Source organism: Rutidosis leptorrhynchoides, chromosome 2 (assembly GCF_046630445.1).
Source record: "Rutidosis leptorrhynchoides isolate AG116_Rl617_1_P2 chromosome 2, CSIRO_AGI_Rlap_v1, whole genome shotgun sequence".
In the NCBI taxonomy this organism is placed as follows: domain Eukaryota; kingdom Viridiplantae; phylum Streptophyta; class Magnoliopsida; order Asterales; family Asteraceae; genus Rutidosis; species Rutidosis leptorrhynchoides.
Window position 1 is genome coordinate 395,376,202 of NC_092334.1, and position 72,089 is coordinate 395,448,290.

The following is a 72,089-nucleotide window of genomic DNA, read 5'->3' on the forward strand; positions in this document are numbered from 1 at the left end:
ATCCATTCGGGCAGTGTTCCTGAATAGAGGTCTGTGAACGAATCCGGTAAAACCTCCCTATAGGGTCAATATATACCACCTCTATTGGTGTTTAATTGTTTTAAAGAAAATCATGTCATCCCTAAGGATCGAACCCATGATCTCTCCCTATCCCATGACACAAAGTACATGGGGAGAACCGTTGAGTTATGCCCGCAAGTTCTTGGCAAATGTTAACTTATTACATGTTTTTGATAACACTAGTTAATTTCCAGAGTGTAAATGAATTTTTTTTTTTTAATTATCATTCGTTAGTTTGTGTGATGAATGATCATATAAAATGCTTAGTATCATTTATAGATGTGTATGGTAATGAGTTGGTTAGTGTGTAGATGGTAATGACTTACTTTATCTAATGTTCTAATAAAGCAGGTTTAAGATCCTCTTGGAATAATCAACTAAAAAAGAAAAAACGTTCGGCTGAAGTAGAAGATAATGATTTCGACGTTTGTCCATTCGTCCAGTAAGAAATGCTTATTCTGAAGGAAAGTCTAATAGTAACAACAAAACATGTGATTCAAGCAATAAGGATGAATTAGAAGATACATTGCCTGCAATTAGAACAAGATCTTCGCCGAAGCCAATGTTTAGCACAATTAAGCGTTTGAGCAAAACGCAGAAGGAAAGCGTGAAAGCGATGAAGTTATTATGTTTTGGTATTTTTATTTCTTATTGATAGTGTATCCTCCCATCAAGACACACGAAGCTACGCTAACGAAGGTATCACGCGTAACGATGATAGATGACATAAGGTTGGATCACAAGAACGCATATGTCAAATACAAACTAAAGGCGGGATATCCTTGAAATCAAATAATGGCGCTCAAAAGACAGAAGAAGAATGCCACTAAATAAGAATCCCAATATTCAGAGTTGGTACAAATCCACTTCCGTCATACAAAGCAATCGTAACGAAGGAACGTATTGACGAAGGGATCACGGTTACCAATGGACAAGGACCTCTCCTAAAGTCACGAGATCACCTAAACTGAAGAAGAGAAGTTAACGGGTTGACCAAACTCGTTACCACTAACATCCAAATGACAAAAGAGGAATGCTGCAGGCTAACTTTCTTGGGCCAGCAGAGATTACAGTCAGTCGAAGGGAAAGTCCCCTTTGTCTCATCAGAGATTTCCTTGAAGACTGAATCTACCTAGAAAACTGGTGACAAGGCTATTACCTAACTCTATATAAAGGGGACATGATCCCTGGACAAGGCATTCACACTCAGTCATGATCACTCATACATAAACACTCTCAATGAGTTACCTCCGTATCTTGGTGGCGTAAAGTACAATACCTTCGTACTACCTTCGGGGAATCGCCAACAAGCATACATCCACCATCATATCACCCCATATCATCCATTTAGTGATCAGATCCCAACTTCTTTGTTCAGCTAAATGGGTGTGCCAAGAATTGTACAAATAATTGGTGCCATCCGTGGGACCCCACTTCAATACTTACTTTGTTTGAAAAACGCAAGATCATGGCTGAATCTGATCATCCACCGCCCGGTTTCTCTCTACCATCTGAGGTAGATCAACCTGAGATCGGAACACGGACACCTATCACTCCTGCTATGCCAATAACTACAAACTGGAATGATTCCGAACCACCACCGCTAATTGACAAAACCTCCATACTCAACAACTACGATAACATATGCGCTGTTATCAAAAAGTTGCGAGAAGAAGGGCAGTTACACAGTCGGCAAACACTGAAGTATGACAGCGATGATGTCGACGAAGAAATAGAAATGGAGGCCAGGCAAGCAAGAAGTCTCCCTCTTACCAGCCAGCCTCAGATCTTACAACCGGCAGTCCCTCCGAGTATCACTCTCCAGTCGATACCTTCACAGCCGGCTCATTCAATGACCACCACCAGTGTCCCTCTGAGTCACTCAGGAGGACCAATTACGCAGCAGTATACCTTCGGGAGCCCATTTCCTGTTGCTCCACAGAACATACCTAACGCCAGCACTATCTTACCAACCGCGGGAATCATTCCCCTGGTAACTCAGCCGAGCGCTTCATTGTCCCCAGGGTTACAATTATGGAATGAAAGTAATCCGTGGGTCAGTTTGCCTTTCCAAGGTACGTACATCGGAGGTATCTCCACAGCGAACAACCTTCACCACGGAGCTAGCGGAAATGCTGGTGGATATTTAGACCAACCTTGGAAGAGTCAGAAAACTCCTTTCGTATCTTCAATACAAAACCACCGCTACCCATCTGGATGAAGATACCATCCCACCTGGGGTATTACGAAGGAAAAGACGACCCCGATGATTTTATAAATATATTCGAAGGTGCGGCTCGAATGTCAAGATGGGATACAGCTGTGGCTTGTCACGCGTTCTCATACGTGCTCAAAAGTGATGCAAGGATCTGGTTTGACTCTTTAGTAAAAGATTCCGTCTCCAGCTTCGAGGACCTTAAACGACTTTTTAGGTCGAAGTTTAGCCAGCAAAAGAAACACAAGAAGAATCACGTCGCTGCCCACAGTATTAAGCAAAAAGATGGTAAAGCTTAGAGGGCTTTTCTCGTTCGATATACGGACGAAACCCAGTAGATTCCAGGACTCCCCGAGTCACAAAGGATCTCAGGACTCTTATATGGTTGCAGGACCCGAGCATTGGTGGAACATCTCAGTCGGGATCTCCCTGACACTTACGAAGCATTGCTAGACAAAGCATACGTTTGGCTTGACGCGAAAGACACCGCGAATAGCTTCGTGTATGAAGAAACTCAAGGCTTCAAGCGAAAAGAAAAACCAAGTCACCGTGAAGAGAAGTTTGGAAGAAGAAACGAGCGAAATAGGTTCTCCCCTTATATAAAGGAAAACACCCCTGGTATCCTCAGAATGCTGGTAAAGTCACCTAAAGAAATCCTAGCTATAGAAAAGGCCGCCCAAGCCTTCAAAACTCCACCAAAGCTAAATAGCAAAGGAAAAATGAGAGACACGAGTAAATTTTGTGACTTTCATAATGACTTCGGCCATGAAACGGATGACTGCATATAGTTAAGGCAAGCTATCGAAGAGGCAGTCAGATCTGGGAAATTAACACATTTAGTAAAGGGCATACGCAACCCGAAGGTACTGAAGCAAGAGCCCAGAACCGAAGAAAAGAAACCGAATATGGACAACGCCATACTTACGGTGGCAGAATGCTTCACAGTTAAGAAGCCAAGAACCTACAAGAGGGAAAGAAAGAGCGGAGTAATAGATTGGGAAGAGATCTCTTTCCCAGCACTTGACACGATCATTCTGTAGTGACCCGAACTTTTCCATGTTTATATATATTAAATGAAATTGTTATTTACATGATTAAGTGTTTCCAACATGTTAAGCAATCTAACTTGTTAAGACTTGATTAATTGAAATAGGTTTCATATAGACAATTGACCACCCAAGTTGACCGGTGATTCACGAACGTTAAAACTTGTAAAAACTATATGATGACATATATATGGTTATATATATAGTTAACATAATATTATGATAAGTAAACATATCATTAAGTATATTAACAATGAACTACATATGTAAAAACAAGACTACTAACTTAATGACTTCAAGACACTTATCAAAATACTTCTACTTAACAAAAATGCTTACAATTACATCCTCGTTCAGTTTCATCAACAATTCTACTCATATGCACCCGTATTCGTACTCGTACAATACACAGCTTTTAGATGTATGTACTATTGGTATATACACTCCAATTATCAGCTCTTAGCAGCCCATGTGAGTCACCTAACACATGTGGGAACCATCATTTGGCAACTAGCATGAAATATCTCATAAAATTACAAAAATATGAGTAATCATTCATGACTTATTTACATGAAAACAAAATTACATATCCTTTATATCTAATCCATACACCAACGACCAAAAACACCTACAAACACTTTCATTCTTCAATTTTCTTCATATAATTGATCTCTCTCAAGTTCTATCTTCAAGTTCTAAGTGTTCTTCATAAATTCCAAAAGTTCTAGTTTCATAAAATCAAGAATACTTCCAAGATTGCAAGTTTACTTCCAAGTTTTCTAAATCCATTCCAAGTATTCATCCAAGATCAAGAAACCTTTGTTACTTACAGTAGGTTATCTTTCTAATACAAGGTAATAATCATATTCAAACTTTAACTCAATTTCTATAACTATAACAATCTTATTTCGAGTGGAAATCTTACTTGAAATTGTTTTCGTGTCATGATTCCGCTTCAAGAACTTTCAAGCCATCCAAGGATCCTTTGAAGCTAGATCCATTTTTCTCATTTCCAGTAGGTTTATCCAAGGAACTTGAGGTAGTAATGATGTTCATAACATCATTCAATTCATACATAAAAAGCTGTCTTATTCAACGTTATAAACTATTAATCACTAGAACATAGTTTAGTTAATTCTAAACTTGTTCCCAAATAAAGTTAATCCTTCTAACTAGACTTTTAAAATCAACTAAACACATGTTCTATATCTATATGATATGCTAACTTAATGATTTAAAACCCGGAAACACGATAAACACCATAAAACTGGATATACGCCGTCGTAGTAAAATCGGGGGCTGTTTTGGTTGGGATAATTAAAAGCTAAGAAGAACTTTGATTTAAAAGCTATACTTCTGGAAAAATGATTTTTCTTATGAACATGAAACTATATCCAAAAATCATGGTTAAACTCAAAGTGAAAGTATGTTTTTCAAAATGGTCATCAAGATGTCGTTCTTTCGACGAAAATGACTACCTCTTTCAAAAACGACTTGTAACTTGTATTTCGGACTATAAACTTATACTTTTTCTATTTAGATTCATAAAGTTAAGTTCAATACAAAATCGTGGCCATTGGAATCACTCAAAACGGATTAGAAACGAAGAAATGGCGAGTAACACAAGATTGATAAAAACTACTCACTTTACCTACGTGAAAGTTAGTAATAAATCTATTCCAACCATAACCTAATCAACTTATATTGTATATTATGTAATCTTGAGATACCATAGACACGTATACAATGTTTTGACCTATCATGTCGACCAATCTATATATATATATATTGCGGAACAACCATAGACACTCTATACGTGAATGTTGGAGTTAGCTATACAGGGTTGAGATTGATTCCAAAATATATATATAGTTTGAGTTGTGATCAATACTGAGATACGTATACACTGGGTCGTGGATTGATTCAAGATAATATTTATTGATTTATTTCTATACATCTAACTGTGGACAACTAGTTGTAGGTTACTAACGAGGACAGCTGACTTAATAAACTTAAAATATCAAAATGTATTAAAAGTGTTGTAAATATATTTTGAACATACTTTGATATATATGTACATATTTGTTATAGGTTCGTGAATCGACCAGTCGCTAAGTCTTACTTCCTGACGAAGTAAAAATCTGTGAAAGTGAGTTATAGTCCCACTTTTAAAATCTAATATTTTTGGGATGAGAATACATGCAGGTTTTATAAATGATTTACAAAATAGACACAAGTACGTGAAACTACATTCTATGGTTGAATTATCGAAATCGAATATGCCCCTTTTTATTAAGTCTGGTAATCTAAGAATTAGGGAACATACACCCTAATTGACGCGAATCCTAAAGATAGATCTATTGGGCCTAACAAACCCCATCCAAAGTACCGGATGCTTTAGTACTTCGAAATTTATATCATATCCGAAGGGTGTCCCGGAATGATGGGGATATTCTTATATATGCATCTTGTTAATGTCGGTTACCAGGTGTTCACCATATGAATGATTTTTATCTCTATGTATGGGATGTGTATTGAAATATGAAATATTGTGGTCTATTGTTACGATTTGATATATATAGGTTCAACCTATAACTCACCAACATTTTTGTTGACGTTTAAAGCATGTTTATTCTCAGGTGAATACTAAGAGCTTCCGCTGTTGCATACTAAAATAAGGACAAGATTTGGAGTCCATGTTTGTATGATATTGTGTAAAAACTGCATTCAAAAAACTGATTTCGATGTAACATATTTGTATTGTAAACCATTATGTAATGGTCGTGTGTAAACAGGATATTTTAGATTATCATTATTTGATAATCTACGTAAAGCTTTTTAAACCTTTATTTATGAAATAAAGGTTATGGTTTGTTTTAAAAATGAATGCAGTCTTTGAAAAATGTCTCATATAGAGGTCAAAACCTCGCAAAGAAATCAATTAATATGGAACGTTTTTAATCAATAAGAACGGGACATTTCAGTTGGTATCAGAGCGTTGGTCTTAGAAAACCAGAAAATTTGCATTAGTGTGTATTATCGAGTTTGTTAGGATGCATTAGTGAGTCTGGACTTCGACCGTGTTTTCTTTAAAAATGATTGCTTAACATTTTTGTTGGAAACTATATATTATTAACATGTATATATTATGTGATATATTAATCTCTTAACATGTTTGATATTGTGTGATAGATGTCTACCTCTAGCACAAATCCCATTGACTCACCTAATAATAACGAAGAGTCGAATATATATTGGACTGATTCACAAGTTCTCGAAGAAGAACCGGAAGAAGAATCAGAACCGGAAGAAGAATCAGAACCGGAAGAGGAGGAACCGGAGGAGGAAATAGAACCGGTGGGGGAAATAATAAAACGGTTAAGTAAAAGAAAATCCTCAACCAACCGACCAAGGTTAATTATGGTCAATGGTGTTTCCGCTAAGGAATCAAAATATTGGGAGGATTACCAATTCTCCGATGAATCGGATTCCGACGAGAATTCCGATGATGTTATAGAAATTACTCCAACTGAATTTAAAAAGGCAAAAGAAAATAATAAGGGAAAGGGCATAAAAATAGAGAAATCTAATTCCAACCCCGATGAACTTTATATGTATCGTCAACCCCCGAAGCCCTTAAGTTGTAACAATGACCCGGGAACCTCTAAACCACCAGGTTTTTCTAAACCGTTGTGGAAAACGACAGCTCGTATTAGGGGAACATCATATATCCCTAGAAACTTGGAAAAACGAACCAAAACCGAAGAAGAAGAAACGAGCGAGTAGGAATAAGATAGTTGTATTCGTGTGGTGTAATATATGTAATATAGTGTGCTTATGCTTTATGATATATGCAAAAATTGCTTGTATTAATAAGTATTTTTTTTATGAATCTAACTCTTGTCTATTTTACAGTATAAAAACACAAAATGGATAGACAACCCAATATTTTAAGAGACCTACCCGGAGACATGATTGATAAAATCTTGTCTAGAGTCGGTCAGAATTCTTCGGCACAACTATTTACGGCGAAATCAGTTTGTAAGACATTCGAAGAACGTTCCAAAAATGTCTTGGTTTATAAGAGACTTTCGTTTGAAAGATGGGGGATATCACATTGGGAAACCCATAAGTTACGATGTGTTTACTTTGACGCATATATTGCGGGGAACCCAAATGCTATTTTACGCAACGGGTTAAGAAATTATTTTGACTCAATGTATCCGAATATAGGACTTCATGATTTAGAAAAAGCGGCTAACATGCAACATAAAGAAGCATGCTATGCTTACGGGTTAGTAATGTTCGCTTCTCACCAAAGTGAGAAAAAGAACATCGAGCTACAACTATTAAACAAAACGTTCCCACAAGTGACGGAGTCGCTAATTGGGGTAAGAAATGAGTTTTTTAGGTTATTACGAGACTGTTGGTCATTACGTAACCTTCGCCCTTTTGACGATGTTACAACACGTTGTCATACTATCGGTCACAACGGTTACGTTCTGCAAGACCAAGGATGGGAAGTGGTATTAGTAAAACCAGAATGCATGACTTGTTTCTGGACGTATGAATTACGTGTCTTTGTTGCATTTGCTGAACGCCTTATTTATTAACTAGAATTATCTTCGCAACTACTTTGTATCAAAGTTTTATGTGCTATATTTCATGCTATATGTAAAATAGCGGTATTGTAAGTTTGCAAGTTATTGTATAAAGGTTTGAATATGATATTTTTTTTTTTGTTGTGATTAGTTTTTTATATAGAATTGTAGTAGTTGAAATGGTATGTTAGCTACTAAGTATGAACTTAACGGGTAGGTACTACCCGAATTAAAGAGTATAAAACGCTAATATGAAGAAAGAGCTTTTATAAATAAGTTCATATTACGCTACGAAATACTATTGACTACTCTTGATATTCTATATGATTAACTTGTTCCATTTGACTATTTTGAAGGAAATGGCACCGACTACTCGACACACCGTGAATATGAATGAAGAGGAATTCCGTACTTTTCTAGCTTCAAACATAGCCGCAGTACAGGCTGCGCTACATACCAACAATAACCTTGGATCTAGCAGTATAGAAAATCGTGTAGTATGCACCTACAAAGAATTCACTGCCTGCAAACCTTTGGAATTTGATGGAACCGAAGGACCGATCGGATTGAAACGGTGGACCGAGAAGTTCGAATCGGTGTTTGCCATAAGTAAGTGTACTGAAGAGGACAAAGTGAAGTACGCTACGCATACCTTCACAGGTTCTGCGTTAACATGGTGGAATACCTATCTAGAGCAAGTGGGACAAGATGATGCGTACACACTACCGTGGTCAGCATTCAAGCACTTGATGAACGAGAAGTACCGTCCCAGAACCGAGGTCAATAAGCTCAAGACAGAACTTAGAGGGTTACGAACCCAAGGATTTAATATTACCACGTACGAAAGACGATTCACAGAATTGTGCCTATTGTGTCCGGGAGCGTTCGAAGATGAGAAAGAGAAGATCGACGCGTTAGTGAAAGGATTACCGGAAAGAATCCAAGAAGATATAAGTTCACACGAGCCCACCTCCATACAACAGGCATGTAGAATGGCTCACAAACTAGTGAACCAGATTGAGGAAAGAATTAAAGAACAGACGGCTGAAGAGGCCAATGTGAAGCAAGTCAAAAGAAAGTGGGAGGAAAACGGTGATAAGAATCACCAATACAACAAGAACAGCAATTACAACAATAATCGCAACAATTATCCCAACAATCGCAACATCAATCGCAACTACAACAAACGGCCCAACAACAACAACAACAACAACAACAACAACAGCAACTACAACAATCATCCTAACAACAATAACAACCGCAACAACAACAACAATCAGAAGCAGGTATGCCAAAGGTGTGAAAAGAAACACTCGGGGTTCTGCACCAAATTTTGCAACAAGTGTAAAAGAAATGGTCATAGCGCAGCGAAGTGTGAGGTCTACAGACCAGGGGTTAATAGAACGAAAGGAACAAATGGTGTCAGAACGAGTAATGGCGGAGCAAGTAGTGTCGGAGCAAGTTATGCCAATGTAGTTTGTTATAAATGTGGAAAACTGGGCCACATTATTAGAAATTGCCCGAACCAGGAGAACACGAATGGACAAGGCCGCGGAAGAGTTTTCAATATTAATGCGGCAGAGGCACAGGAAGACCCGGAGCTTGTTACGGGTACGTTTCTTATTGACAATAAATCTGCTTACGTTTTATTTGATTCGGGTGCGGATAGAAGCTATATGAGTAGAGATTTTTGTGCTAAATTAAGTTGTCCATTGACGCCTTTGGATAGTAAATTTTTACTCGAATTAGCAAATGGTAAATTAATTTCAGCAGATAATATATGTCGGAATCGAGAAATTAAACTTGTTAGCGAAACATTTAAGATTGATTTGATACCAGTAGAGTTAGGGAGTTTTGATGTAATAGTTGGCATGGACTGGCTGTAGAAGGTGAAAGCAGAGATCGTATGTTATAAAAATGCAATTCGCATTGTACGAGAAGAAGGAGAACCCTTAATGGTGTACGGAGAAAAGGGCAACATGAAGCTACATCTTATTAGTAATTTGAAGGCACAAAAACTAATAAGAAAAGGTTGCTATGCTATTCTAGCACACGTCGAGAAAGTACAAACTGAAGAAAAGAGCATCAATGATGTTCCCGTCGCAAAAGAATTTCCCGATGTATTTCCCAAAGAATTACCGGGACTACCTCCACATCGATCTGTTGAATTTCAAATAGATCTTGTACCAGGAGCTGCACCAATAGCTCGTGCTCCTTATAGACTCGCACCCAGCGAGATGAAAGAACTGCAAAGCCAACTGCAAGAACTATTTGAACGTGGTTTCATTCGACCAAGCACATCACCATGGGGAGCTCCTGTTTTGTTTGTCAAGAAGAAAGATGGTACATTCAGGTTGTGTATCGACTACCGAGAGTTGAACAAACTTACCATCAAGAACCGCTACCCACTACCGAGAATCGACGACTTATTTGATCAACTACAAGGCTCGTCTGTTTATTCAAAGATTGACTTACGTTCCGGGTATCATCAAATGCGGGTGAAAGAAGATGATATTCCAAAGACTGCTTTTAGGACGCGTTATGGTCATTACGAGTTTATGGTTATGTCGTTTGGATTGAATAGCGCACCAACTGTGTTCATGGACCTTATGAACCGAGTGTGTGGACCATACCTTGACAAGTTTGTCATTATTTTCATTGATGACATACTTATTTACTCAAAGAATGACCAAGAACACGGTGAACATTTGAGAAAGGTGTCAGATGTATTGAGGAAGGAAGAATTGTACGCTAAGTTTTCAAAGTGTGCATTTTGGTTGGAAGAAGTTCAATTCCTCGGTCACATAGTGAATAAAGAAGGTATTAAGGTGGATCCGGCAAAGATAGAAACTGTTGAAAAGTGGGAAACCCCGAAAACTCCGAAACACATACGCCAGTTTTTAGGACTAGCTGGTTACTACAGAAGGTTCATCCAAGACTTTTCCAGAATAGCAAAACCCTTGACTGCATTAACACATAAAGAGAAGAAATTTGAATGGAAGGATGAACAAGAGAAAGCGTTCCAGTTATTGAAGAAAAAGCTAACTACGGCACCTATATTGTCATTGCCTGAAGGGAATGATGATTTTGTGATTTATTGTGACGCATCAAAGCAAGGTCTCGGTTATGTATTAATGCAACGAATAAAGGTGATTGCTTATGCGTCTAGACAATTGAAGATTCACGAACAAAATTATACGACGCATGATTTGGAATTAGGCGGGGTTGTTTTTGCATTAAAGACTTGGAGGCACTACTTATATGGGGTCAAAAGTATTATATATACCGACCACAAAAGTCTTCAACACATATTTAATCAGAAACAACTGAATATGAGGCAGCGTAGGTGAATTGAATTGTTGAATGATTACGACTTTGAGATTCGTTACCACCCGGGGAAGGCAAATGTGGTAGCCGACTCCTTGAGCAGGAAGGACAGAGAACCCATTCGAGTAAAATCTATGAATATAATGATTCACAATAACCTTACTACTCAAATAAAGGAGGCGCAACAAGGAGTTTTAAAAGAGGGAAATTTAAAGGATGAAATACCCAAAGGATCGGAGAAGCATCTTAATATTCGGGAATACGGAACCCGGTATAGGGCTGAAAGGATTTGGGTACCAAAATTTGGAGATATGAGAGAAATGGTACTTAGAGAAGCTCATAAAACCAGATACTCAATACATCCTGGAACGGGGAAGATGTACAAGGATCTCAGGAAGCATTTTTGGTGGCCGGGTATGAAAGCCGATGTTGCTAAATACGTAGGAGAATGTTTGATGTGTTCTAAGGTCAAAGCTGAGCATCAGAAACCATTAGGTCTACTTCAACAACCCGAAATCCTGGAATGGAAATGGGAAAACATTACCATGGATTTCATCACTAAATTGCCAAGGACTGCAAGTGGTTTTGATACTATTTGGGTAATAGTTGATCGTCTCACCAAATCAGCACACTTTCTGCCAATAAGAGAAGATGACAAGATGGAGAAGTTTGCACGACTGTATTTGAAGGAAGTCGTCTCCAGACATGGAATACCAATCTCTATTATCTCTGATAGGGATGGCAGATTTATTTCAAGATTCTGGCAGACATTACAGCAAGCATTAGGAACTCGTCTAGACATGAGTACTGCCTATCATCCACAAACTGATGGGCAGAGCGAAAGGACGATACAAACGCTTGAAGACATGCTACGAGCATGTGTTATTGATTTCGGAAACAGTTGGGATCGACATCTACCGTTAGCAGAATTTTCCTACAACAACAGCTACCATTCAAGCATTGAGATGACGCCGTTTGAAGCACTTTATGGTAGAAAGTGCAGGTCTCCGATTTGTTGGAGTGAAGTGTAGGATAGACAGATTACGGGTCCGGAGATAATACAAGAAACTACCGAGAAGATCATCCAAATTCAACAACGGTTGAAAACCACCCAAAGTCGACAAAAGAGCTACGCTGACATTAAAAGAAAAGATATAGAATTTGAAATTGGAGAGATGGTCATGCTTAAAGTTGCACCTTGGAAAGGCGTTGTTCGATTTGGTAAACGAGGGAAATTAAATCCAAGGTATATTGGACCATTCAAGATTATTGATTCATGTCGGACCAGTAGCTTACCTACTTGAGTTACCTCAACAACTCGCAGCTGTACATAACACTTTTCACGTCTCGAATTTGAAGAAATGTTTTGCTAAAGAAGATCTCACTATTCCGTTAGATGAAATCCAAATCAACGAAAAACTTCAATTTATCGAAGAACCCGTCGAAATAATGGATCGTGAGGTTAAAAGACTTAAGCAAAACAAGATACCAATTGTTAAGGTTCGATGGAATGCTCGTAGAGGACCCGAGTTCACCTGGGAACGAGAAGATCAGATAAAGAAGAAATACCCGCACTTATTTCCAGAAGATACGTCAACACCTCTAACTACTTAAAATTTCGGGACGAAATTTATTTAACGGGTAGGTACTGTAGTGACCCGAACTTTTCCATGTTTATATATATTAAATGAAATTGTTATTTACATGATTAAGTGTTTCCAACATGTTAAGCAATCAAACTTGTTAAGACTTGATTAATTGAAATAGGTTTCATATAGACAATTGACCACCCAAGTTGACCGGTGATTCACGAACGTTAAAACTTGTAAAAACTATATGATGACATATATATGGTTATATATATAGTTAACATAATATTATGATAAGTAAACATATCATTAAGTATATTAACAATGAACTACATATGTAAAAACCAGACTACTAACTTAATGACTTCAAGACACTTATCAAAATACTTCTACTTAACAAAAATGCTTACAATTACATCCTCGTTCAGTTTCATCAACAATTCTACTCGTATGCACCCGTATTCGTACTCGTACAATACACAGCTTTTAGATGTATGTACTATTGGTATATACACTCCAATTATCAGCTCTTAGCAGCCCATGTGAGTCACCTAACACATGTGGGAACCATCATTTTTCAACTAGCATGAAATATCTCATAAAATTACAAAAATATGAGTAATCATTCATGACTTATTTACATGAAAACAAAATTACATATCCTTTATATCTAATCCATACACCAACGACCAAAAACACCTACAAACACTTTCATTCTTCAATTTTCTTCATATAATTGATCTCTCTCAAGTTCTATCTTCAAGTTCTAAGTGTTCTTCATAAATTCCAAAAGTTCTAGTTTCATAAAATCAAGAATACTTCCAAGATTGCAAGTTTACTTCCAAGTTTTCTAAATCCATTCCAAGTAATCATCCAAGATCAAGAAACCTTTGTTACTTACAGTAGGTTATCTTTCTAATACAAGGTAATAATCATATTCAAACTTTAATTCAATTTCTATAATTATAACAATCTTATTTCGAGTGGAAATCTTACTTGAAATTGTTTTCGTGTCATGATTCTGCTTCAAGAACTTTCAAGCCATCCAAGGATCCTTTGAAGCTAGATCCATTTTTCTCATTTCCAGTAGGTTTATCCAAGGAACTTGAGGTAGTAATGATGTTCATAACATCATTCAATTCATACATAAAAAGCTGTCTTATTCAACGTTATAAACTATTAATCACTAGAACATAGTTTAGTTAATTCTAAACTTGTTCCCAAATAAAGTTAATCCTTCTAACTAGACTTTTAAAATCAACTAAACACATGTTCTATATCTATATGATATGCTAACTTAATGATTTAAAACCCGGAAACACGATAAACACCATAAAACTGGATATACGCCGTCGTAGTAAAACCGGGGGCTGTTTTGGTTGGGATAATTAAAAGCTAAGAAGAACTTTGATTTAAAAGCTATACTTCTGGAAAAATGATTTTTCTTATGAACATGAAACTATATCCAAAAATCATGGTTAAACTCAAAGTGAAAGTATGTTTTTCAAAATGGTCATCAAGATGTCGTTCTTTCGACGAAAATGACTACCTCTTTCAAAAACGACTTGTAACTTGTATTTCGGACTATAAACTTATACTTTTTCTATTTAGATTCATAAAGTTAAGTTCAATACAAAATCGTGGCCATTGGAATCACTCAAAACGGATTAGAAACGAAGAAATGGCGAGTAACACAAGATTGATAAAAACTACTCACTTTACCTACGTGAAAGTTAGTAATAAATCTATTCCAACCATAACCTAATCAACTTATATTGTATATTATGTAATCTTGAGATACCATAGACACGTATACAATGTTTTGACCTATCATGTCGACCAATCTATATATATATATATTGCGGAACAACCATAGACACTCTATACGTGAATGTTGGAGTTAGCTATACAGGGTTGAGATTGATTCCAAAATATATATATAGTTTGAGTTGTGATCAATACTGAGATACGTATACAGTGGGTCGTGGATTGATTCAAGATAATATTTATCGATTTATTTCTGTACATCTAACTGTGGACAACTAGTTGTAGGTTACTAACGAGGACAGCTGACTTAATAAACTTAAAACATCAAAATGTATTAAAAGTGTTGTAAATATATTTTGAACATACTTTGATATATATGTACATATTTGTTATAGGTTCGTGAATCGACCAGTGGCCAAGTCTTACTTCCCGACGAAGTAAAAATATGTGAAAGTGAGTTATAATCCCACTTTTAAAATCTAATATTTTTGGGATGAGAATACATGCAGGTTTTATAAATGATTTACAAAATAGACACAAGTACGTGAAACTACATTCTATGGTTGAATTATCGAAATCGAATATGCCCCTTTTTATTAAGTCTGGTAATCTAAGAATTAGGGAACAGACACCTTAATTGACGCGAATCCTAAAGATAGATCTATTGGGCCTAACAAACCCCATCCAAAGTACCGGATGCTTTAGTACTTCAAAATTTATATCATATCCGAAGGGTATCCCGGAATGATGGGGATATTCTTATATATGCATCTTGTTAATGTCGGTTACCAGGTGTTCACCATATGAATGATTTTTATCTCTATGTATGGGATGTGTATTGAAATATGAAATCTTGTGGTCTATTGTTACAATTTGATATATATAGGTTAAACCTATAACTCACCAACATTTTTGTTGACGTTTAAAGTATGTTTATTCTCAGGTGAATACTAAGAGCTTCCGCTGTTGCATACTAAAATAAGGACAAGATTTGGAGTCCATGTTTGTATGATATTGTGTAAAAACTGCATTCAAGAAACTGATTTAGATGTAACATATTTGTATTGTAAACCATTATGTAATGGTCGTGTGTAAACAGGATATTTTAGATTATCATTATTTGATAATCTACGTAAAGCTTTTTAAACCTTTATTTATGAAATAAAGGTTATGGTTTGTTTTAAAAATGAATGCAGTCTTTGAAAAATGTCTCATATAGAGGTCAAAACCTCGCAACGAAATCAATTAATATGGAACGTTTTTAATCAATAAGAACGGGACATTTCACATGAAATGTCCCGTTCTTATTGATTAAAAACGTTCCATATTAATTGATTTCGTTGCGAGGTTTTGACCTCTATATGAGACGTTTTTCAAAGACTGCATTCATTTTTAAAACACCATAACCTTTATAAAGGTTTAAAAAGCTTTACGTAGATTATCAAATAATGATAATCTAAAATATCCTGTTTACACATGACCATTACATAATGGTTTACAATACAAATATGTTACATCGAAATCAGTTTCTTGAATGCAGTTTTTACACAATATCATACAAACATGGACTCCAAATCTTGTCCTTATTTTAGTATGCAACAGCGGAAGCTCTTAGTATTCACCTGAGAATAAACATGCTTTAAACGTCAACAAAAATGTTGGTGAGTTATAGGTTTAACCTATATATATCAAATCGTAACAATAGACCACAAGATTTCATATTTCAATACACATCCCATACATAGAGATAAAAATCATTCATATGGTGAACACCTGGTAACCGACAATAACAAGATGCATTTTTAAGAATATCCCCATCATTCCGGGACACCCTTCGGATATGATATAAATTTCGAAGTACTAAAACATCCGGTACTTTGGATGGGGTTTGTTAGGCCCAATAGATCTATCTTTAGGATTCGCGTCAATTAGGGTGTCTGTTCCCTAATTCTTAGATTACCAGACTTAATAAAAAGGGGCATATTCGATTTCGATAATTCAACCATAGAATGTAGTTTCACGTACTTGTGTCTATTTTGTAAATCATTTATAAAACCTGCATGTATTCTCATCCCAAAAATATTAGATTTTAAAAGTGGGACTATAACTCACTTTCACAGATTTTTTTACTTCGTCGAGAAGTAAGACTTGGCCACTGTTGATTCACGAACCTATAACAATATATACATATATATTAAAGTATGTTCAAAATATATTTACAACACTTTTAATATATTTTGTTGTTTTAAGTTTATTAAGTCAGCTGTCCTCGTTAGTAACCTACAACTAGTTGTCCACAGTTAGATGTACAGAAATAAATTGATAAATATTATCTTGAACCAATCCACGACCCAGTGTATACGTATCTCAGTATTGATCACAACTCAAACTATATATATTTTGGAATCAACCTCAACCCTGTATAGCTAACTCCGACATTCACATATAGAGTGTCTATGGTTGTTCCGAAATATATATAGATGTGTCGACATGATAGGTCGAAACATTGTATACGTGTCTATGGTATCTCAAGATTACATAATATACAATACAAGTTGATTAAGTTATGGTTGGAATAGATTTGTTACCAATTTTTCACGTAGCTAAAATGAGAAAAATTATCCAATCTTGTTTTACCCATAACTTCTTCATTTTAAATCCGTTTTGAGTGAATCAAATTGCTATGGTTTCATATTGAACTCTATTTTATGAATCTAAACAGAAAAAGTATAGGTTTATAGTCGGAAAAATAAGTTACAAGTCATTTTTGTAAAGGTAGTCATTTCAGTCGAAAGAACGACGTCTAGATGACCATTTTAGAAAACATACTTCCACTTTGAGTTTAACCATAATTTTTGGATATAGTTTCATGTTCATAATAAAAATCATTTTCTCAGAATAACAACTTTTAAATCAAAGTTTATCATAGTTTTTAATTAACTAACCCAAAACAGCCCGCGGTGTTACTATGACGGCGTAAATCCGGTTTTACGGTGTTTTTCGTGTTTCCAGGTTTTAAATCATTAAGTTAGCATATCATATAGATATAGAACATGTGTTTAGTTAATTTTAAAAGTCAAGTTAGAAGGATTAACTTTTGTTTGCGAACAAGTTTAGAATTAACTAAACTATGTTCTAGTGATTACGAGTTTAAACCTTCGAATAAGATAGTTTTATATATATGAATCGAATGATGTTATGAACATCATTACTACCTCAAGTTTAGTAGGTAAACCTACTGGAAGTGACAAGAAATGATCTAGCTTGAAAGGATCTTGGATGGCTTGAAAGTTCTTGAAGTAGGATCATGACACAAAAACAAGTTCAAGTAAGATTTTTACTCGAATTAAGATAGTTTATAGTTATAGAAATTGAATCAAAGTTTGAATATGAATATTACCTTGAATAAGAAAGATAACCTACTGTATATAACAAAGGTTTCTTGATCTTAGATGATTACTTGGAATGGATTAGAAAGCTTGGAAGTAAATTAGTAAACTTGAAGGGATTTTTGAAGTGTTCTTGAAGTGTTCTTCCTATGATGATTATAGCTTGATTTTTGAAGTGATTTTTGATGAAGATGATGATTAACTACTGGAAAAATACGTTCATAATAGTGTGGGTGTGTTGAGAGAGAATTAGAAAGAGAATTGGAAGTGAAATGGAGTGAATGATGAGTGGTAATTGGTGAGTGGTGAGTGGGGTTAAAAGGAGTTCTAGTTAGTTGACTAGCTCATGGTAGAAGTTAAAATTGATTAGTCATACATGACATAATCAAGAGTGGAATCCCATGCTAGTTCCTATTGGTATATACCCATAGTAAGTACGTTTTGAAGCTGTGTATAATACGGGTAAAAATACGACTAGAATTCTTGATGAAAGAAAAGAATGGGAAAGTAACTGTAACCATTTTCGTTAAGTATGAGTGTTTTGATATATGTCTTGAAGTCTTCCAAAAGTATTTTAATACATCTAAATACACTACATGTATATACATTTTAACTGAGTCGTTAAGTCATCGTTAGTCGTTACATGTAAGTGTTGTTTTGAAACCTTTAAGTTAACGATCTCAATTAATGTTGTTAACCCATTGATTATTATATCTAATGAGATGTTAAATTATTATATTATCATGATATTATGATATATTAATATATCTTAATATGATATATATACATTTAAATGTCGTTACAACGATAATCGTTACATATATGTCTCGTTTCGAAATCCTTAAGTTAGTAGTCTTGTTTATATGTATATAACTCATTGTTAATATACTTATGGAGATACTTACTTATCATAATCTCATGTTAACCATATGTATATCCATATATATATATCGTCATGTCATTTTTACAAGTTTTAACGTTCGTGAATCGCCGGTCAACTTGGGTGGTCAATTGTCTATATGAAACATATTTCAATTAATCAAGTCTTAACAAGTTTGATTGCTTAACATGTTGGAAACATTTAATCATGTAAATATCAATCTCAATTAATATATATAAACATGGAAAATTTCGGGTCACTACAGTACCTACCCGTTAAATAAATTTCGTCCCGAAATTTTAAGCTGTTGAAGGTGTTGACGAATCTTCTGGAAATAGATGCGGGTATTTCTTCTTCATCTGATCTTCACGCTCCCAGGTGAACTCGGGTCCTCAACGAGCATTCCATCGAACCTTAACAATTGGTATCTTGTTTTGCTTAAGTCTTTTAACCTCACAATCCATTATTTCGACGGGTTCTTCGATGAATTGAAGTTTTTCATTGATTTGGATTTCATCTAACGGAATAGTGAGATCTTCTTTAGCAAAACATTTCTTCAAATTCGAGACGTGGAAAGTGTTATGTACAGCCGCGAGTTGTTGAGGTAACTCAAGTCGGTAAGCTACTGGTCCGACACGATCAATAATCTTGAATGGTCCAATATACCTTGGATTTAATTTCCCTCGTTTACCAAATCGAACAACGCCTTTCCAAGGTGCAACTTTAAGCATGACCATCTCTCCCATTTTAAATTCTATATCTTTTCTTTTAATGTCAGCGTAGCTCCTTTGTCGACTTTGGGCGGTTTTCAACCGTTGTTGAATTTGGATGATCTTCTCGGTAGTTTCTTCTATAATCTCCGGACCCGTAATCTGTCTATCCCCCACTTCACTCCAACAAATCGGAGACCTGCACTTTCTACCATAAAGTGCTTCAAATGGCGCCATCTCAATGCTTGAATGGTAGCTGTTGTTGTAGGAAAATTCTGCTAACGGTAGATGTCGATCCCAACTGTTTCCGAAATCAATAACACATACTCGTAGCATGTCTTCAAGCGTTTGTATCGTCCTTTCGCTCTGCCCATCAGTTTGTGGATGATAGGCAGTACTCATATCTAGACGAGTTCCTAATGCTTGCTGTAATGTCTGCCAGAATCTTGAAATAAATCTGCCATCCCTATCAGAGATAATAGAGATTGGTATTCCATGTCTGGAGACGACTTCCTTCAAATACAGTCGTGCTAACTTCTCCATCTTGTCATCTTCTCTTATTGGCAGGAAGTGTGTTGATTTGGTGAGACGATCAAATATTACCCAAATAGTATCAAAACCACTTGCAGTCCTTGGCAATTTAGTGATGAAATCCATGGTAATGTTTTCCCATTTCCATTCTGGGATTTCGGGTTGTTGAAGTAGACCTGATGGTTTCTGATGCTCAGCTTTGACCTTAGAACACGTCAAACATTCTCCTACGTATTTAGCAACATCGGCTTTCATACCCGGCCACCAAAAATGTTTCTTGAGATCCTTGTACATCTTCCCCGTTCCAGGATGTATTGAGTATCTGGTTTTATGAGCTTCTCTAAGTACCATTTCTCTCATATCTCCAAATTTTGGTACCCAAATCCTTTCAGCCCTATACCGGGTTCCGTCTTCCCGAATATTAAGATGCTTCTCCGATCCTTTGGGTATTTCATCCTTTAAATTTCCCTCTTTTAAAACTCCTTGTTGCGCCTCCTTTATTTGAGTAGTAAGGTTATTATGAATCATTATATTCATAGATTTTACTCGAATGGGTTCTCTGTCCTTCCTGCTCAAGGCATCGGCTACCACATTTGCCTTCCCCGGGTGGTAACGAATCTCAAAGTCGTAATCATTCAACAATTCAATCCACCTACGCTCCCTCATATTCAGTTGTTTCTGATTAAATATGTGTTGAAGACTTTTGTGGTCGGTATATATAATACTTTTGACCCCATATAAGTAGTGCCTCCAAGTCTTTAATGCAAAAACAACCGCGCCTAATTCCAAATCATGCGTCGTATAATTTTGCTCGTGAATCTTCAATTGTCTAGACGCATAAGCAATCACCTTCGTTCGTTGCATTAATACACAACCGAGACCTTGCTTTGATGCATCACAATAAATCACAAAATCATCATTCCCTTCAGGCAATGACAATATAGGTGCCGTAGTTAGCTTTTTCTTCAATAACTGAAACGCTTTCTCTTGTTCATCTTTCCATTCAAATTTCTTCCCTTTATGCGTTAATGCAGTCAAGGGTTTTGCTATTCTGGAAAAGTCTTGAATGAACCTTCTGTAGTAACCAGCTAGTCCTAAAAACTGGCGTATGTGTTTCGGAGTTATCGGGGTTTCCCACTTTTCAACAGTTTCTATCTTTGCCGGATCCACCTTAATACCTTCTTTGTTCACTATGTGACCGAGGAATTGAACTTCTTCCAACCAAAATGCACACTTTGAAAATTTAGCGTACAAATTTTCCTTCCTCAATACTTCTAACACCTTTCTCAAATGTTCACCGTGTTCTTGGTCATTCTTTGAGTAAATAAGTATGTCATCAATGAAAACAATGACAAACTTGTCAAGGTATGGTCCACACACTCGGTTCATAAGTTCCATGAACACAGCTGGTGCATTAGTTAAACCAAATGGCATGACCATAAACTCGTAATGGCCGTAACGTGTTCTGAAAGCAGTCTTTGGAATATCATCTTCTTTCACCCGAATTTGATGATACCCGGAATGTAAGTCAATCTTTGAATAAACAGACGAGCCTTGTAGTTGATCAAATAAGTCGTCAATTCTCGGTAGTGGGTAGCGGTTCTTGATGGTAAGTTTGTTCAACTCTCGGTAGTCGATACACAACCTGAATGTACCATCTTTCTTCTTGACAAACAAAACAGGAGCTCCCCATGGTGATGTGCTTGGTCGAATGAAACCATGCTCTACAAGTTCTTGTAATTGGCTTTGCAGTTCTTTCATCTCGCTGGGTGCGAGTCTGTAAGGAGCACGAGCTATTGGTGCAGCTCCTGGTACAAGATCTATTTGAAATTCAACGGATCGATGTGGGGGTAATCCCGGTAATTCTTTCGGAAATACATCGGGAAATTCTTTTGCTACGGGAACATCATTGATGCTCTTTTCTTCAGTTTGTACTTTCTCGACGTGTGCTAGAACAGCATAGCAACCTTTTCTTATTAGTTTTTGTGCCTTCAAATTACTAATAAGATGTAGCTTCGTGTTGCCCTTTTCTCCGTACACCATTAAGGGTTTTCCTTTTTCTCGTATAATGCGAATTGCATTTTTGTAACAAACGATCTCTGCTTTTACTTCTTTCAACCAGTCCATACCGATTATCACATCAAAACTCCCTAACTCTACTGGTATCAAATCAATCTTAAATGTTTCGCTAACCAGTTTAATTTCTCGATTCCGACATATATTATCTGCTGAAATTAATTTACCATTTGCTAATTCGAGTAAAAATTTACTATCCAAAGGCATCAATGGACAACTTAATTTAGCACAAAAATCTCTACTCATATAGCTTCTATCCGCACCCGAATCAAATAAAACGTAAGCAGATTTATTGTCAATAAGAAACGTACCCGTAACAAGCTCCGGGTCTTCCTGTGCCTCTGCCGCATTAATATTGAAAACTCTTCCGTGGCCTTGTCCATTCGCGTTCTCCTAGTTTGGGCAATTTCTAATAATGTGGCCCGGTTTTCCACATTCATAACAAACTACATTGGCATAACTTGCTCCGACACTACTTGCTCCACCATTACTCGTTCCGACACCATTTGTTCCTTTCGTTCTATTAACCCCTGGTCCGTAGACCTCACACTTCGCCGCGCTATGACCATTTCTTTTACACTTGTTGCAAAATTTGGTGAAGAACCCCGAGTGATACTTTTCACACCTTTGGCATAGCTGCTTCTGATTGTTGTTGTTGTTGCGGTTATTATTGTTATTGGGATGATTGTTGTAGTTGCTATTGTTGTTGTTGTTGTTGTTGTTGTTGTTGTTGTTGTTGGGCCGTTTGTTGTAGTTGCGATTGATGTTGCGATTGTTGGGATAATTGTTGCGATTATTGTTGTAATTGCTGTTGTTGTTGTATTGGTGATTCTTATCACCGTTTTCCTCCCACTTTCTTTTGACTTGCTTCACATTGGCCTCTTCAACAGTCTGTTCTTTAATTCTTTCTTCAATTTGGTTCACTAGTTTGTGAGCCATTCTACATGCCTGTTGTATGAAGGCGGGCTCGTGTGAACTTATATCTTCTTGGATTCTTTCCGGTAATCCTTTCACAAACGCGTCGATCTTCTCTTCCTCATCTTCGAATGCTCCCAGACACAATAGGCACAATTCTGTGAATCGTCTTTCGTACGTGGTAATATCAAATCCTTGGGTTCGTAACCCTCTAAGTTCTGTCTTGAGCTTATTGACCTCGGTTCTGGGACGGTACTTCTCGTTCATCAAGTGCTTGAATGCTGACCACGGTAGTGCGTACGCATCGTCTTGTCCCACTTGCTCTAGATAGGTATTCCACCATGTTAACGCAGAACCTGTGAAGGTATGCGTAGCGTACTTTACTTTGTCCTCTTCAGTACACTTACTTATGGCAAACACTGATTCGACCTTCTCGGTCCACCGTTTCAATCCGATCGGTCCTTCGGTTCCATCAAATTCTGAAGGTTTGCAGGCAGTGAATTCTTTGTAGGTGCATCCTACACGATTTCCTGTACTGTTAGATCCAAGGTTATTGTTGGTATGTAGCGCAGCCTGTACTGCGGCTATGTTTGAAGCTAGAAAAGTACGGAATTCCTCTTCATTCATATTTACAGTGTGTCGAGTAGTCGGTGCCATTTCCTTTAAAATAGTCAAATGGAACAAGTTAATCATACAGAATATTAAAAGTAGTTAATAGTATTTCGTAGCATAATATGAACTCATTTATAAAAGCTTTTTCTTCATATTAGCGTTTTATAAGTTTAAATTCGGGTAGTACCTACCCGTTAAGTTCATACTTGGTAGCTAATATACAATTCAACTACTACAATTCTATATGAAAAACTGATTATAATAATATTTCGCGTTCAAACTTTTATACAATATTTTACAAACTTACAATACCGCTTATTTTACATAAAGCATGAAATATCGCACACAATAACTTTGATACAAGATAGTTGTGAAGATAATTCTAGCTAATACACAAGTCGTTCAGCAAAGGCAATAAAGACACGTAATTCATACGTCCAGAAACAAGTCATGCATTCTGGTTTTACTAGGACTACTTCCCATCCTTGGTCTTGTGGAACATAACCGTTATGGCCGTTGATAAGACAGCGTGTTGTAACGTCGTCAAAGGGACGAGAGTTACGTAATGTCCAACAGTCCCGTAACAATCTAAAAACCTCATTTCTTACCCCAATTACCGACTCCGTCACTTGTGGGAATGTTTTGTTTAATAGTTGTAGCCCGATGTTCTTGTTCTCACTTTGGTGAGAAGCGAACATTACTAATCCGTAAGCATAACATGCTTCTTTATGTTGCATGTTAGCTGCTTTTTCTAAATCACGAAGTCCAATATTCGGATATATTGAGTCATAATAATTTCTTAACCCATTGCGTAAAATAGCATTTGGGTTCCCCGCAATATATGCGTCAAAGTAAACACATCGTAACTTATGGATTTCCCAATGTGATATCCCCCATCTTTCGAACGAAAGCCTTTTATAAACCAAGGCATTCTTGGAACGTTCTTCGAATGTCTTACAAACTGATCTCGCCTTAAATAGTTGTGCCGAAGAATTCTGACCGACTCTAGACAAGATTTCATCAATCATGTCTCCGGGTAGGTCTCTTAAAATATTGGGTTGTCTATTCATTTTGTGTTCTTATACTGTAAAATAGACAAGAGTTAGATTCATAAAAAAAATATTTATTAATACAAGCAATTTTTACATATATCATAAAGCATAAGCACACTATATTACATATATTACACCACACGAATACAACTATCTTATTCCAACTCGCTTGTTTCTTCTTCTTCGGTTTTGGTTCGTTTTGCCAAGTTTCTAGGGATATATGATGTTCCCCTAATACGAGCCGTCGTGATCCACATTGGTTTAGAAAAACCTGGTGGTTTAGAGGTTCCCGGGTCATTGTTACAACTTAAGGACTTCGGGGGTTGACGATACATATAAAGTTCATCGGGGTTGGAATTAGATTTCTCTATTTTTATGCCCTTTCCCTTATTATTTTCTTTTGCCTTTTTAAATTCAGTTGGGGTAATTTCTATAACATCATCGGAATTCTCGTCGGAATCCGATTCATCGGAGAATTGGTAATCCTCCCAATATTTTGCTTCCTTGGCGGAAACACCATTGACCATAATTAACCTTGGTCGGTTGGTTGAGGATTTTCTTTTACTTAACCGTTTTATTATTTCCCCCACCGGTTCTATTTCTTCATCCGGTTCCGATTCTTCTTCCGGTTCCGATTCTTCTTCCGGTTCCGACTCTTCTTCCGGTTCCTCTTCGGGAACTTGTGAATCAGTCCACGAATCATTCCAATTTACATTTGACTCTTCATTATTATTAGGTGAGTCAATGGGACTTGTTCTAGAGGTAGACATCTATCACATAATATCAAACGCGTTAAGAGATTAATATATCACATAATATTCACATGTTAAAAATATATAGTTTCCAACAAAATTTGTTAAGCAATCATTTTTCAAGTAAACACGGTCGAAGTCCAGACTCACTAATGCATCCTAACAAACTCGATAAGATACACTAATGCAAAATTCTGGTTCTCTAAGACCAACGCTCTGATACCAACTGAAATGTCCCGTTCTTATTGATTAAAAACGTTCCATATTAATTGATTTCGTTGCGAGGTTTTGACCTCTATATGAGACGTTTTTCAAAGACTGCATTCATTTTTAAAACACCATAACCTTTATAAAGGTTTAAAAAGCTTTACGTAGATTATCAAATAATGATAATCTAAAATATCCTGTTTACACACGACCATTACATAATGGTTTACAATACAAATATGTTACATCGAAATCAGTTTCTTGAATGCAGTTTTTACACAATATCATACAAACATGGACTCCAAATCTTGTCCTTATTTTAGTATGCAACAGCGGAAGCTCTTAGTATTCACCTGAGAATAAACATGCTATAAACGTCAACAAAAATGTTGGTGAGTTATAGGTTTAACCTATATATATCAAATCGTAACAATAGACCACAAGATTTCATATTTCAATACACATCCCATGCATAGAGATAAAAATCATTCATATGGTGAACACCTGGTAACCGACAATAACAAGATGCATTTTTAAGAATATCCCCATCATTCCGGTACACCCTTCGGATATGATATAAATTTCGAAGTACTAAAGCATCCGGTACTTTAGATGGGGTTTGTTAGGCCCAATAGATCTATCTTTAGGATTCGCGTCAATTAGGGTGTCTGTTCCCTAATTCTTAGATTACCAGACTTAATAAAAAGGGGCATATTCGATTTCGATAATTCAACCATAGAATGTAGTTTCACGTACTTGTGTCTATTTTGTAAATCATTTATAAAACCTGCATGTATTCTCATCCCAAAAATATTAGATTTTAAAAGTGGGACTATAACTCACTTTCACAGATTTTTTTACTTCGTCGAGAAGTAAGACTTGGCCACTGTTGATTCACGAACCTATAACAATATATACATATATATTAAAGTATGTTCAAAATATATTTACAACACTTTTAATATATTTTAATGTTTTAAGTTTATTAAGTCAGCTGTCCTCGTTAGTAACCTACAACTAGTTGTCCACAGTTAGATGTACAGAAATAAATTGATAAATATTATCTTGAATCAATCCACGACCCAGTGTATACGTATCTCAGTATTGATCACAAATCAAACAATATATATTTTGGAATCAACCTCAACCCTGTATAGCTAACTCCGACATTCACATATAGAGTGTCTATGGTTGTTCCGAAATATATATAGATGTGTCGACATGATAGGTCGAAACATTGTATACGTGTCTATGGTATCTCAAGATTACATAATATACAATACAAGTTGATTAAGTTATGGTTGGAATAGATTTGTTACCAATTTTTCACGTAGCTAAAATGAGAAAAATTATCCAATCTTGTTTTACCCATAACTTCTTCATTTTAAATCCGTTTTGAGTGAATCAAATTGCTATGGTTTCATATTGAACTCTATTTTATGAATCTAAATAGAAAAAGTATAGATTTATAGTCGGAAAAATAAGTTACAAGTCATTTTTGTAAAGGTAGTCATTTCAGTCGAAAGAACGACGTCTAGATGACCATTTTAGAAAACATACTTCCACTTTGAGTTTAACCATAATTTTTGGATATAGTTTCATGTTCATAATAAAAATCATTTTCTCAGAATAACAACTTTTAAATCAAAGTTTATCATAGTTTTTAATTAACTAACCCAAAACAGCCCGCGGTGTTACTATGACGGCGTAAATCCGGTTTTACGGTGTTTTTCATGTTTCCAGGTTTTAAATCATTAAGTTAGCATATCATATAGATATAGAACATGTGTTTAGTTAATTTTAAAAGTCAAGTTAGAAGGATTAACTTTTGTTTGCGAACAAGTTTAGAATTAACTAAACTATGTTCTAGTGATTACGAGTTTAAACCTTCGAATAAGATAGTTTTATATATATGAATCGAATGATGTTATGAACATCATTACTACCTCAAGTTTAGTAGGTAAACCTACTGGAAGTGACAAGAAATGATCTAGCTTGAAAGGATCTTGGATGGCTTGAAAGTTCTTGAAGTAGGATCATGACACAAAAACAAGTTCAAGTAAGATTTTTACTCGAATGAAGATAGTTTATAGTTATAGAAATTGAATCAAAGTTTGAATATGAATATTACCTTGAATAAGAAAGATAACCTACTGTATATAACAAAGGTTTCTTGATCTTAGATGATTACTTGGAATGGATTAGAAAGCTTGGAAGTAAATTAGTAAACTTGAAGGGATTTTTGAAGTGTTCTTGAAGTGTTCTTCCTATGATGATTATAGCTTGATTCTTGAAGTGATTTTTGATGAAGATGATGATTAACTACTGGAAAAATACGTTCATAATAGTGTGGGTGTGTTGAGAGAGAATTAGAAAGAGAATTGGAAGTGAAATGGAGTGAATGATGAGTGGTAATTGGTGAGTGGTGAGTGGGGTTAAAAGGAGTTCTAGTTAGTTGACTAGCTCATGTTAGAAGTTAAAATTGATTAGTCATACATGACATAATCAAGATTGGAATCCCATGCTAGTTCCTATTGGTATATACCCATAGTAAGTACGTTTTGAAGCTGTGTATAATACGGGTAAAAATACGACTAGAATTCTTGATGAAAGAAAAGAATGGGAAAGTAACTGTAACCATTTTCGTTAAGTATGAGTGTTTTGATATATGTCTTGAAGTCTTCCAAAAGTATTTTAATACATCTAAATACACTACATGTATATACATTTTAACTGAGTCGTTAAGTCATCGTTAGTCGTTACATGTAAGTGTTGTTTTGAAACCTTTAAGTTAACGATCTCAATTAATGTTGTTAACCCATTGATTATTATATCTAATGAGATGTTAAATTATTATATTATCATGATATTATGATATATTAATATATCTTAATATGATATATATACATTTAAATGTCGTTACAACGATAATCGTTACATATATGTCTCGTTTCGAAATCCTTAAGTTAGTAGTCTTGTTTATATGTATATAACTCATTGTTAATATACTTATGGAGATACTTACTTATCATAATCTCATGTTAACCATATGTATATCCATATATATATCGTCATGTCATTTTTATAAGTTTTAACGTTCGTGAATCGCCGGTCAACTTGGGTGGTCAATTGTCTATATGAAACATATTTCAATTAATCAAGTCTTAACAAGTTTGATTGCTTAACATGTTGGAAACATTTAATCATGTAAATATCAATCTCAATTAATATATATAAACATGGAAAAGTTCGGGTCACTACATCACACTCCCTCCGACAAACCTGTCACAATCAATGGGCGAATCTTTGAGAGAGAGGTACACCGAGTGTACTTGGATGGTGGTAGCGCATGCGATATCATGTATGGACATTGCCTCGACCAGCTTAGCCCCGTCATTAAGGCTCACCTGAACCCACCGAGGGTACCGCTAATTTGGTTCTCTGGAGAAAGATGCTGGCCAATCGGAGAGGTTGACCTCGACTTCACCATCGGAGAACCACCACTGACCAGAACTGAAATGCTGGATTTTGTAGTGGTTCGGGCCATCTCGCAGCACAACATCCTGCTAGGAAGAGTAGCCATGATGAAAATGGGGATAAATGCGTCTACCGTACATCAATTGGTGAAGTTCTACACATCCGAAGGGATTGGCACTCTAGCTTCAACCTATGATCGAGAAAAGGTTATCATGGCAATCAGGGAAACGAAGGAAAGACCAGGTGAATGCATCCTCGAAACCAGAGAAGAAGGCTCGAATGAAGAGAAAATCTCCGTCAACCCTCTGTTCCCCGATCAACAAGTAATTATCGGAGGTTCATTACCTTTGGAAACGAAGAAAAAGCTTCACAAGCTACTGCAGGCGAACATCGACATCTTCGCTTGGGAATACGGAGATATGACAGGCATTCCTCGAATGCTCAGTATCGATGGAACTACGTTCTCTACGGAACACAAGCTCAACGAATACAAGCACCTAGAGCCAATACATCAGAAGAAAAGAAACCTCGCTAATGAGAGGGATGAGGCTGCTTGTAAAGAGGTTGAAGAACTACTCTAGGCTGGCATAATCCGGGAAGCGAAATACCCCACCTGGGTTGCAAACCCTGTCTTGGTGAAGAAATCTGACGGAGGGTGGAGGATGTGCGTTGATTTTACGAATATCAATAAAGCTTGCCCTAAGGATTGCTACCCCCTGTCGGAGATCAATTGGAAGGTGGAATCCCTAACCGGGTACAAGTATAAGTGTTTTCTTGATGCCTACTGTTTGTACAATTCTTGGCACATCTTGTTAGCTGAACAAGGAAGTTAGGATCTGATCACTAAATGGATGATATGGGGTGATATGATGGTGGATGTATGCTTGTTGGCGATTCCCCGAAGGTAGTACGAAGGTATCATACTTTACGCCACCAAGATACAGAGGTAAATCATTGAGAGTGTTTATGTATGAGTGATTGTGACTGAGTGTGAATGCCTTGTCCAGGGATCATGTCCCCTTTATATACAGTTAGGCAATAGCCTTGTCACCAGTTTTCTAGGTAGATTCAGTCTTCGAGGCAATATCTGATGAGACAAAGGGGACTTTCCCTTCGGCTGACTGTAATCTCTGCTGGCCCATGAAAGTTAGCCTGCAACATTCCTCTTTTGTCATTTGGATGTTAGTGGTAACGAGTTTGGTCAACCCGTTAACTTCTCTTCTTCAGTCTAGGTGATCTCGTGACTTTAGGAGAGGTCCTTGTCCATTGGTAACCGTGATCCCTTCGTCAATACGTTCCTTCGTTACGATTGCTTCGTATGACGGAAGTGGATTTGTACCAACTCTGAATATTGGGATTCTTATTTGGTGGCATTCTTCTTCTGTCCATTGAGCCCCATTATTTGATTTCAAGGATATCCTGCCTTTAGTTTGTATTTGACATATGCGTTCTTGTGATCCAACCTTATGTCATCTATCATCGTTAGGCATGATACCTTCGTTAACGTAGCTTCATGTGTCTTGACCGGAGGATACACTATCAAGCCCCCTAGTTTAATTTTATGAAGCTTTTTAACCAAGCTTATGTTGAATTAAACTCAATCTGCAACATGATAACTTGATTTGACACTTCTGATCCTTGCAATTAATTACTCGGATGCGATTACCTTTCTTCCCCTACGAATTCTTTACAGTTAAAATAGGGTTGAAGGGTGAAATGGTAATTTCCTGGTGCGGTTACCGAAGTAATTCTGCAATTGATGGGATGGTTGCTGCTCAAGGGTAATAAAGAGTTAATCTCTGATTTTCGCTTTCATTTTTTCCTTTTCTTTTTCTTTTGCTATTCTTCATCGTCTGATCATATTTCCTATTTCTTAAAAAAGGTATTGCTCCCATCTTGTTGTCTTTTTTGTTATTTTGTTATTTTGTTATGGCTAAAGTAGGGCTTCGATCGATTTCTAGTGCCGTGACCCCCGAGCGTTATAAACGCCTCTATAAAACCCTGGGTCTCAAAGGAGATGACATGATTTTGCCGGAATCTGGTAAGTTCATGCTAGATTTTCCGGAAGATTACGTCGGAATGTACACGCAGTCATTTACAGAGTGCAACCTTAGGATTCTCATTTCATCATTCTTTCTTAGTGTTCTTGATCACTTCAAAGTCCATGTTTCGATTGTCCACCCTCTCGCCGTTAAAAAGATCTTGACTTTTGAATATATGTGCAAAGCTTATGGCGGTCAGCCCTCAGTTGACTTGTTTCTCAGTTTCTTTCAAACCGGTGACGCTGGGAATTGGGTTACCATTGCCAAGCGCCGCAAAAAGAGGGGTAGCTTGACTGATACTCTAATGTGTTTTGCTTCTTCCATTCCTGATGTAAGGAATTGGAAGGATTCCTTCGTTTATATCAAGAAATCTTTTTTCTTTCCGGATAAATATCCTAATGCTGTTGACATCAGATGGGCCACCGTTCCTAAGCAATATAGTGATCCTATCACCGAGGATGCTAAAGATGATCCTCTCTTTAGTAGGATTTGTCGTCATCCTATAATTCCTTCAACTCTTCCGGATTCCCTTCTTTTTAAACTCGGCATGGCACCTTCCTGGAAAAAGGCAAAGCTATCCCTGTGTACTTTTGTGGGGAACGGGGAAGGTGTTGTATATCTTAGGTTTTATTCTTGTTTATACTTTCTTGTGTTAATTTTTTCTAACCTTGCTCGCTTTTGCAGAGATGTCTTTGCGAAACGTTATCAAATCTTTTGGGGTGAAACAGATGACCGAAGCCGTCCGTGCTAGTACTGTGGTTAAAGAGCTTGGCTCTCCCTCCTGTTCTTGTTTTATGGAGGTGGACAGCAAACCGGAGAAAGTGGCTGAGTCAAGTGCCCCCAAGGTTCAACCCAGTGCTAAGGTGGAGTCAAGTGCCCCCAAGGTGCAACCCAGTGCTAAGGTTGCCTCAGAGCACGAACCTATTGATGTTGATGCGGAACCTGACGTATCTAAAAGCATTCCTGTTAGGGCCTCTAGGCGCCAAAAGGTTGCCAGGAAGATGAAAGAGGTTGTTTCTGGTTCCCCCTTGAAGAAGGCCAAGTTTGCTCTCCATGACGAAGATACCGATGATGAAGCTCAAATTGAAGGTTCCGATGACCACGTTCCCTTGGGTAAGCTTCTTATTTGTTAGAGTTTTTTATATTAAATGTTCTTCTCGCTTGAACAAAATTATGTGCCTTTGTAGGTGATACTCCTACTATCCCTTCTTTAGAAGCTTGTTTCGATGTGTTCGATGAGATGATTCCTTCTGAATTCGAAGATACCTTTGTGGATACCTCTAAGCTCATTGATGTTTACACCGCCCATAACTATCGTTCTGCTATCTATAATCATCTTGTCCTTTCTCGTTTGAAGCAGAAATCTGGTGATGTTATATGTTTAGAGAAGGAGGTGGAAGAGCTTAGGGATGTCAATGCATCTTCCAAGGAGTCTGTGAAGAAGTTACAGGAACAATTGTTGTTAAACACATCTTGGGAAGAGGAGGTGAAATCAGCTAAGAGTGAGATTCTGAGCATGCAGGAGAAGCAGAAGCTGGATGAGAAGAGGATAGATGACTTGGAAGAGGAGAATAAGGTTCTTCGTCAGGAAGCGAAGTTGTTGGCAGATCAGAAGATGAGGTTTGATAGTTTGAAGACAGATTATTCTGCTGTTATTACCCAGGTTATTCCACATGTTTGCAAGCAGGTTATCCGTAGCAAAGAGTTGAGCGCATTGGTTGGTGATGTTGTCCTTGCTAGCAAACTTGAGGAGAGGTGTAAATTGTTGACTGAGTTGTCCCAGCAAGGCAAGCTCGAACTTAGCAGTTATCCAGAGTATACTGATCAGGCTCCAGCCCTTGTTGATGCTGCGTGTGCTCGCTCTCCCGATGCTGAACTTAACTATGTCGCCTCTGTTGCTGCTCACTCCGATGCTAAGCCTGTGGAGCTTCTTGCCTTGGTTGCGGAGCAATGATCTTTGTAGTTTATTTGTGTTATGACCCCCTTTTGATGTGTTGATATGTACTCTAATTACTTTATGTTAACGTACTTTTACCAGGCCTGCGTGCCTGTTGATTTGGGGCTATGTTGCCCATAAACAATCTCTGTTTGGTACTATGTGGGTTATCGTACCCGTTTGCTTGTTACTCTATTTATTATTTAAGCAGGTTACCTATTTTGGAGTTATGATTGCCTTTTGTTTGTCTTAGTTTGGCCCTCTTTTATTCAAGCACAAGCACTTATTTATTTGTAGAATATGCCCTCTTGCATATTTCTTAAATTCGACAAGTGTTCCCTCAGGGGGTACTTTGCAATAGCTTCGGTATACCTCTTGGGTTACCTCTTGCTTATTGCTAAAGCTTTAAAGGTATTCCTCTTGGGAATATCTTGCAATAGCTTCGGTATACCTCTTGGGTTACCTCTTGCTTATTGCTAAAGTTTTATAAGTATTCCTCTTGGGAATATCTTGCAATAGCTTCGGTATACCTCTTGGGTTACCTCTTGCTTATTGCTAAAGTTTTATAAGTATTCCTCTTGAGAATATCTTGCAATAGCTTCGGTATACCTCTTGGGTTACCTCTTGCTTATTGCTAAAGTTTTATAGGTATTCCTCTTGGGGATATCTTGCAATAGCTTCGGTATACCTCTTGGGTTACCTCTTGCTTATTGCTAAAGTTTTATAAGTATTCCTCTTGGGAATATCTTGCAATAGCTTCGGTATACCTCTTGGGTTACCTCTTGCTTATTGCTAAAGTTTTATAGGTATTCCTCTTGGAAATATCTTGCAATAGCTTCGGTATACCTCTTGGGTTACCTCTTGCTTATTGCTAAAGTTTTATAAGTATTCCTCTTGGGAATATCTTGCAATAGCTTCGGTATACCTCTTGGGTTACCTCTTTCTTATTGCTAAAGTTTTCTAAGTATTACAACACTTAAGATTCATGTTTTCAAAAGATAGTAGGATTTCATTCAAATTTCTTGTGGTAGGAATCGTATAAGTTTCGACTACCCATTGCAAACTTTCCTACTTACATGCGACTAGAAATCTAGAAATTGAACTTTTGAAGGTTTACCCCATTCCAGGTTCTGGGGATCTGTTTCCCTTCTGTGGTTTCGAGCTTGTATGAACCGTTCCTGAAAGCTTCAGAGATTATGTACGGACCTTCCCAAGTAGGACCCATATTTCCTTCGTATTCAACTTTACTAGTACTGTTGAGCCTTAGGACATAATCTCCGACCTTGTATACCGACGGTTTGACTCTCTTATTGTAATACCTTTCGATCTTTTTCTTGTATGCTGCTTCTCTAATCAGCGCAGCCTCCCTCCTTTCTTCCATGAGGTCAAGATTGAGACGGGGATTCTCCTCGTTTTCTTCGAGGTTTGCGGTCCTGTTGGTTGATACCTGTATCTCCGCGGGCAAAACCACCTCAGTTCCGTAAACCAAACTGTAAGGGGTTTCTCCGTTACTTCTTTTGGGTGTGGTTCGGTGAGCCCATAGGACCAGGGGGAGTTCTTCCATCCATCCTTGGTGACATTTACGCAAACATTTCTCGAGACCTTTTAAGATATCCCTGTTGGTTACTTCCACCTGTCTGTTCCCTTGTGGGTGGTAAATGGAAGTAAAGGTTTGCTTTATCTGTAGCTTTTCACAGAACCCTGGGAAGATACCTTCGGCTAATTGTTTTCCATTATCCGAAACGATTTCTTGGGGTATGCCAAACCGACAAACGATGTGTTCCCAAACAAACTTTTCTATTTGTTTCCCTGTCGTGGTGCTTAACGGTTTTGCTTCCGTCCACTTTGAGAAGTAGTCTATCACAACCACCAGCCATTTGTAACCTCCTGGTGCTTCTGTGAGTGGACCTACTAGATCTATGCCCCACTTTGAGAAGGGCCATGCTGATAACACCGATATCATGTCTTGCTTTGGCTGTTTCTGAACTTTAGCGTGGATCTGACATGGCTCACAGGTTCGTAAGAGCGTGACTGTATCTTCGTGCCTGGTTGGCCAATAATACCCCATCCTTAGCATTTTTGCCACTATTGACCTTGGTCCGGAATGAAGTCCACAGATACCTTCATGCATTTCTCTGATGATCATCGAAGCTTGGTTTGGTCCGACACAGCGAAGCCACGGGGTGAGGAAAGATTTTCTGTACAAGGCTCCGTTCATTATCTTGTATGACGGTGCTTTGATCCGGATCTTTCTTGCTTCTTTTTTATCCTCGGGTAAGATTCCGAGCTCCAAATATTCCTTTAATGGCTTCATCCACGTGTTTTCTTCTTCGATGATTAAGTCGTGGACTTGTTGAGCTTCGATGGATCTTTTTTCTAATACTTCGACCAACACTTCCTTCACCAGGTGTGCGAAGGTGATAGAAGCTAATTTGCTCAGAGCATCTGCTTTCTTATTCTGACTTCTTCTTACATGCTCTATTGTGAAGCTTCTGAAGCTCTCTACAAGTTCCCTGACCTTTGACAGATAAAGTTGTATGATTGGATGTCTTGCTTTGAAGATACCTAGGACTTGGTTCGCAACTAGTTGTGAGTCTACGAAGGCTTGCAAGTGCTCAATTTTCATCTCCTTTGCTATTCTGAGCCCGGCGAGCAGAGCTTCGTATTCTGCTTCGTTATTAGTTGTGCTGAACTCGAAACGAAGCGCGTAAGTAAACTCTTGTCCCTCTGGGTTGATTAGCATAAGTCCTGCCCCTGAGCCATCAGAGCTAGAAGCTCCATCAGTGAACAGTTTCCATTCCTTTGTTTCAATAGTCGGGGTGATAATTTGCGCGAAGGTGGAGTTGTTTTCTTCGTCTGTCTCTGTTGTTTCTGCCATGAAATCTGCTAGTACTTGAGCTTTGATTGAATGGCGAGCTTGGAAGTCGATGTCATGTTCCCCGAGCTCTATTGCCCATTTGGCCATTCTGCCATACTTTTCTGGCTTCGTAAAAACCTGTCTAATTTGCTTATTAGTTAACACAATGATAGGATGGGCTTGGAAGTACCTTCGTAGCTTCCTTGTGGTGTGGACTTGGGCAAGCTTGAGCTTTTCGAGCTCTGAGTAGTTGACTTCTGCACCCTGTAGAACTCGGCTTACGAAATATATCGGGACCTGTATTCTTTCACGTTCTCCCACTAGCACCGCACTGATGCATTCCTTGGACGTTGCTAGGTAGAGATATAGTGTCTCTCCTATCTTTGGCGATGTCAGGGTTGGCAGATTAGCTATGTGTGCTTTCATTTCAACGAAAGCCTTTTAGGCCTCTTCGGTCCATGATAGTTTCTTTGCTCCCAAGCATCCTTTCAGAACTTTGAGAAAAGGCAATTGCCTCTCAGCTCCCTTGGATAGGAAACGGCTTAATGACGCTAGCTTCCCGGTTAAACTCTGTATTTCTTTGACCGTGGTTGGCGTTTTGAGTTGTTGGAGCTTGTCTACTTTCTATGGGTTTGCTAAGATTCCTTTCTTAGTGATGTAATACCCTAGGAACTTTCCTTCCTCTAACCCGAATGAGCACTTTTTGGGGTTTAGCTTCATATTGACCGACCGAAGGGTGTCGAAGGTTTCTTGAATGTCTTTCAGCAAGGTGCTTTCCTCCGGACTCTTGATTACCATGTCATCAACATAAGCTTCCAAGTTTCTCCCTAGTTGCTTATGAAAGACTTTGTCCACCAACCTTTGGTATGTGGCTCCGGCATTCTTCAATCTGAAGGGCATTTTCTTATTGCAATATATCCCCTTGCTTGTGAAGAATGATGTCTTTTCCTCGTCTTCTTCGGCCATTTGGATCTGATGGTAGCCTTTGTAGGCATCAAGAAACCACTTATACTTGTACCCGGTTAGGGATTCCACCTTCCAATCGATCTCCGGCAGGGGGTATCAATCCTTAGGGCAAGCTTTGTTGATATTCGTAAAATCGACGCACATCCTCCACCCTCCGTCAGATTTCTTCACCAAGACGGGGTTTGCAACCCAGGTAGGGTATTTCGCTTCCCGGATTATGCCAGCCTGGAGTAGTTCTTCAACCTCTTTGCAAGCAGCCTCATCCCTCTCATTAGCGAGGTTTCTTTTCTTCTGATGTACTGGCTCTAGGTGCTTGTATTCATTGAGCTTATGTTCCGTAGAGAAGGTAGTTCCGTCGATACTGAGCATTCGGGGAATGCCTGTCATATTTCGTATTCCCAAGCGAAGATGTCGATGTTCGCCTGCAGTAGCTTGCGAAGCTTTTTCTTCATTTCCGAAGGTAACGAACCTCCGATAATTACTTGTTGATCGGGGAACAGAGGGTTGACGGGGATTTTCTCTTCGTTCGAGCCTTCTTTTCTGGTTTCGAGGATGCATTCACCTGGTCTTTCCTTCATTTCCCTGATTGCCATGAGAACCTTTTCTCGATCATAGGTTGAAGCTAGAGTGCCAATCCCTTCGGATGTGTATAACTTCACCAATTGATGTACGGTAGACGCAATTATCCCCATTTTCATCATGGCTACTCTTCCTAGCAGGATGTTGTTCTGTGAGACGGCCCGAACCACTACAAAATCCAGCGTTTCGGTTCTGGTCAGTGGTGGTTCTCCGATGGTGAAGTCGAGGTCAACCTCTCCGATTAGCCAGCATCTTTCTCCAGAGAACCCAATTAGCGGTACCCTCGGTGGGTTCAGGCGAGCCTTAATGACGGGGCTAAGCTGGTCGAAGCAATGTTCATACATGATATCGCATGCGCTGCCACCATCCAAGTACACTCGGTGTACCTCTCTCTTGAAGATTCGCCCATTGATTGTGACAGGTTTGTCGGAGGGAGTGATCGTGTCAAGTGCTGGGAAAGAGATCTCTTCCCAATCTATTACTCCGCTCTTTCTTTCCCTCTTGTAGGTTCTTGGCTTCTTAACTGCGAAGCATTCTGCGACCGTAAGTTTGGCGTTGTCCATATTCGGTTTTTTTTCGATTCTGGGCTCTTGCTTCGGTACCTTCGGGTTGCGTATGCCCTTTACTAAATGTGTTAATTTCCCAGATCTGACTGCCTCTTCGATAGCTTGCCTTAACTGTATGCAGTCGTCCGCTTCATGGCCGAAGTCATTATGAAAGTCACAAAATTTACTCGTGTCTCTCATTTTTCCTTTGCTATTTAGCTTTGGTGGAGTTTTGAAGGCTTGGGCGGCCTTTTCGGTAGCTAGGATTTCTTTAGGTGACTTTACCAGCGTTCCGAGGATACAAGGGGTGTTTTCCCTTCTATAAGGGGAGAACCTATTTTGTTCATTTCTTCTTCCGGACTTCTCTTCACGGTGACTTGGTTTTTCTTTTCGCTTGAAGCCTTGAGTTTCTTCGTACACGAAGCTATTCACGGTGTCTTTCGCGTCAAGCCTAATGTATGCTTTATCTAGCAATGCTTCGTAAGTGTCAGGGAGATCCCAACTGAGATGTTCCACCAATTCTCGGGTCCTGCAACCGTATAAGAGTCCCGAGATCGTTTGTGACTCGGGGAGTCCTGGAATCTGCTGGGTTTCTTCCATATATCGAACGAGAAAAGCCCTCGAAGCTTCACCATCTTTTTGCTTGATACTGTGGGCAGCGACGTGATTCTTCTTGTGTTTCTTTTGCTGGCTAAACTTCGACCTAAAAAGTTGTTTAAGGTCCTTGAAGCTGGAGACGGAATCTTTTGCTAAAGATTCGAACCAGATCCTTGCATCACTTTTGAGCACGTATGAAAGCGCGTGACAAGCCACAGCTGTATCCCATCTTGACATTCGAGCTGCACTTTCGAAGATATTTATAAAATCATCGGGGTTGTCTTTTCCTTCGTAATACCCCAGGTGGGATGGTATCTTCATCTCGATGGGTAGCGGGTGATTTTGTATTGAAGATACGAAAGGAGTTTTCTGACTCTTCCAAGGATGGTCTAAATATCCACCAGCATTTCCGCTAGCTCCGTGGTGGAGGTTGTTCGCTGCGGAGGTACCTCCAATGTATGTACCTTGGAAAGGCAAACTGACCCACGGATTACTTCCGTTCCATAATTGTGACCCTGGGGGCAACGAAGCGCTCGACTGAGTTACCAGGGGAATGATTCCCGCGGTTGGTAAGATAGTGCTGACGTTAGGTATGTTCTGTGGAGCAACATGAAATGGGCTCCCGAAGGTATACTGCTGCGTAATTGGTCCTCCTGAGTGGCTCAGAGGGACACTGGTGGTGGTCATTGAATGAGCCGGCTGTGAAGGTATCGGCTAGAGAGTGATACTCGGAGGGACTAACGGTTGTAAGACCTGAGGCTGGCTGGTAAGAGGGAGACTTCTTGCTGGCCTGGCCTCCATTTCTATTTCTTCGTCAACATCATCGCTGTCATACGTCAGTGTTTGCCGACTGTATAACTGCCTTTCTTCTCGAAACTTTTTGATAACAGCACGTATGTAGTTATTGGCATAGCAGGAGTGATAGGTGTCCGTGTTCCGGTCTCAGGTTGATTTACCTCAGATGGTAGAGAGAAACCGGGTGGTGGATGATCAAATTCCGCCATGATCTTGCGTTTTTCAAACAAAGTAAGTATTGAAGTGGGGTCCCACGGATGGCGCCAATTGTTTGTACAATTCTTGGCACACCCATTTAGCTGAACAAGGAAGTTGGGATCTGATCACTAAAAGGATGATATGAGGTGATATGATGGTGGATGTATGCTTGTTGGCGATTCCCTGAAGGTAGTACGAAGGTATCGTACTTTACGCCACCAAGATACGGAGGTAACTCATTGAGAGTATTTATGTATGAGTGATTATGACTGAGTGTGAATGGAGAGTGTTTATGTATGAGTGATTATGACTGAGTGTAAATGCCTTGTCCAGGGATCATGTCCCCTTTATATAGAGTTAGGTAATAGCCTTGTTACCAGTTTTCTAGGTAGATTCAGTCTTCGAGGCAATGTCTGATGAGACAAAGGGGACGTTCCCTTCGGCTGACTGTAATCTCTGCTGGCCCAACAAAGTTAGCCTGCAACATTCTTCTTTTGTCATTTGGATGTTAGTGGTAACGAGTTTGGTTAACCTGTTAACTTCTCTTTTTCAGTCTAGGTGATCTCGGGACTTTAGGAGATGTCCTTGTCCATTGGTAACCGTGATCCCTTCGTCAATACGTTCCTTCGTTACGATTGCTTCGTATGACGGAAGTGGATTTGTACTAACTCTGAATATTGGGATTCTTATTTGGTGGAATTCTTCTTCTGTCCTTTGAGCGCCATTATTTGATTTCAAGGATATCCTGCCTTTAGTTTGTATTTGACATATGCGTTCTTGTGATCCAACCTTATGTCATCTATCATCGTTACGTGTGATACCTTCGTTAGCGTAGCTTCGTGTGTCTTGACGGGAGGATACACTATCACCTACAAATGCTACCATCAGATCCAAATGGCCGAAGAAGACGAGGAAAAGACGTCGTTCTTCACAAGAAAGGATATATATATATTGCTATGAGAAAATGCCCTTTGGATTGAAGAATGCCGGAGCCACATACCAAAGGTTGGTGGACAAAGTCTTTCGTAACCAACTAGGGAGAAACTTGGAAGCTTATGTTGATGACATGGTAATCAAGAGTCCGGAGGAAAGCACCTTGCTGAAAGACATTCAAGAAACCTTCGTGTCATAACCCGACCTTAACCATAAGGACGAATACAATAACATATGATTTCATCGCGAGGTATTGACCTCTATATGCGACGTTTTTCAAAAACTGCATTCGTTTTTACAATACAAACCATAACTTTTATTACAAATACAAGATTTAAACAACATAATAATGATTATCGTTTAGCGATAATCTTAGCCTTACAAACTTTACATGTGATGATAACAACACGATTTCCAACGTATTTTACATTACAAATTCTCCGATATGCAGTTTTATTTTTGACACAAATATGCATACTTAAGATCTTGCTTAAATTCAACATGTTGCAGCGGAAGCTTTTAGTTATCACCTGAGAATAAACATGCTTAAAACGTCAACATAAAGTTGGTGAGATATAGGTTTAATGCCGACAGCGTTATAAATATAGACCACAAGATTTCATATATAAACGTTTTAATAAAAATATTCTAAGTTGTTGAGCACTTGATAACTATACTTAACATTTAATCAACATCGCATATTCCCTTTATTATGAAATCTTACTACACCGTACCAAATGTAGTCACCGAAACGAAGTACTGTGCAACCGTTGAATACTGGTCATCCAGTCCGGTTGGGATTGTCAGGCCCGATAGATCTATCAACAGGATTCGCGTTTACAATACCTCATGTAAATAGTAGTTACCAAGTTACAGGGAAGTATGCCAGTGGTACAACTCAACGTAGAATATATATTTTTAATCACTTATGTCCATAATGTAAATCATAAAATGCATGTATTCTCATCCCGAAATATTTAGAGTTTAAAAGTGGGACTATATACTCACTTTCACCTTGAAGGTATTTAACTCGACTTGGTCTCCGATAGATATCACGAACCAAACCATATATATATAATATATCAACATATTTTCTTTTCAAGTAATCGTTATATATATATATATATATATATATATATATATATATATATATATATATATATATATATATACATATATACATATATATATATATATATATATATATATATATATATACTTATAATACTTTTAATTTTCTTAGTCCGTAGTTAGCAGTCCAATGTTAATGGTCCACAATTAGTTGCTCAATAAAATAAATAAAGACCCCATCGTATTCGTATTGATCAGAATTAATCTCGACCCATGGTACCATGTTGTCGAATGACGTGTTGCGTACATAAAGTACCGTGTTGTCAAATGACGTGTTGCGTACAATCATGAGGTCTTATGATTAATCTTCTCGTGTTGTTTATGTCATACCCCGTCCTAATCCATCTGGACGAAGTCCCCAACATCTGGTCCCATTGCGATGATCGACTCCAAATAAAGTCTTTAAAATGAGCAAATGCACAGCGGAAGGTTTCTTTCATACCTGAGAATAAACATGGTTTAAAGTATCAACCAAAAGGTTGGTGAGTTCATAAGTTTATCATAAAACAATAAAATTCATCATTTTCATCATTTTATTTAGGAAATGTTTTGACAGAGTGTGCACCCACCGGAGCACGTGCATTTGAAAAGTGGACAAATAATCACGATGAGCCTAAAGCATGCGTAGCAAAACTTTTGGAAAAAAAACTTCTACTACCGCCACGAACATAACCGTCTTTTTCAGGCGAAAGCTTCATAGTTGTTGTACATCTTAATGATACTGGGCCTAGCATCACCGATACCGGACTCTGATGAAGATGATCTCGTTTGCTTAATTCGTCACCTCATCTTAACGAAGTTAAATCTCCCATTACAGAGAGGGAAAAACTTGAAGGAGATGACGTCGCCGTTGACGATGATGACGACCGGCGATTTAAATCGAATCATATGGTCCGTATGGTGTTGAATGTTGAAGAATCTTCAGAATGATTATGTTTAGTTTTGGATACAAAAAGTATGAACACAGTAGAGATTGACTACATGTCGATGGGTTGGGTTTGAATATCAATTAAGAAATAGTTGTATGTAACCAACCGTAAAGTAGCAGCAAGAATAATAGTAGTATATCGAACATGGTTATTTTGATCGTACAGACAGAAAAATGAAATAAAGTATTGAGCAGGTGGTGTCGTTTTGGTGATCGAACAAGAAGATGTTTGTGGTTGTGACCAAAGTAGAAACAAGTAAAACGGTAGTGATATAAGTTGATGAGGGTGGTAGCTTAGTGGTTCAAAATAGCGGCAAATAGAAAGTTGGTTGTGGTTATGGCGATTGTATGGTGATATTCGAATAAAGATGGTGGGTTTAAAAATGTTCTATCCCATCTTTTTGTTAGTTCGTATATAAAGTTTGGTATTCTAAAAGCCGAATTCAATTCCAGAATATTTACAAAATGATTCTTATTCGTTTCCACATATATATATATATATATATATATATATATATATATATATATATATATATATATATATATATATATATATATATATATATATATATATATATAGCATCAACAAACATTTGTTAATACATGGCTTCATCCAAGAAATAGAATATATAAAAATATCAGAGATATAAAAAGATAAGTAGTTTGAAAGAATAATAAGTATAATATAAGTTACAAGTGATAGTTCAATCTACATGCTTGTTGAATTTTTATAGATAAAGGTAAAGATTAGCTGTCATGGAGTATTATATAATTTAAGAAAAGACATATAATAATTAAATAAGAAAGAAGGAAAAAAAACGTGTGCTATGACTTTAATACTTCCCATATTTGTAAGATTGTGCCGACACTATTTTCTAGAACTGGGTTTAGTACTCGTTAATCAGTAGCGGATAAAAGTATTCAGAAAGATTCCAAATTTTTATAATAATTATCTTTATTTATATCAGTCATTATGGTAAAAATAATTGGTCATTAATTGTTTAAAATTATTAAATAGAAATTAAATTAATTATTAGCCCCCAACCTCAAGTAAAATATAATAAGTGTTAAAATTTAACAAATAGGTTCTAAATATATATATAATAAAGCTATAAATTATATGACTTATTTTTGGATCACCGTTTATTTAAACAAAAATCACATAAGTTCGAATTAAACTTCTCTAAATAATAAACGAAACGTCCATTGAGTATTACAATTATTAAATAATTATATTTGATATACCCTATATATATATATATTTATTTTAATAACAATTTAATTATATCGTATATTATTATTTTAAGTTTATATATATATATATATATATATATATATATATATATATATATATTTATATTTAAATTTATATGTATACACAATTATTTACAAATAATGGTTCGTGAATCGTCGGGAATGGTCGAAGTTAAATGAATGCAAGAAAATAGTTCAAAAATTTTGAGACTCAACATTACAGACTTTGCTTATCGTTTCAAAAATATTAAATCGTATCGAGAGTTTGATTTAAAATTAGTCGAAATTTTCTGGGTCATCACAGTACCTACCCGTTAAAGAAATTTCGTCCCGAAATTTGATCGAGGTCGTCATGGCTAACAATAAAAATGTTTTCATGACGAGTATGAGTTGATAAATAGAGTTTTATCACCATTGAGTAATAAGGATAAAACAATTCGATTATGCGAAGAGTATAAGTGAAGCTATCGCAAAAGATTGAAATAAAGAAATAGAGATTCGTCTTAACTTTTGATGTAGTCATGGTTGATTTCCGGAATTTAAGGAATTTAAAGAAATCTTCTAATCCGAAAGAAAATATAATAGCACGATCTTGATTGGTTAAATTACCAGAATTCAGGAGAGAAGAATGAATTATCAGGAAGATATGTTCTCGATATGTTTGAAGATTAGATAGAATGTAAGAGTCGTGTAAAATGACACATGATGACGTTATAGTCTGTGAATCATCATGTTTCATTAGAAACTCAGCATGACTTACTGTAATATAATCACGTTGATCAAGTGTCATTATATTATACTAACTCATGCTCCAGTTCCCAACACTACTTCAAAAACATTCATATTTTAAGTTCAAATTTTCAGAATTTAGAAACTAAAACAGTTTCCTTTCTGACGTAACACTGATATCGCGAAGGGGTAAATGATTTCAGATAAAAATAGTTATGAAAATATTTTCGGAAATATCGAGGATATTTATAATAAAAGATACGATGATATCTTAGAATTTCTAATATCGATGGATGATGCGGAAGATTTGTTCGCAAAGGTTTAGAGTCAGGAGCAAGGTATTCGCTAATGACTTCAGCAGATACTGAATCATTTGGATTCTCTGAAGGCAGATTTAATCTTTGTGATTTGTCTACAGCCTCCTTCATAATTTCGCATAATCCGATTTTCGGTACTAAATTTTCTATTGAGCATTTCCAACAGTCCATTCTTTATCATCAAACTTTTGACTGTTAAGGCAGTCTTCAGTTTTTACTGCTTCATCAGCTTTTTCAAAAATTCAGAAACCTGATTCATAGGCTAGATATTTTTCAGAATTGCAGAATGAAAGCTCATAATTTTAAGAGATGAATGTTATATATGTACATATAACTATTGATGTAGAACGCTGCAAGATTCAAAATACTGATTGCTGATTCTCGGTAATTGGTATGCAAATTATCGTTACAAGATGCCGATGAGTTCATGATAAGACTTCAATAGATAAGTATAGTGATTTTTTGGAGAGTTTTAAGTCAAAGAGCAACGAGGTTGCTGGTACGTCTACTGGTAATGTGGTGGGATATAAACAGTTCCCCGGTAACGAATGGGAAAAGACAACGTATATATCAAGGTTATAATAAGGTTGTTTCGAACAAAAAGTCGAAGTTGACTTGTTGGAGCTGTGACAAAATTGGCTAATTTGGAAAGAGATTGCAAAGTTATTTTCGGTAATAATAACGCTAAAGGAATTAGCACAGCTACACGTTAAACGTTTATTCAGTTTTCGAGAGTTTTCAGGTGCATACTATACGCATCAATCTTTTCTTTCTGTAGATGAAGTGTGGTTGGTTCATCCTCTCGATTGAGGTGTTTTCAAGAATCATGAAAAGTTTGAACGCAGATTGTAATCGTCGAGATACAGATGAGGTTTAAGATGAAATCAAGTGGCAAACTTGAAGAAATGTTTAGTTTCATATGTTATAATCAATATTTTAATTCATTTTAATTGTCCAATGTCATTAGTCCATAGTCGATAGTCCACAGTTAACAGTCCAATAATTCATATATAATTTAATATATAATATTTGAATTAATTAATACGTATCGTGACCCGTGTACATGTCTCAGACTCGATCACAACTCAAACTATATATATTATTGTAGAATCAACCTCAACCCTGTATAGCTCACTCTCGCATTACTGCATATAGAGTGTCTATGGTTATTCCAAATAATATATATAGATGCGTCGATATGATATGTCAAAACCTTGTATACGTGTCCCGATATTTAAAGTGCGTAAAATAAATAACAGAAATTTAATGACGATAAATAAAATTGCGAGAATAAAAATTGCGATAATAAATTGCGATAAATAAATTGCGTTAAATAAATTGCGATAATGTAATAGGGAATTAACAGTTAGCTAGGATTTTGTTAGCGTTGATTCTTAATAAAATTTCTCATAGTTAATTCATTTGTTTCTAACAAATTTTATTTTGTCCAATGTTTTCTTCATTATGCCACTTGTTGGATTCTGATAGATCAAAATCCAAATATGAAATTGAATGAAAAGGGTTATTCTGCGGTGAACGGATACGTATATCGTTGGTTGTAAATAGGATAGTAAATGGCCGTTGAATCAGGTTCGACGAATGTACAGTGTAACTTATTAATGTGAAATCTAAATATTCCTCGAGTATTACCTACCCGTTAAAATATTTTCATCATTAATAGTTTGTACAGAAGAACTTTTAATTACAATATTTATGAAAATATATACATATATATTTTCTTCGGATGTAATCATGGATTTAATGAGTCAATATAATATTAAACTCATTTGATTTGCATTTAGAACAAGAATATATAATCTCTAAAACATTAGAGATTACATAATCGCCATGTCGAACAAAGATAAATGATGTAGAACGATACGTAGAACGATGTTTATACTCGAGGTACAGAATGAGATGTTGAGGCATGGATTGTTGATGGTACTGGTGCTGTTATTGATGGTACTGTTGGTGCCGGTGATGTTGCTGAAGCTGGTAAATTTTGCACCATATTCTCCATAATGATTCCTTGAGCGCGATGTTCGTTGACTTCCTCTATTATTCCGGGATGATTGTTGATCGGAACGAGCGGATGAATAAGGTTTAGAATTGTGGATAGAATACAATCGTGAAGAGCTACCCTGGAAATGAGGCTGAAAATGGTGTTTCGGATTGATTCACCGGTAAGTGCTTCGGGTTATTCGTCAAGAGGGCAATTTGGTTGGCGGAAGGGATCTCCTTCTTCGCGTCTCCATTGATTAAGTCGAGTACGAACTCATCAGATGAATTGGGGATGGATGATTGGTTGATTCATTCTAATGACACTGCTTTCGGAGCTTAGGCGGATATCCATATTGGAATAGCTGTCGGAATCCGAGGAATTCGAACTGGTTGAGGGATTTATCTCGTACGATCAGATGACGGATTTTCGATAATAAATAGATTATAGGATGTAGATTAGTACCCTGCAATACATAATTTACATATGCATATATAATACTAAAATCCCATAAGTTACGGAGGAATCTACGGAAGCTGTCAGGCAAATGTAACAATAACAGATACGCTAAGATATGAATTTATCTATACATTTTCTATGCAATAGAGGTAGTAAGACGTGTCTAGACTTTACGGATGATAAGCAAATAATTTTCGACACTAAATGATAAGCTAAACTTTTGACATGCAGACACCGTCGAAGTCCAGACTCACTAATGCATCTAAACAACTATCAGTTAGGCACACTAATTCAAGACCTGGTTCGCTAAGATCACTGCTCTGATACCACATGTCATACCCCGTCCTAATCCATCTGGACGAAGTCCCCAACATCTGGTCCCATTGCGATGATCGACTCCAAATAAAGTCTTTAAAATGAGCAAATGCACAGCGGAAGGTTTCTTTCATACCTGAGAATAAACATGGTTTAAAGTATCAACCAAAAGGTTGGTGAGTTCATAAGTTTATCATAAAATAATAAAATTCATCATTTTGATAGACCACAAGATTTAAATCCTGCATGGTACAAATGGGCCCGAATCCTATATCCACCTGTAATGCACATGCGATATATTTTAAATACAGTACACCTTTCTCGTGTACAAAATCATCTTTCATAAATCTTAGTAACCGTACACATATCTCGTGCACAAAAATAACATACACATAACCTGTGTATAAAATCATTCTCTCGATACATAACATTCACATCAATTGGTGGCAATTATCATGTCCACATAATTCAATGGTGGCAATTATCATGTCCACATAATTCAATGGTGGCAATTATCATGTCCACATAATTCAAAAGTGGCAATTATCATGTCCACATAATTCAATAATAATCCGCAGAACTTCTGTCTGCATAATAATTTATTCGAGGAATGTTTTGCTTGTGTCTATCTCGTCAAACATTTATAAAAGCATTTCATGTATTTGCAGTTCAAAATATATTTCAAAGGCATTTAATAAAGCAGTTATAAAAACAGCGCATGTATTCTCAGTTCCAAAAATGTAAAGAGTAAAAGGGAGCAAATGAACTCACGCAAATAATTATTGTAAAACAGTTAATAAAGCATTTGCATTATTCTCAGCCCAAAAACGTAAAGAGAAAAAGGGAGTAAATGAAACTCACCTAATGTATTTTGTAGTAAAAATACATATGATGTCATTTAACAAGTGTAGGGTTGGCCTCGGATTCACGAACCTATATCATTTGTATATTTATATTAACACACATAATAATATTTAAACAAGTTTATGTATTAATATTAATATGCTTGTTATATTAATTGTTCACACATTAGTTATTTATAATTATTACATGTTAGTGTTTAGAATATTCTGTAATGTACAATATTTTTATATTTTGTGTATCACTTAATTTTTATTATATAAAAGTAACATTTTAAGAATATAAAAGTATGTTAAATTAGTATAGATATGTAATGAATATATCTTATATGAAAAGTATTTGTTGTAATAATAATAATAATGATAATAATAATGATAAAGTGTAATAAGTAAACTACCTCAAAGAAGTAGCCATTTAAAAAAAATGCCCATATCCGAGTCTGAACACACGACGTCCTGCTAACCCGATAACATCCTTAACCATTACGCTATGTATTTCAATTTTGAAATAACACCCAACTTAAATTGTTTTTAACCTTTACTTCTGTATCCTTCTTCTTCTTTTTCTAAAAAAAATGCCCAAGCCCAGGCTCGAACCTGAGACCTCTCACTAACCATACACAACAAACCAATGAACCACTCGATACTTTCTTGAAATAGCTCACGGTTTTAATCATATAACATATTTTGAGCTGTTTGTTTTTCTTCTTAAACTTAAAACCCAAATTATCATCTTCATTAACATCACAGTCCATCATGTCTCATCACTTGTAACATGCCATAACCCAAAATAGAACAAGCATATATAATCATAAATACACCATATTGATGCCATCTTGTAACCTTACAAACGTGCAATATACCAAATACAGTACTACTATACTACGCATGTATATGTATCGCACTAAGTAGATTTCGTTTTATATTATTGTAATACTTGATGATAACCTTGCAAGTTGCAATATAAAACTTTAAAAAAATCTATTTTACGTTCGAATATTATTTGGATCAAATGCCAAGTAACATAGAAATGAGTAGTCATGCCAGCAAAACTCAAAGTGACCTTGTAGGCTCCACCATCTTACAAATTTCCAAATTTTTATTTAGGAAATGTTTTGACAGAGTGTGCACCCACCGGAGCACGTGCATTTGAAAAGTGGAAAAATAATCACGATGAGCCTAAAGCATGCGTAGCAAAACTTTTGGAAAAAAACTTCTACTACCGCCACGAACATAACCGTCTTTTTCAGGCGAAAGCTTCATAGTTGTTGTACAGCTTAATGATACTGGGCCTAGCATCACCGATACCGGACTCTGATGAAGATGATCTCGTTTGCTTAATTCGTCACCTCATCTTAACGAAGTTAAATCTCCCATTACAGAGAGGGAAAAACTTGAAGGAGATGACGTCGCCGTTGACGATGATGACGACCGGCGATTTAAATCGAATCATATGGTCCGTATGGTGTTGAATGTTGAAGAATCTTTAGAATGATTATGTTTAGTTTTGGATACAAAAAGTATGAACACAGTAGAGATTGACTACATGTCGATGGGTTGGGTTTGAATATCAATTAAGAAATAGTTGTATGTAACCAACCGTAAAGTAGCAGCAAGAATAATAGTAGTATATCAAACATGGTTATTTTGATCGTACAGACAGAAAAATGAAATAAAGTATTGAGCAGGTGGTGTCGTTTTGGTGATCGAACAAGAAGATGTTTGTGGTTGTGACCAAAGTAGAAACAAGTAAAACGGTAGTGATATAAGTTGATGAGGGTGGTAGCTTAGTGGTTCAAAATAGCGGCAAATAGAAAGTTGGTTGTGGTTATGGCGATTGTATGGTGATATTCGAATAAAGATGGTGGGTTTAAAAATGTTCTATCCCATCTTTTTGTTAGTTCGTATATAAAGTTTGGTATTCTAAAAGCCGAATTCAATTCCAGAATATTTACAAAATGATTCTTATTCGTTTCCATATATATATATATATATATATATATATATATATATATATATATATAGCATCAACAAACATTTGTTAATACATGGCTTCATCCAAGAAATAGAATATATAAAAAATATCAGAGATATAAAAAGATAAGTAGTTTGAAAGAATAATAAGTATAATATAAGTTACAAGTGATAGTTCAATCTACATGCTTGTTGAATTTTTATAGATAAAGGTAAAGATTAGCTGTCATGGAGTATTATATAATTTAAGAAAAGACATATAATAATTAAATCAGAAAGAAGGAAAAAAAAACGTGTGCTATGACTTTAATACTTCCCATATTTGTAAGATTGTGCCGACACTATTTTCTAGAACTGGGTTTAGTACTCGTTAATCAGTAGCGGATAAAAGTATTCAGAAAGATCCCAAATTTTTATAATAATTATCTTTAATTATATCAGTCATTATGGTAAAAATAATTGGTCATTAATTGTTTAAAATTATTAAATAGAAATTAAATTAATTATTAGCCCCTAACCTCAAGTAAAATATAATAAGTGTTAAAACTTAACAAAAAGGTTCTAAATATATATATAATAAAGCTATAAATTATATGACTTCTTTTTGGATCACCGTTTATTTAAAAAAAATCACATAAGTTCGAATTAAACTTCTCTAAATAATAAACGAAACGTCCATTGAGTATTACAATTATTAAATAATTATATTTGATATACCCTATATATATATATATATATATATATATATATATATATATATATATATATATATATATATATATATATATATATATATATTTATTTATTTATTTTAATAACAATTTAATTATATCGTATATTATTATTTTAAGTTTATATATATATATATATATATATATATATATATATATATATATATATATATATATATATATATATATATATATATATATATATATATATATATATATATTTATATTTAAATTTATATGTATACACAATTATTTACAAATAATGATTCGTGAATCGTCGGGAATGGTCGAAGTTAAATGAATGCAAGAAAATAGTTCAAAAATTTTGAGACTCAACATTACAGACTTTGCTTATCGTTTCAAAAATATTAAATCGTATCGAGAGTTTGATTTAAAATTAGTCGAAATTTTCCGGGTCATCACAGTTTACGGGTGGTCCTGAAATATATAAAATCAAATCATAAGTAATTATATATAAAATATCATATTAATTAGAAAAGATATGATTAATTTACTTTTTCTCCAAATATTTTCGTAGCTAAACTAGCTTCGGATACCCAATCTTGTTTTAGTCGTAGTTTCTTCATTACAACTCCGTTTTTGTTGGTTCAACTTGCCACTTCCTTGGATCGAGTCAAATTTTAAGAATATGAACTGAAAATACCTTAGTTTGTATTCGAAATCACAGGTTATAGGTCAAACTTTGGTGAAACTTATGAAAGTGATCATTTTCCATCATAAAAACAACATTTAATGATCATTTTTCTAAAAAAACTTACACTTTGAGTTAAACCATGAAATTTTTATGTGTTAACATATTCATAAGAAATATCATTTTTTTAGAACATGAACTTCCAATTCAAAGTTCAAGATGGTTTTTAATTATCCAACCCAAAACAGCCCCCGGTTGCACTCCGACGACGTAGATTCAGTTTTTAAGGTGTTCTTTGTAAAACCAAGTTATATCTTGTTAAGTTAGCATATCATTATGATATATTACAGGTCTTGAAGTGTTTTAAAAGTTAAGTTAGAAGGATCTATTTATTTTGCAAACAAGTTTGAAATCATTCAAACTATGTTCTTGTTGTTAAAATTTTACAACATAAAATAAGATAGCTATATAAATATGAATCGAATAAAGTTATGAATAAGGTTACTACCTCAAGTTACTTGGACAAAGTTACTGTAAGAGATAAAAAAAATCCTAGTACCAAAAGAGTGGTGGAGTGGAATTGAAAGATTGGAAGTAACTTGTATACTTGGAAGGATTATTGAAGTGTTCTTGGAAGGTTTTTCTTATGAAGATTAAGGCTTGTTTTTATGGCTAGATCTTCATGGTAACTTGCTGAATTGAAGTAGGTGTTTAAGGGTTATGAAAGTGTGTGTGTTTAGCTAAGAAATGATGATAAAAATTGAATCAAAATGATGATACTTATAGCCATTAAATGGCGTTTTTCATGGGAGACAAAAACAAAATTTTATCTTGTAACCTTGTGTAATTATTGATGCTAGATGTTTAAATGAGTTTACCTCTTGATGAGGGCAACTATAGGACTGATTATAAGTTGATTTGATGTGTATATACCAATAATAAATACGTATAGAAGCTGCGTACACTACGAGTACATATACTCTAGATATACGTGTAAAAATCTTGAGAAAACGGAACTAGAATTAAAATATAACTATCTTTTGTAAATATACTTATATTGTTTTATGTATAAAAGCCCTTTAAAAGTGATTAAATACATATATATACCATACATGTATAAGCATTATAAGTTTTAAGTATTTATGTCAATGAACATTACGTATAGTTATCGTTTTGAAAACATAAGTTAGTAGTTTCAAAGTATACTTATAATCCCTTGTTATTAGTATACAATGAGATGTTAAACCATCCTTAGATCATGTTAAATATATATAAATACATATATATACACAAACATATAATTATCGTATGTTATATAGTTCGTGATATCATCGGTCAAATTGGACGGTCAAACGTTGTGTAAAACTCTTTTCAAAAACATAAGTCTCAACAATTTAGATTGCTTATCATGTTGGTAAGGTTTAATTTATGTAAATATTAATTTCATAAGTATAAAACGATCAGAAAAATCTGGGTCGTTACAGTACCTACCCGTTAAATAAATTTCGTCCCGAAATTTTTAAGTTGTACCTATTTTGCGTTCTCGGGAAACAAATGTGGGTACTTTTGTTTCATATGATCCTCTCATTCCCAAGTAAACTCGGGACCCCTTCGAGCATTCCAACGAACCTTAACGATTGGTATGTTGCTCTGCTTGAGTTGTTTAACTTCACGGTCCATGATTTCGATTGGTTCTTCTATGAATTGTAGTTTCTCGTCGACTTGGATTTCTTCAAGAGGAATGGTGAGGTCTTCCTTTGCAAGACACTTCTTAAAGTTTGAAACGTGAAATGTATTATGTACTCTGGCAAGTTGTTGTGGTAATTCGAGTCGATAAGCTACCGGTCCAATGCGTTCGATGATCTTGAACGGGCCTACATACCTTGGGTTCAGTTTACCTCTTTTTCCAAAATGTATTACACCTTTCCAAGGTGACACCTTTAACATAACCATGTCACCGATCTGAAACTCTAATGGTTTCCTTCGGACATCGGCGTAGCTCTTTTGGCGACTACGGGCTGTTTTCAATCTCTCCTTGATTTTCACTATCTTCTCAGTAGTTTCATGGATGATCTCGGGACCAGTTAATTGTCGATCTCCTACTTCATTCCAACAAATAGGGGATCTACACTTCCTTCCATACAGTGCTTCGAATGGTGCAGCTTTAATGCTCGCATGATAACTATTATTATACGAGAATTCTGCTAATGGTAGATATTTATCCCATCCATTTCCAAAATCAATCACACATGCTCTGAGCATGTCTTCAAAAGTCTGAATCGTTCTTTCACTCTGCCCATCGGTTTGCGGATGATATGCGGTGCTCATATCCAACAAGTTCCCAGGGCTTCCTGTAGTGATTGCCAGAACTTTGATGTAAATCTACTATCACAATCGGATATAATGGAAATAGGTATTCCATGCCTTGAAACAATTTCCTTTATGTACAGTCGTAATAGTTTCTCCATCCTATCCGTTTCCTTTATAGGCAAGAAATGTGCAGATTTGGTGAGATGATCAACTATTACCCAAATGGTATCATAACCCCAGGCAGTCTTAGGTAACTTTGTGATGAAATCCATGGTAATACCATCCCATTTCCATTCTGGGATTTCTGGTTGTTGAAGTAACCCTGACGGCTTCTGGTGTTCTGCTTTAACTTTGGAACAAGTTAAACATTCCCCAACATATGTTGCAACATCTGTCTTTAAATTAGGCCACCAATAATGCGTCTTAAGATCTTGGTACATCTTTCTAACTCCAGGATGTATCGAGTATCTTTTCTTGTGCGCCTCATTCAATATCAACTTCCTTAATCCACCCAACTTCGGTACCCAAATACGGTTTGCAAAATATCGAATTTCGTCTTCTCGTATAACGAGTTGCTTCTCATACTTCTTCATTATTTCATTTTCTATGTTTTCTTTAGTAAGAGCTTCTCGTTGAGCCTCTTTGATTTGTGAGTTGAGATTCATGCGAATTTTTATGTTCATCGCTCGTACTCGAATTGGTTCCCGTTCCTTTCTGCTTAGAGCGTCGGCCACTACATTCGCTTTCCCGTGATGATAGCGAATCTCACAATCGTAGTCGTTTATCAGCTCGACCCACCTACGTTGCCTCATGTTCAGTTGTTTCTGATCGAAAATATGTTGAAGGCTTTTATGATCAGTAAACACAGTGCATTTAACTCCATATAAATAGTGTCTCCATATCTTCAATGCAAACACTACTGCCCCCAATTCTAGATCATGCATCGTGTAATTCCGCTCGTGAATCTTCAATTGTCGAGATGCGTATGCAATAACTTTCTTTCGTTGCATAAGGACGTAACCAAAACCTTGTCGCGAAGCGTCACAATATATCTCAAAATCATCGTTCCCTTCAGGTAACGATAAAATAGGCGCCGTAGTCAACTTCTTCTTCAGTAATTGAAATGCACTCTCCTGCTCAGAGGTCCATTCGTACTTCTTCCCTTTTTGCGTTAACGCTGTTAATGGTTTAGCTATTTGGGAAAAATCTTGAATAAACCTTCTATAATAACTGGCTAAACCCAAAAATTGGCGTATCTGCGTTGGTGTCTTAGGAGTCTCCCATTTTTCAATGGCCTCAATTTTAGCTGGGTCAACCTGAATTCCTTTGCTACTAACAACATGGCCAAGAAATTGCACTTCTTTCAACCAAAACGCACACTTAGAAAATTTGGCGTATAACTGTTCTTTTCTTAACAATTCTAATACCAACCTTAAATGCTGTTCATGCTTTTGCTCACTCTTGGAATAGATAAGAATATCGTCAATGAAAACGATAACAAACTTATCTAAATACGGACTACAAACTCGATTCATAAGGTCCATGAATACAGCTGGTGCATTCATTAATCCAAACGGCATGACCAAAAATTTGTAATGACCGTAGCGTGTCCGAAAAGCAGTTTTCGGAATATCTTCTTCTTTGACACGTAATTGATGATAGCCCGATCTTAAGTCGATTTTCGAGTACACACATGATCCTTGCAGCTGATCAAATAAGTCGTCAATTCTCGGTAGTGGATACCGATTCTTGATAGTTAACTTATTTAATTCACGATAATCTATACACATCCTAAAAGATCCATCTTTCTTTTTAACAAATAAAATTGGAGCTCCCCACGGTGTAGTACTTGGTCGTATGTATCCGCGGTCCAGCAATTCTTTTAACTGACTCTAAAGTTCTTTTAACTCGGACGGTGCAAGTCTATATGGAGCACGGGCAACCGGTGCAGCACCTGGTACAAGATCTATTTGAAATTCTACAGACCTGAAAGGAGGTAGTCCCTGTAATTCTTCCAGAAATACATCGGGAAAGTCTCTTACTACATTTACATCGTTAATATTCTTCTCCTTTTCTTCACTTTCTTTACATGTGCTAGGATGGCATGACATCCCTTTTCTAAGCACTTTCGAGCTTTCAAACAGCTAATGAGATTCAGGTTTGGGTTACCTTTATCTCCGTAAATCATTATCATTGAGTTATCTTTTCGGGGAATGCGAATTGCCTTTTCAGCACATACTACTTCGACTCCTACTTTGGACATCCAGTCCATGCTTATAATTAAGTCAAAACTTCCTAATTCTATGGGTATCAAATCAATCTTGAATGTTTCTCCGGCTAAATTTATTTTACAATCACGGCAAATTTTATCGGCTTTAATTAGTTTACCATTAGCTAACTCAATCATGTACTTAGCAGCTAGAGGTAATGATGAACAATTCAATTTAGCATAAAAGTCTCTACACACGTAACTTCTATCGGCACCAGTATCAAATATAATAGATGCTGATAAGTTATTAATGATAAACGTACCCGTAACCAGCTCCGGGTCTTCATACGCCTCTCTAGCATTAATAATAAATGCTTTTCCACGTGCAGATCCATTATTCTTCTCTGGATTCGAGCACTGGCTCTTATAATGACCCTGTTTCCCACACCCATAACAAGTAACTGTGGCCAAGGCAGTTCTATTTGCATTGGTGACAGGAGTCTTGGTGCCATTGGTATTTGTAACAGGAATCCTACAATCTTCAGCAAGATGACCCCTTCGATTACAATTATTGCATACCACATTACAATAACCAGAGTGATGTTTGTGGCATCTGTTACATAAAGCATTTCGTCCTTTGTAACCAGAGCTTGAACCACTACCCGCACCTTGCGTGGTTTCTTGTTTCTTGTTGGATTGTTGATTACCTTCCCACTTTCTTTTGTTTTCTGATGTCTTGACATCGGTGTTCTTATCCAGAATAATCTGGTCCATCAACTCGTTTGCCATGGTGATGGCTTCGTGAATAGTCTTGGGTTTCGATGCTGTAACATTTGCTTTGACATTTTTAGGCAAACCATCTTTGTACAGTTCTATCTTCCGTTCTTCGGTTGGTTCCAATTCGGGACATAGCAAAGCTAATTCCATGAATCGCTGATTGTAGTTGGTGGGTTCAGTACCAACAACTTTCAGGCTTCGTAATTCAGCTTCCAACTTCCTAACCTCGTTCCTTGGACAATACTCGTTGATTAGCATTGTTTTGAATTCTTCCCAGGGAGTATCATAAGCTACATCTCCTCCTACGGCCTTCACATAGTTTTTCCACCACGTGAGTGCACTATCTTGTAAGGTGCACGATGCATACTTGGTCATGTCCTTATCAATACAACCACTGATTTTAAACACAGACTCAATCTTTTCGATCCACCGGGTTAAACCGACCGGTCCTTCTGTTCCACTGAATGATGAGGGCTTGCAACCTTGAAAAGTTTTGTAAGTACATCCCACACGAGGATTTGGGTTAACTGCAGCACCTCTCGCAGCCTCGACCCATAACATTCTGTCGTCCACTCGCTGATTGATGAGTTCCTCGATTTCTTGTTCCGTCATTCGGTTCAATCGCGCCATAATCTTCAATAAGAATGAGAAAAATAATTATTCACATGGAATATTATAGATGTGGTATGTATTTACAGTACATCGTAGCTTATTAATAATATGAACCAGTTATTATTATAAAAGCCTTTTCTTCTTATTAGCGTTTTATAATTATATCTAGGGTAGTACCTACCCGTTAAAGTTCATACTTAATAGCTTAGTACAGAAATTAATTACTACCATCCAAATAATACTCAACCATGGAAAATTATTGCATTTCACACTTCACTATTTTACATATGCTTATCTTACATCAAACATTAAACAAACCACACTAGTAATATTATACAAAACGTTATATGATCCCATGGTTTAAAACAACAGCGCATCATTTAACCCAAAACGTTTGTGTTCAGAGAAATCGTTTAAAGGTTATCTTGACTGTCTCCCTGCGTTTTGGCTGAGGGGCTGAAGAACTGGATGCCGGGATGGAACTAATAGGAATAGCGGGAATAGGGGTGGAAGTGTCTGGTGGAGTTGGTGCCACAACATTCTTACTAAACTCGGGATTTGGAATTTCCAATTCAGTAGCCTTTCGTTTCTTTCCTCTTTCGAACTTGTCTTTCGTAATTTCCTGTATTTCTTCCTCCTCAGGATCACTTTCTGATTCCTCTTCAATTGATTCATTCGAAAATTGTGAGTCTTCCCCAAAGGTATCGTTTTCATCATCGGACAGGTTAATGACTGGAACACCATCTGAAGATTCTGGTTCGGAGTCGCTGAATGTGATAACAAGTTCTAAACTAGACATCTATCACATAACAACTAGCATGTTAGTACCACATAATATTTACATATTAATTTTTAACCAACAGGGATAAGCAATAGTTTTCTAAATCAAACACGATCAAAGTCCAGACTCACTAATGCATCCTAACAAACTCGATAAGACACACTAATGCAAATTTTCTGGTTCTCTAAGACCAACGCTCTGATACCACATGTCATAACCCGACCTTAACCATAAGGACGAATACAATAACATATGATTTTATCGCGAGGTATTGACCTCTATATGCGACGTTTTTCAAAAACTGCATTCGTTATTACAATACAAACCATAACTTTTATTACAAATACAAGATTTAAACAACATAATAATGATTATCGTTTAGCGATAATCTTAGCCTTACAAACTTTACATGTGATGATAACAACACGATTTCCAATGTTTTTTACATTACAAATTCTCCGATATGCAGTTTTATTTTTGACACAAATATGCATACTCAAGATCTTGCTTAAATTCAACATGTTGCAGCGGAAGCTTTTAGTTATCACCTGAGAATAAACATGCTTAAAACGTCAACATAAAGTCGGTGAGATATAGGTTTAATGCCGGCAGCGTTATAAATATAGACCACAAGATTTCATATATAAACGTTTTAATAAAAATATTCTAAGTTGTTGAGCACTTGATAACCATACTTAACATTTAATCAACGTCGCATATTCCCTTTATTATGAAATCTTACTACTCCGTACCAAATGTAGTCACCGAAACGAAGTACTGTGCAACCGTTGAGTACTGGTCGTCCAGTCCGGTTGGGGTTGTCAGGCCCGATAGATCTATCAACAGGATTCGCGTTTACAATACCTCATGTAAATAGTAGTTACCAAGTTACAGGGAAGTATGCCAGTGGTATAACTCAACGTAGAATATATATTTTTAATCACTTGTGTCCATAACGTAAATCATAAAATGCATGTATTCTCATCCCGAAATATTTAGAGTTTAAAAATGGGACTATATACTCACTTTCGCCTTGAAGGTATTTAACTCGACTTGGTCTCCGATAGATATCACGAACCTAACCGTATATATAATATATCAACATATTTTCTTTTCAAGTAATCGTTATATATATATATATATATATATATATATATATATATATATATATATATATATATATATATATATATATATATATACTTATAATACTTTTAATATTTTCTTAGTCTGTAGTTAGCATTCCGATGTTAATGGTCCACAATTAGTTGCTCAATAAAATAAATAAAGACCCCATTGTATTCGTATTGATCAGAATTAATCTCGACCCATGGTACCATATTGTCAAATGACGTATTGCGTACATAAAGTACCGTGTTGTCAAATGACGTGTTGCGTACAATCATGAGGTCTTATGATTAATCTTCTCGTGTTGTTTACGGGTGGTCCTGAAATATATAAAATCAAATCATAAGTAATTATATATAAAATATCATATTAATTAGAAAAGATATGATTAATTTACTTTTTCTCCAAATATTTTCGTAGCTAAACTAGCTTCGGATACCCAATCTTGTTTTAGTCGTAGTTTCTTCATTACAACTCCGTTTTTGTTGGTTCAACTTGCCACTTCCTTGGATCGAGCCAAATTTTAAGAATATGAACTGAAAATACCTTAGTTTGTATTCGAAATCGCAGGTTATAGGTCAAACTTTGGTGAAACTTATGAAAGTGATCATTTTCCATCATAAAAACAACATTTAATGATCATTTTTCTAAAAATACTTACACTTTGAGTTAAACCATGAAATTTTTATGTGTTAACATATTCATAAGAAATATCATTTTTCCAGAACATGAACTTCCAATTCAAAGTTCAAGATGGTTTTTAATTATCCAACCCAAAACAGCCCCCGGTTGCACTCCGACGACGTAGATTCAGTTTTTAAGGTGTTCTTTGTAAAACCAAGTTATATCTTGTTAAGTTAGCATATCATTATGATATATTACAGGTCTTGAAGTGTTTTAAAAGTTAAGTTAGAAGTATCTATTTAGTTTGCAAACAAGTTTGAAATCATTCAAACTACGTTCTTGTTGTTAAAATTTTACAACATAAAATAAGATAGCTATATAAATATGAATCGAATAAAGTTATGAATAAGGTTACTACCTCTTGTTACTTGGACAAAGTTACTGTAAGAGATAAGAAAAATCCTAGAACCAAAAGAGTGGTGGAGTGGGATTGAAAGATTGGAAGTAAACTTGTATACTTGGAAGGATTATTGAAGTGTTCTTGGAAGGTTTTTCTTATGAAGATTAAGGCTTGTTTTTATGGCTAGATCTTCATGGTAACTTGCTGAATTGAAGTAGGTGTTTAAGGGTTATGAAAGTGTGTGTGTTTAACTAAGAAATGATGATAAAAATTGAATCAAAATGATGATACTTATTGCCATTAAATGGCATTTTTCATGGGAGACAAAAACAAAATTTTATCTTGTAACCTTGTGTAATTATTGATGCTAGATGTTAAAATGAGTTTACCTCTTGATGAGGGCAACTATAGGACTGATTATAAGTTGATTTGATGTGTATATACCAATAATAAATACGTATAGAAGCTGCGTACACTACGAGTACATATACTCTAGATATACGTGTAAAAATCTTGAGAAAACAGAACTAGAATTAAAATATAACTATCTTTTGTAAATATACTTATATTGTTTTATGTATAAAAGCCCTTTAAAAGTGATTAAATACATATCTATACAATACATGTATAAGCATTATAAGTTTTAAGTATTTATGTCAATGAACATTACGTATAGTTATCGTTTTGAAAACATAAGTTAGTAGTTTCAAAGTATACTTATAATCCCTTGTTATTAGTATAAAATGAGATGTTAAACCATCCTTAGATCATGTTAAATATATATAAATACATATATATACATAAACGTATAATTATCATATGTTATATAGTTCGTGATATCATCGGTCAAATTGGACGGTCAAACGTTGTGTAAAACTCTTTTCAAAAACATAAGTCTCAACAATTTAGATTGCTTATCATGTTGGTAAGGTTTAATTTATGTAAATATTAATCTCATAAGTATAAAACGATCGGAAAAATCCGGGTCGTTACACTTCGATACCCTTCGGTCGATCAATATGAAGCTAAACCCCAAAAAGTGCTCATTCGGGGTAGAAGAAGGAAAGTTCCTACGGTATTACATCACTAAGAAAGGAATCTTAGCAAACCCAGAGAAAGTAGACAAGCTCCAACAACTCAAAACGCCATCAAAGAAATGCAGAGTTTAAACGGGAAGCTAGCGTCATTAAGCCGTTTCCTGTCCAAGGGAGCTGAGAGGCAATTGCCTTTTCTCAAAGTTCTAAAAGGATGCTTGGGAGCAAAGAAAATATCATGGACCGAAGAGGCCGAAAAGGCTTTCATTGAAATGAAAGCACACATAGCTAATCTGCCAACCCTGACATCGCCAAAGATAGGAGAGACACTATATCTCTACCTAGCAATGTCCAAGGAATGCATCACTGCGGTGCTAGTGGCAGAACGTGAAAGGATACAGGTCCCGATATATTTCGTAAGCCGAGTTCTACTGGGTGCAGAAGTCAACTACCCAGAGCTCAAAAAGCTCACGCTTGCCCTAGTCCACACCGCAAGGAGGCTACGATGGTACTTCCAAGCCCATCCTATCATTGCGTTAACTAACAAGCAAATTAGACAGGTTCTTACGAAGCCAGAAAAGTCAGGCAGAATGGCCAAATGGGCAATAGAGCTCGGGGAACATGACATCGACTTCCAAGCTCGCCATTCAATCAAAGCTTAAGTACTAGCAGATTTCATGGCAGAAACAACAGAGACAGACGAAGAAAACAACTCCACCTTCGCGCAAATTATCACCCCGAATATTGAAACGAAGGAATGGAAACTGTTCACTGATGGAGCTTCCAGCTCTGATGGCTCAGGGGCATGACTTATGCTAATCAACCCAGAGGGACAAGAGTTTACTTACGCGCTTCGTTTCGAGTTCAACACAACTAATAACGAAGTAGAATACGAAGCTCTGCTCGCCGGCTCAGAATAGCAAAGGAGATGAAAATTGAGCACTTGCAAGCCTTCGTAGACTCACAACTAGTTGCGAACCAAGTCCTAGGTATCTTCAAAGCAAGAAAACCAATCATACAACTTTATCTATCAAAGGTCAGGGAACTTGTAGAGAGCTTCAGAAGCTTCACAATAGAGCATGTAAGAAGAAGTCAGAATAAGAAAGCAGATGCTCTGAGCAAATTAGCTTCTATCACCTTCGCACACCTGGTGAAGGAAGTGTTGGTCGAAGTATTAGAAAAAAGATCCATCGAAGCTCAAGAAGTCCACAACTTAATCATTGAAGAAGAAAACACGTGGATGAAGCCATTAAGGGAATATTTGGAGCTCGGAATCTTACCCGAGGATAAAAAAGAAGCAAGAAAGATCCGGATCAAAGCACCATCATACAAGATAATGAACGGAGCCTTGTACAGAAAATCTTTCCTCACCCCGTGGCTTCGCTGTGTCGGACCAAACCAAGCTTCGATGATCATCAGAGAAATGCATGAAGGTATCTGTGGACTTCATTCTGGACCAAGGTCAAGAGTGGCAAAAATGCTAAGGATGGGGTATTATTGGCCAACCATGCACGAAGATACAGTCACGCTCTTACGAACCTGTGAGCCATGTCAGATCCACGCTAAAGTTCAGAAATAGCCAAAGCAAGACATGATATCGGTGTTATCAGTATGGCCTTTCTCAAAGTGGGGAATATATCTAGTAGGTCCACTCACAGAAGCACCAGGAGGTTACAAATGGCTGGTGGTTGCGATAGACTACTTCACAAAGTGGACGGAAGCAAAACCGTTAAGCACCACGACAGGGAAACAAATAGAAAAGTTTGTTTGGGAACACATCGTGTGTCGGTTTGGCATACCCCAAGAAATCGTTTCGGATAATGGAAAACAATTCGCCGAAGGTATCTTCCCAGGGTTCTGTGAAAAGCTACAGATAAAGCAAACCTTTACTTCCGTTTACCACCCACAAGGGAATAGACAGGTGGAAGTAACCAACAAGGATATCTTAAAAGGTCTCGAGAAACATTTGGGTAAATGTCACCAAGGATGGATGGAAGAACTCCCCCTGGTCCTATGGGCTCACCGAACCACACCCAAAAGAAGTAACGGAGAAACCCCTTACAATTTGGTTTACGGAACTGAGGCGGTTTTGCCCGCAGAGATACAGGTATTAACCAATAGGACCGCAAACCTCAAAGAAAATTAGGAGAATCTCCGTCTCAATCTTGACCTCATGGAAGAAAGGAGGGAGGCTGTGCTGATTAGAGAAGCATCATACAAGAAAAAGATCGAAAGGTATTACAACAAGCGAGTCAAACCGTCGGTATACAAGGTCGGAGATTATGTCCTAAGGCTCAACAGCACTAGCAAAGTTGAATACGAAGGAAAGATGGGTCCTACTTGGGAAGGTCCGTACGTAATCTCCGAAGCTTTCGGGAACGGTTCATACAAGCTCGAAACCACAGAAGGGAAACAGATCCCCAGAACCTGGAACGGGGTAAACCTTCGAAAGTTCTATTTCTAGATTTCTAGTCGCATGTAAGTAGGAAAGTTTGCAATTGGTAGTCGAAACTTATACGATTCCTACCACAAGAAATTTGAATGAAATCCTACTAACTTTTGGAAACATCAATCTTAAGTGTTGTAATACTTATAAAACTTTAGCAATAAGCAAGAGGTAGCCCAAGAGGTATACCGAAGCTATTGCAAGATATTCCCAAGAGGAATACCTATAAAACTATATCAATAAGAAATAGGTAATACAAGAGGTATACCGAAGCTATTGCAAGATATTCCCAAGAGGAATACGGTGACAACCCGGAAATTTCTAATCAAATTTAAACTTTATCTTTATATTATTCTGACACGATAAGCAAATTTTGTTAAGTTAAATCTCAAGAATTTTAAACTGTGTTCATACATTCATTATAACCTCGACCAAATTCCGACGATTCATGAACAATTATATATAAATAGATATGTATATATATGTATATATATATATATATATATTATAACTTGAGAATATTAATAAAGTATTAAACGTATATTACTTTACACGAACGTATTTGTTTCAATATGTTTATCATGGAATTAGAAGATAATATCAAATGATTGATTTATCAGATACATTGTGATATGATTACGGGTCTATGTTATGAGGTCCACTGTGATTTAAGAAATCTATTCTTTTTGACAACATTCGGAAAATGTTAAGTGATTTATAAGTAAGAACGTGGAGTGTAAATAACTTAGATGTTGGATATCGACAAGTTAAGTAACTCGACATTTTTTATACGTTTATTTAACCTTTGGACTTTATCCCATGCTTCACCAACAGACCGTAATTTAAAAACTTGAAACCTATTATGAATATATATGATTCTACTTTTCTAAAACGTTTTATGATATAACGATTTCCATTATTTTAACCTTTTAACAAAATGATTCTTAAATATATTTAGTTTTGGAAAACAAAATTATCATATTTATTTGATTTATTTTCAAACGTACAAAAACGTTTTTAGTTTAAAAAGAAATTTATTATTAAAACGTATATAACTTTTATAAATATCTAGAACCACTTTTGACAACTCATTACTTAACCAGTATGATAAAGATAACGATATTTATATTTTATTTAATTAAATATAAATAATGATTTAAATTAATTTTATATATATTTATACGCGTATTATATGTACATAGTTTTATACTTTTACTATACTTTAACTTTACCTTTACTTTACTTTTACTTTACTTTAACTTTAATAATTTACTTTAATAATTCATACTTTAATAATTCACTTTAATAATTCATACTTTAATAATTCACTTTAATAATTCATACTTTAATAATTCACTTTAATAATTCATACTTTAATAATTCACTTTAATAATTCAAAAATCTATTATAAATAGAATTCAATAGGTTTCATTATTTCATAGAAACTTGAAATATATTTCTCTAAACTCTCTCAATTGACTTACATATATATATTTACTCGGTATTATTTCAAGATATTATTAGTATACATAAAATACTACGACGAGGTCATGAGCGTATTATTTCAAAATGGATTTTTTGAGCGGGATAGAGCTAAGGAAAACATGGGTTATAGCTATGGAGGTGATGGGTATGGTTCATGGGTATGCTTGTGAGGTCAATCTAGTGTTTATCGTCTCCGTTGCGTCTACGTAACTTTCCTGCAATATTGAATCTCAATATTGATACGTGAGTACTCATAAATTATTTTTACATATTAATAGTGTATCCCTGACTAGTGCTCGAGAATATAGGATTATGCATGCTTGTACTTTTGATATTGCCCTTAGATAGGTTATGTTGAATCCTGAATTAGTTACACTTGCGGTTGAGATAAGGTATAAGATATGCATGTCCTTGGAAGGCTAGCGAAAAATTGAGAACTTTTCATTTAGATATCGAATGGGTTCGATGAACGGATTAGAAGTTATAGTCAATTGAATTTTTATAAAAATGATTATCATTATCGTCGTTATTACCGTCGATCTAGTTTTATCTTATTATTATCATTATTAATAAAAGGAATTATCATTAAAAATTGTTATTTTTATTATTATTACTATTGGTATCATCGTTAAAGTTATAATTTGTATTATTATTATTATTATTATTATTATTATTATTATTATTATTATTATTATTATTATTATTATTATTATTATTATTATTATTATTATTATTATTATTATTATTATTATTATTATTATTATTATTATTATTATTATCATTATTATTAATATATATATCACTATTTAAAAATGGTTATTGTTATTATTATTATTATTATCATTAAAATAATTATTAGTATTATTAATAATATCATAGTAATTATCATTATTAGTATTATTGTAATTAAAACTAATATTAGTAACACCTAATTCTTTTTAGTACTATTATTATTAGTATTATGAACACAATATAAAAGACGATTAAAAGCTATTAAACGAAACGATTAGGAAATAATGAGTATGAGTATCATGATGAAATTAAAATATTATAAGATATTGATCTAGATAAAATTATCATTCTTATTATTTTTATCATTACTATTATTATTAAAAGTATCGTTAGTATTAAAACTATCATTTTAACAAAAAATATCATTTTAATAGAAATGTCATTGTTATTATAAAATATCATTATTATTATCATTTTAAATAGAATTATTATTTTAAAGTTAATATTAAAAAGTATCGTAAATATTAAAGTTATCATAATTAGAATTATCGTTTTATTATAATATCATTATTAGTAAATATAAATATTGATATTTTTATTAAAAGAATAATAATTATTATTATTTCAAAATAATACAACTTTTACTTATTATTATTATCAATGTTATTTTATCAAATAAATATGTAATACAAATAATATAATTACCTTAATAAAACCTATCATAATATTTTTTTAAATTAACTTTATAAATTTTATTACTTAAGATATATAAAAGTATATTTTTATATAAAATTTTATTTATTAATAAATGAATTATATTATTTACTCTATTAAATCTTTTAAAAATATTTAAAAATATAAAACGACGATATTTAAACTATATAATAATCATGTATAAATTTTGGAAATCATTTTGAGTCAAATTAAATTTTGTTGACCTTTGCATATTAGTCTCGAGCATTAGGATTGTGGTACACTATGACTTGACCTAATTTGTTAGACAAATATTGACCAGCACATATATATACATAATTAATTTAGGTTTGTGAATCCAAGGCCAACCTTGCACTTGTTAAATGACGTTATATGTATTTTTACTACGAAATACAGTATGGTGAGTTTCATTTGCCTTTTTACCCTTTATATTTTTGGGCTGAGAATACATGCGCAATTTTTATAAATGATTTACAAAATAGACACAAGTACGTGAAACTACATTCTATGGTTGAATTATCGAAATCGAATATGCCCCTTTTTATTAAGTCTGGTAATCTAAGAATTAGAGAACAGACACCCTAATTGACGCGAATCCTAAAGATAGATCTATTGGGCCTAACAAACCCCATCCAAAGTACAGGATGCTTTAGTACTTCGAAATTTATATCATGTCCGAAGGAGGATCCCGGAATGATGGGGATATTCTTATATGCATATTGTTAATGTCGGTTACCAGGTGTTCAATCCATATGAATGATTATTTTTGTCTCTATGCATGGGACGTATATTTATGAGAACTGGAAATGAAATTCTTGTGGTCTATTAAAATGATGGAAATGAATGATTATGACAAACTAATGAACTCACCAACCTTTTGGTTGACACTTTAAAGCATGTTTATTCTCAGGTATAAAAGAAATCTTCCGCTGTGTATTTGCTTGTTTTAAAGATATTACTTGGAGTATTTCATGGCATATTTTGAAGAACGTTGCATTCGAGTCATTGAGTTCATCAAAGATTACTATTAAGTTAATTTATAATTGCATAGTGGATATTATGAAATGGTATGCATGCCTGTCAATTTTTGATGTAAAGAAAGTTTGTGTTTTAAAAACGAATGCAATGTTTGTAATATGTATCATATAGAGGTCAAATACCTCGCGATGTAATCAACTATTGTGAATCGTTTATAATGTATATGAACGGGTCCTTTCAGTTGGTATCAGAGCGGTGGTCTTAGCGAACCAGGTCTGCATTAGTGTGTCTAACTGATAAGTCGTTAGGATGCATTAGTGAGTCTGGACTTCGACCGTGTCTGCGTGTCAAAAGTTTTGCTTATCATTTCTAGTCGGAAATTATCTGCTTATCATCCTTAGGAAATTACCTGCTTATCATTATTAGTCTAGACACGTCTTGCTACATTAATTGCATGAGTAGTGTATAGACAAAATTCATATCTTAGCGTATCTCCTAAATCATATCTTATCGTATCTATTACTGTAAACTTTGCCTGACATATTCCGTAAATTCCTCCGTAATCTACGAAATCTTTTGATCTATATACATATATGGATATCGTATGTAAATAGAATACCACCCGATAGCCAAAAAATCATTTTATATCGAAAAATCCTTTATCCAATTGTACGAAATGGAAGTTGTCATCAATTCAAGTCACTCAGATTCTGAAATGGAATCTCACTCAAGCTCCGAAGGCAGTGTGACCGGAATGGATCAACCAATCAGTCATCATCTACTCTGGATGAATTGGGGATGGGTTCGTAGTCTCCTCAATCATTGGAGACAAGAAGAAGGCGATCCTTTCCATCCACCACATTGCCCTCTTGACGAAGAACCTGAAGCACTTACCGGCGAACCTGTCCGAAACACCATTTTCTCTCTCATTTCCAGAGTATCTCGTCACAATTATATACTCCATCAAATTCTAGATTTTATTTATCCGCTTGTCCGAACCGACAATCACCCCGGTGTAATAGAAGAAGTCAACGAGCTTCGCGCTCGAGTAGTGGCTTTGGAGAATATGGTGCAGAAATTACAAACACCAGTAGCAGCACCAGCAGCAGCACCAGCAGCATAACCAGTACCACCATCATCAATGCCAACAGTACCATTACCACCTCCAACCACAACCGCGTCGTAAACCTCAACTTCACAATCTGTCCCACGAGCATCAACGTCATATGCACCATAGATATCAAGGAATACCAGCAACAATAACTGACGATGTATTAATTCATAACTTCATTGGAGAAACATTCCACGGAGATTATGTAATCTCTAAAGTCTTAGAGATTATCTAATCTAGCCCTAACCATAAATAAGTTAAACGAACCAAAATGATAGAAGGAAGTGTAGAAACCCTGACAAAAATGGTGTGTGATTAACAAGCTAAACTTGTTTTACCAACAGCATCAACAGTACCGTCAGCGTCACCAGCATCGTCAGTACAGTCAACATCAGAATCAACAACACCTATAACATCACAAACTCCGTCAGTTCAAGAATCACTGTAGACATCATTACGAATCAATAACGCGTATATGTATCAAGGAGTTATGAAGAGTTAACTCATTCCCTCTGAAGAAATTATATATATATTTTATATATACATATTTTGAAATAAAAATAAATCTTTCCGTGCTAAGCTATTGTGTGTGAATCTTAACTACTCGGTTAATTCATCTTACAAATATGCAATATTGTACGTCCTTCACCCGCAACTTAACCATCGTTAACTACAATCTCTGTCTCAATTCAACAAATTCCAATTCATAATAAATCAAGTATATATTTGATTTTACACTTTCATCATCGATGTAACCGAAACTTCTCAGATACCATCACTCGTACTTTGCGAAGTTCACAAGAATTTAACAAAAATCAACATCACGCCTCAATAAATAACGAAGTATTGATTCGTAATTTCAATATTATTGAAGAAATACTTATGTAATCTCTAAAGCCTTCAAGGGATTATTCAATTCTAGTTTCAACCGTAAATCAAATGAGTTTAATTTAGTATTAACTCATTAAAATTTATGTTATATCTGAGGAGAATATATACATATATATTTTCACAAAGACTGTAATAAAATTCTTATGTACAAAATATTAATTGTGAAATTTTTTAACGGGTAGGTAATACCCGAGAGATATATATATATTCACAATTAATATGTTACATTCTTCGAATCTGATCAAGCAAATTATCAACTATACTTCCTACTTTCACAATAATATACATTCTTTCATAGAGATCAAAACAACCATACTCATTCAAACCCAATTACAAATTTTGATTTTGAAACCTCAGAATTCAATTCGAGATATAACCGGTATCATCACTTTTAGATTCCTACATCTTTCAAAGCTATACTTTGACTTCAAAACTGTGTTAGAACATCAAATGTATATTAACGATTACAATCTGTGTTCAAACCCTTCGAAAATATCTGAAGACACATCAAATAATGAGCAATCGAGATGATGATCCAACCACATGTTACCCACAGTTAGGTACTTAAAAAGCACTCGAAACCAAAGTCATAATTCCACACATATCTGTGTCAGATTCTTTGACATTTAGTAGCAAAAATAACTTTGCAATTCCTTTTCAAAGTAGCCAGTTTTGTCACAGCTCCAGTAAGTCAACTTCGACTTTTCAGTCAGACTAACCTTATTATAACCTTGAGATATACATCATCGTTACCAGGGAACCTTTTACATCCCACCACATTATTAGCAGATGTACCAACAACTTCATTACCCTTTGACTTTAACCTCTCCAAAAAGTCATTATAGTTATTCATTGAAACCCCACCATTTACTCATTCGCATCTTGTAACAAGAATTGCCATACGAATCATCGGAAATTAGCAATCATTAATTTGAAATCTCGCAGCATGTCTACGCCAACAGTTATATGTGTACGTATAACGTCTATCTCCTGGACTTACATACTTTGAATGTGAAGTTTCTGAAAAACACCTTGAACTGCGAACTAGTTCTTGAAATGCTGACGAAGCAGCAACAACTGTAAACGATCTTAACAGTAAAAAGTTTGATGATAAAGAATAGTGTATTGGCAAAGCTCAGAAAAAGAGAAGTTTTGGAACTGGAAAACGGATTGAGCAAAGTATGAAAGAGGCTGTGGACAAATCACAAGGGCGAAACATTCCTTCAAAGAATCTAAATGATTCAGTACCTGCTGAAGTCATTAAAGGAATACCTTGCTCTTGACTCTAAAACCCTGCAGACAATATTCTTCATCATCCTCTGATATTAGAAATTCTAAGATATCATCATATCTTTCATTATAAATATCCTCCATATTTCTGAAGATATTTTCTTAATTATTCTTATCCAAAATCATTTACCTCTTCGCGCTATCTGTATTACATCATAAAAGAAACTATTTTAGTTTCTAAATTCTGAAACATTCGAGTTTAAAATAGGAATATTTTTTTTTTGAAGTAGTGTTGGGAGCTGAAGCATGAGTTAGTATAATATAATGACACTTGATCAACGTGATTATATTACAGTAATTCATGCTGAATTTCTAAATGGAACGTGATGATTCACAGATCATAACGTCATCATGTGCCATGTTACACGACTCCTATATTCTATTTAATCTCTAAAATATCAAGAAAATATTTCTTGATGATTCGGTCTTTTCTAGGGTATTCTGGTAATTTAACAAATCAAGATCGTGCCATTACAATTTCATTCTTAGAACATTAACTATGTTCATTCAGAAATTCATATCTACGAATTCTGGACCATTACATACGGTGCTTAATCTCAAGAA

The 72,089-nt window shown here is 35.8% G+C and overlaps 2 protein-coding genes across 2 annotated transcripts; both read left to right on the forward strand.

The window, feature by feature from the left end:
* Window positions 1–29,088: 29,088 nt before the first annotated feature.
* LOC139889077 (uncharacterized) lies at window positions 29,089–29,787 on the forward strand. The gene has a single exon (XM_071872049.1). The coding sequence runs from the start codon at window positions 29,089–29,091 to the stop codon at window positions 29,785–29,787; it is 699 nt and encodes a 232-aa protein (XP_071728150.1).
* Window positions 29,788–62,806: 33,019 nt separating this feature from the next.
* Window positions 62,807–63,457, forward strand: LOC139889078 (uncharacterized). Its single transcript, XM_071872050.1, has one exon. It carries the CDS (start codon window positions 62,807–62,809, stop codon window positions 63,455–63,457), a length of 651 nt encoding a protein of 216 aa, XP_071728151.1.
* Window positions 63,458–72,089: the final 8,632 nt, after the last annotated feature.

Bases quoted from the DNA above. Each gene is read 5' to 3' on its own strand.
- LOC139889077 (XM_071872049.1), top strand. From the start codon at position 29,089: ATGTATGGACATTGCCTCGACCAGCTTAGCCCCGTCATTAAGGCTCAC.
- LOC139889078 (XM_071872050.1), top strand. From the start codon at position 62,807: ATGAAAATTGAGCACTTGCAAGCCTTCGTAGACTCACAACTAGTTGCG.